Raw genomic sequence first — 60948 nt, 5'->3', positions numbered from 1 at the left:
CCACCAGGTACTCCTTGGAAACTGTGTGGGGCAGTTCTACTCTGTCCTATAGGGTCGCAATAAGTCAGAATCGACTTGACGGCAACGGGTTCCTCTGTACCTGACCTGCCAGCTAGTCCCTCCAGAAAATTGCCCCTCATCACCGATGAATGAACTTTGAGCTCCTTCAGTGTGGCTCCACAAGGACTTACGTTTATAGTACTTATCATCCTTGTGAATAGGGTCTGTGCAGGCGTCTGTGCGCTCGCTGGACTGAGGACATTCCTTGTCCATTCCTCAAGGCTGACACAGAAAGTGTGTTGTGGAGTTAGGGAGTGTGGAACACTTGGGTACTTGGATGAGCAGTGTATCCATAAAGGAGCTCTGAGGGAAGGATGGGAAGGTGGGAGCTCCCAAAGCCCCTAGGCAGCGTTTGGATTTTCCATCCCAGAGGGTGGACAGTGGGTGGAAGGCTAGGCGGGGACCTATTGCCTGCAGGATCCCTGATGTTGGGAACTTCTGCCACCTACTGGGCAAAGCTGGCATTGCCCCACAGACGCTCTAGTGGTTGAGCACCGTGTACCCAGGTTGGGGTGATGATGGTCACCATCTGAACTCCAGAAGCCCTCGGGCTGATGGGAAAGACACATTGACAGTGACGAGACAGAGTACTGATGGGGGAGTGCAGGGGCTGCAGGGAAAGAGGAAGAGGAGGAGGAGGGTTGTGCCAGACTCAGGAACAAAACTGCCCATGGAGCAAAACTGCAGGGAGTAGGGCCAGGGGGTGGACAATGAGAGGGACAGCTGACCCAGGCCCCAGGGCCTGTGTGTGTGCGTGTGTTTCTCCCATTGTTGCCTTCTTCGATCAGGCAGGTAATTCCCTGGTTTCCCTCTCCTGGGAGGTCTGGTCTCAGCTCCTTACAGAGCTCAGGCCATTGTGCAAGGTGCCTTCTTTATCCTTAGTGACCCAGAGGGGCCCTCTGTTATTTCCACTCCACAGATGAGGAAATGGGGGTGGGGGTGGGTCACAGAAGTGAACATGAACAAGGTCGTAAAGATTGGGTGACAGTTTATAAGCTGCCCAGTCCTTCAAATCCTAGATAATTTAGCCACAAAGCCCAGGCCCCTCTCCAGCTGACAGCTCTCCCTCCCCTTTCTATCCTTCCAGCTCAGCCCTGATGCTCAGGGCTCAGCCATCTTGGGGGCTCAGGAGGGAGAGACGTGGGCAGTCAGGTCACAGGTCCCACTGTTGTACTTTGTGTGTGAGCTCTGGGGTGGGGCTTTGGGGCGAAATTTGCTATATGCCTGAACGTAAGGTTATTTCTTCCTTTTCCCAATGAAAAGATTAAAAGAAAAAAATCGGTCAAATATTCTAACTTAAACTTTTAGGGATACAGATGAAATAATCAACTCTCTAGTTTATTTAGATGGTGTCACATGCATATTTAAAACCACATACTCATTGGAACAATTTATTAACATTGTTTTCCCACTCTTATGTTTTGTGAAACAGTTTATTAAGATGTTTCGCTTGCACTTCTGCCTCTCGTTGTCATCACCAGGCGTCATCGTCACGCCCGGCACCTCCTTCGAGGTCCTGGACACAGTTTTCTTGAACTGTGTCATCTTCACTTTTGCTTTGAAATACAGCACTTTTTGAATCCGTGAATGATGCTGTCCATATTATATCAAGTCACGAGAATGTATTAGATGGTTGTTTTCCACCTAAATGGTATATGCAATCTCCTTAGGGTCACCACAAAATTACACAAAATAGCTATCTTTTTTTTTTTCTCATTCCACTTCCCTGCTTAAAATTTTTCTCCACAGCACTTCTTACCATCTTACCTACTTGTTCGTTTGTCTATTGTCCATTCCCCCCCTGGAATACGCACTCCATGAGATCATGGAATTCTGTCTGCCTTGCTAACTTGCCTGGAACATAGTAGGTGCTCAGTAAATATTTGTGGAAATATGTTTGATAGCACAGTGGCAGCCAGAGCCATGCACAAGGAGGAGGCCATCAGAGTGGGGTGGGAAGGCAGCCCCACAGGAGCCAAGCCCGCACATTGGGGAAAACTAGTAACAACCAAAAATAACCCAAACCAGTTGCCATCAAGTAGATTTCGACTCATGGCAGCCTCATGTATTTCACAGTAGAACTGTGCTCCATAGGTTTTTTTCCATGGCTGTGACCTTTTGGAAAGGTTTGTGGGTGGCACAAAGGGTTTGCACTTGACTACTAACTACTAAACCTATCTGCTTCCATAAAGATTACAGCCAAGAAAACTTCGTAGAGTAATTTTACTCTGTAACACATGGGGCTGCCATGAGTCAGAATCTACTCAAAGGCGACGGTTTGGTTTTGGTTTTGACCTTTTAGAAGCAGATCGCTAGGCCCTTCTTCCCAAGTGCCTCTGGGTGGGTTTGAATCTTCTGGTTAGTAGCCCAGCGATTAATCATTTGCCACATGGGTAAAAAGATGGAAAGAAGGAAGGTTAGAATGAAACCTGTGTCATTGGATTAGAATTCAAGGTCTAAATGTAAACTGAAGAAAATTAGAACAAGTTGATGAGGGCCAAAGTACAACCTTGAGTTTATCCCACCTGAATTTAGAGACCATCTCAAGAACAGATTTGATGTGTTGAATACAAATGAGCAGACAAACTGTGGGAGGACATCATACATGAAGAAAGCAAGAGGTCATTAAAAAGATAGGAGAGAAAGAAAAAACCTAAATGGATGTCAGAAGAGACTCTGAAACTTGCTCTTGAACGTCGAGTAGCTAAAGAAAAAGGAAAAATCGATGAAGGAAAAAAGCTGAACACAGGATTTCAAAGGGTAGCTTGAGAAGACAAAGTAAAGTATTAGGATGACGTGCACAAAGACCTGGAGATAGAAAACTGAAAGGGAAGAACACACTCAGCATTTCTCAAGTTGAAAGAACTGAAGAAGAAATTCAAGCCTCAAGTTGCAATACTGAAGGACTGTATGGGAAAAATATTAAATGATGCAGGAAGAACGAGAAGAAGACAGAAGGAATACACAAAGACACTATACCAAAAAGAATTCGCCAACATTCAGCCATTTCAGGAGGTAACATACGATCGGGAACCGATGGTACTGAAGGAAGAAATCCAAGCTCCACTGAAGGCACTGGCAAAAAAGCAAGGCTCCAGGAATTGAGAAGTTTCAACAAACGGATGCAGCGCTGGGGGTGCTCACTCGTCTATGCCAAGAAATTTGGAAGACAGCTACCTGGTCAACCGACTGGAAGAGATCCGTATTTATGCCTATTCCTAAGAAAGGTGATCCAACTCCCAAGAAAGGTGATCCAACCGAATGTGGAAATTATAGAACAATACCATTAATATCACACGCAAGCAAAATTTTGCTGAAGATCATTCAAAAGCAGCTGCAGCAGTGTATTGACAGCGAACTGCCAGAAATTCAGGCCGGTTTCAGAAGAGGACGTGGAACCAGGGACAGCATTGCTGATGTTGGATGGATCCTGGCTGAAAGCAGAGAATACCAGGAGGATGTTTACCTTTGTTTTATTGACTATGCAAAGGCATTCGACTGTGTGGACCATAACAAATTATGGATAACATTGTGAAGAATGGGAATTCCGGAACACTTCATTGTGCTCATGAGGAATCTGTACATGGATCAAGAGGCAGTCCTTAGAACAGAACAAGGGGATACTGCATGGTTTAAAGTCAGGAAAGATGTGCATCATGGTTGTATCCTTTCACCATACTTATGCGATCTGTATTCTGAGCAAATAATCTGAGAAGCTGGACTGTATGAAGAAGAATGAGGCATCAGGACTGGAGGAAGACTCATTAACAACCTGTGTTATGCAGATGACACAACCCTGCTTGCTGAAAGTGAAGAGCACTTGAAGCACTTACTAATGAAGATCGAAGACCACAGCCTTCAGTATGGATTACTCCTCAACATAAAGAAAACAAAAATCCTCACAACTGGATCAATGAGCAACATCGTGATAAACGGAGAAAAGATTGACGTTGTCAAGGATTTCATTTTACTTGGATCCACAGTCAACGTCCAAGGAAGCAGCAGTCAAGAAATCAAAAGATGCATTGCATGGGCAAATCGGCTGCAAGAGATCCCTTTAAGTGTTAAAAAGTAAAGATGTTCCTTGAGGACTAAGGTGCGCCTGACCCATGCCACGGTGTTTTCGATCATCTCATATGTATGCAAAAGCTGGAGAATGAATAAGGAAGACCGAAGAAGTACTGATGTCTTTGAATTGTAGTGTTGGTGAAGAATATTGAATATACCATGGGTTGTCAAAAGAAGGAACAAATCTGTCTTGGAAGAAGTACTACCAGAACGTTCCGTGGAAGCAAGGATAGTGAAACTGTGTCTCACGTACTTTGGACTTGTTATCAGGAGGGATCAGTCAGGAGAAGGACATCTTGTTTGGTAAAGTAGAGGGTCAGTGAAAAAGAGGAAGACCCTCAAGGAGATGAATTGACACAGTGGCTACAACAGTGGGTTCAAGCATAGCAACAATCGTAGGGATGGCGCAGGACCAGGCAGTGTTTCACTCTGTTGTGCTTAAGGTCGCTAAGTTGGAACTGACTCAACAGCACACAACAACAACAAATGTAAACTTGTGGTTTTCAAGAGATGTAGACAGAAACAGAAATAAACATAGATATAAGTATATATGTTTGTGTATAAATGTGTGTCCACAGAGTGGGCCTGGGAGATGGATCACTCTAATTGTAATAAGCACACATAACACCCTGATCTTGGTTTCTAAATACCACTCCTCACTAAAATGAATGGGGGATCTTGGGAGAAATGGCTAATTCCAAGGCTGGTGCAGAGCAATGTAAGATGAACTTGGTATGTCTTGTTGAGCTGGAAAAAAAGGAAGTGTTTAAAGAATGATGAGATATGTCAAAACAACAAGAAGGCAGTACGGGGCATCCACTGACCAAGTCTGGGACGATCTGAACATCAAATAAATAATGACAGTAGTGGATTACAGTCCATTGAATAAAATAGGAAACCATGAGTCCACCTGATATAAATAGCTAAATGAATAAATAAATGTGGGAGAGGAAACAGAAAATTCTTTTTTCAATAGAATGCCAATAATAAATGCATACAGAATGATGAAACTAGAAAATCACCATTTGACAACCTTTGCAGTAATAATTAATTAGGGCATGAACCATCAATAGGTGCTAAAACCCAGGAGTGAAAGTGAGATGAAAAGGATTTTTCATGGTCTCAAAGTATTTCTTCTCCCCCAATATTTATTACAAAGGGAAAGAAAGTAACTTTGCCTTTGCAACATCATGTTAATCAAGTGAGCATGGTTCCATTAACACTGGATATGAGAAAAACACAGCATCATTTTTGTAGCCCCCAATGCATAACGGTGATTTAATCATGAGGAAGAATTGGATACATCCATATTAAAGGGCAGTCTTGGAAATAACTTCCCCATAATCTTAAAGAAGAGCCCTGGTGGTACAACGGTTAAAGCGTTTGGCTGCTAAAAGAAAGCTTGGTGTTTCGAACCCACCAATTGCTCTGTGGGAGAGATGTGGCAGTCTGCTTCTGTAAAGATTTACAGCCTTGGAAACCTTATGGGGCAGTTCAACCTGTGAGTCAGAATGGACTCGACGGCAGTGGGTTTGGGTAATCTTAAAAAATGTCAGGGTCATGAAGCTCAAGGAAAGGCTGTGAATTGCCCTAAATTGAGAGATGAAAGAGTTATGACAACTGGGTACAATGTTTGATACCATAGGGTTTTTTTTTTTTAAAAGGATATTTTTTGGACACTGAAGAGCAAGATTGAAGAGTAACATGTCTGATATAGTTTCAAAGACAAGCCTGGTATGACAGGGGCCTCCTCTGTGCTCTCTCTGCCCCCTGAGCCTCTGCTGCCTTCTATGACAGCCTGGTTCTGTCTGGGATGTGGCACAGAGCAGGCTCTGAAAACATGATGAATGGCTCTCCCTGACAAAAGGGCTGTATTTGCGGTACAGCTTGTCTTGGTCATCTAGTGCTGCTATAACAGAAGTACCACACGTGGATGGCTTTAACAAAGAGAAGTTTGTTCTTTCATGGTCCAGTAGGCTAGATGCCTGAATTCAGGGCGCCAGCTCCAGGGAAGGGCTTTCTCTCTGTTGGCTCTGGAGTAAGGTCCTTGTCATCAATCTTCCCTTAGTCAGGGAGCACCTCAGGTCCAAAAGACACGCTCTGCTCCTGGCGCTGCCTTCTTGGTGGTATGAGGTTCTTACGTCTCTCTGCTCATTTCTTTCTTTTATATTTCAAAAAAGATTGGCTTAAGACACAGCCTAATTTTGTAGATCTCATCAATGTAACTGCCACTAATCCATCTCATTTCATCATAGTGACAGGATTCACAACATATAGGAAAATCACATAAAATGGTGGCCAACCATACAATACTGGGAATCAGGACCTAGCCAAGTTAACAGACATTTTGGGGGAACACAATTCAATCCATGACACAGCTGATGCCTACCTTTTCACCTGGGCTCAGTTAAAGAAGTTTTTGCATCAGCTGTGGGGGAGCACCTGACTGAGACGACCCAGCAGGGGGCGCCCTGGGGTCCTGAAGGAGGCATTTACTGTTTAGGGCTGAGTTAAGGACGTAATCCCCAAGATGTAACTTTGCTGAGAAGGCCTCTGCCCAGGGAAAATTCCCTTTTACACGTTTTACATACGTGCACGCTCAATGTGGTGTGGAATGTGGTGCTCACATTGAGACATGTGGCGGCTGAGACCCCTGAAGGCACAGCTGACCCACCCTTGCTCAGTGTAGAAAGTTGGAAAAACAGGAGGAACAGTGAGCCTGCGGAGCACTGGTGGTGCAGTGGTTAAGCGCTCCACTGCTAACCAAAAGGTCAGCAGTTTGAATCCACCAGCCTCCTTACAAACCCAACAGGGCAGTTCTACTCTATTCTATAGGGTCACTATGAGTCAGAATTGACTTGATGGCAATGGGTTTGGTTTTCTTTTTTTTTTTTTTTTTAGTGAGCCTGCGATATGCAGGTGACACAACCTTGCTTGCTGAGAGTGAAGAGGACTTGAAGCACTTACTGACAAAGATCAAAGACCACAGCCTTCAGTATGACTACACCCCAACGTAAACAAAAATCTTCACGACTGGACCAACAAGCAACATCATGACAAACGGAGAAAAGATTGAAGTTGTCAAGAATTTCATTTTACTTGGATCCACATTCAACGCCCAGAGAAGCAGGAGTCAAGAAATCAAACGAATCATTTCATTTGGCAAATCTGCTGCAAAAGACCTCTTTAAAGTATGTTAAAAAGCAAAGATGTCACTTTGAGGACTAAGGCGTGCCTGACCCAAGCCATGGTAGTTTCAATCGCCTCACATGCATGCAAAAGCTAGACGATGAATAAGGAGGGCCAAAGAATTGATGCCTTTGAATGATGGTGTTGGGGAAGAATAATGAATATACCACAGACTGCCAGAAGAATAAATAAATCTATCCTGGAAAAAGTGCAGCCAGAATGCTCCTTAGAAGCAAGGATGAGGAGAGTTCATCTTACTTATTTTGGACTTGTTATCAGGAGAAACCAGTCCCTTGAGAAGGACATCACGCTTGGTAGAGGGTCAGCAAAACAGACCTTCAACAAAGTGGATTGACACAATGGCGGCAACAAAAGGGTGAAACATAACGACAATTGTGAGGCTGCTGCAGGACTGGGCAGTGTTTTGTTGTTTTACACAGGATCACTGAATCGAAAGCTACTCGACAGCACCTAACAACAGTGAGCCAAAGATAGCACTAGGGAGGATAAGTATTTGAGATGTTAGGGAAAGTCTGAAAGAAATATCTAAGCTTTCTTTCTCATGTTTCCAGCTGAGGTACGGACCTGCCGTTGAGTTAGGTATACATGTGGATGATGTCATTCAAGGTGCCAAGATGCCAACCCTTCAGGGTGAGCTTGGGTACCTTAGGTTTCTCAGCAATAAAGCAGTCTTGGGGCCAAGCCCTGGTTCTTCCCCTTTCTCACCTCCAGATGTGGGCAGAGTACCCCCTTGGGGTAAGGGCCTGCATGTGACAGCCACAGAGGAGCTGAGAAAGCTCTGGGCCTGGAGAGGGCTCCAGGATCCAGGAGGGAAGCAGAGGCACGGGCCTCCTCCTTGCCCTGGGCAGACCTGCCAGGGGCGGAGCTTGACAGGGAGTGCCTTCCCCCGGAAGAGAAGGCAAAGGGCTCAGTCCTCCTGCCCTACCCAGCTGACAAGAGTCCCAGTCACCAGGCCACCTCTCTGTCTGGGACCCTTGAGGGGTAAGTGTTCTTCTGAACCCACCTCGTCCTATGCCCTGGGGGTAGGTGTCAAGTCCTTTCCTCCTCTGGGATCCAAACACCCCATCCAGTCTACCTGCCCTTAGGCCAGGCAGGGGCCACACCTATCACCCCCTTGGCATGATCCAACGCCCCTACTCTACTTCCAGAACCAGGAGAGCCCTCCCCTCCCAGCATCTGGGCCAAGTCAGGGTGGAAGGGCCCAGAGTGGGGCACTTCACTCAAGCAAGGTCCAGGTCACTGCTTCCTCCTCTGCAACCCTGAACAGAGCCCAGAATCCCAAGTGGCTGGAGCACTGGGGGGCACCCAGAGAGAGCCCTCACTGGACCAAGTCCTTCAGGAGCGGGATGAAGCCATTGCCAAGTGAGGAGCAGCTGCTGCAGGGGCTGGTGGGCAAGGGTATTTCACCTGAGGGCCCTGTCCTGCTACAGCAAGGAGGGGGCAGTTGGGCATTTCTGGAAAAAAAGCCACCAGATCTGCGGGCCTGAGGCCCAGGCCACCCGCCCTACCCCCACAGGAAGCAGGCCGTGGAGGCTGAGCTGGACACGTGCCGAGCCAAGCTGCGAGCTGTGGAAGCCCAGCTGCTAGAACTCCTGGAAGAGAAGCTGCGACTGAGGCAGGAGGTGGAAGCCTGGGAGGTAGAGCGGGACTGCTGGCCAGGCCCGGGAGGGGAGGGCGAGGGCCCAGGTTGGCCCCTGAACCTGCTCTCCCACCCACAGGAGGACATGCGACAGCTGGTGAGGCAGCGGGTCCAGAGTCAGCTGCAGAGAGAGTCCAGGGGCTCTCTGGGAGGCCACGTGGACCCTGGAGCTGCAGGGGTGTCCTGGGCCCGATCCCCCCTGGGTCGGTGGGGGCGTTGGTGATGACAAAGCTCAGCCCAGTGCCTTGGCAGCAGCATCTTTATTAAAACTTCAGGCCTGACCTCCTCTGTACGCCTGTGCCCTTTCAGTGCCTGCCTGAACCCCTCTGTGCACAAACGTGGGGAGGCTGTAGGGCCTTGAAGCCTGGGGGTTCACACCTCCTCCTGCGAGCACTGCAGAGGTCTCAGGCCAGGAAGCCTCGGATGGCAGCTATGAAGTCCTGTGGGCGGTCAGCGTGAACCCAGTGGCCAGCGTTCAGCACCGTCTGCATCTGGGCCCGAGGAAAGAGTCTCCTAATCTCAGGATGGTGACTGGGGCTATCAACACAGAGAAGACCACCGAGGAGAGATGAAAGTAGAAAGACAGGGAAAGAGAAACAGAAGTGGAGGCAAAGCGGGAAGAGGGGATGGTGAGAAGAGATGGGGAGCCTCATGAGCCGGTGAGCCCAGGGCTGTTTCCAGGCCCTTAGAGGACTCCCCCAGGAAGGATACCAGGTTGGGGGCTGGGTGAGTAAGGCATGTCCCCCGCCCTGGCAGCCTGGCTTACTGCACGTATTGGGAGTTGCCACCAAGGAGGAAGAGGGTTGGCCCGGGGTAAGATTCCTGTCGAGGTGGGAAGGCCAAAATCTCCTGCATATGTTGGGCCAAAGCATCCAAGTTCACCCTCCACACAAAGCGCCCATCCACCTCCACCAGGTTTGTGAGCAGGAACTGCCGTGTAACTATGTCCTGTGGAGGTCCAGTAGCCTGGAGGTCACTGTGAGGCCTGGGGTCACCACTCCTTTCTTGACAGGTCCCACCCCTCCGCACCATCTAGGGACACGGGGGCATCACCTGGATGACAGGGCTGAGCTGCTCATCAGCCAGTTTGCGGGCACGGGAGCGGGGTAGCTCATCTGGGATGTCTAAGGACCTCATGGCAGCCAAGTAGGACGGGAAGTCTGAGATGGACGTGGTCCTTGCTGGGCTGATGTCCACAGCAATCAGGCGGTCCACCAGGTCTGGCTGTGGGAGAAAACCAGACTGTGGAGCAGCCTCAGATGGCACGAGGGCGTCACACAGCTCCTGGGGCCGGAACTTCTCCACCTCAGCCATCCAAGGCTCACTTGGTCCCAGACTGCCTCTTGGGCACTCAGGGCCTATACGGGTGGGAGGAGAGCCCAGGGCTACAGCTCACCCTCTGCAGTGCCAGCAGCATGGCTGTCTTGCCTCCCATGCTGTGGCCAACGAGGACACAGGGCACCAGGCCCAGCTGGGGCAGGAGGTCCTGAAGGTCCTGGCTCATGGCCTCGTAGCTCATGTCTGGGCTGTGGGGGCTGTCACCATGGTTCCGGGCATCCACTGTCAGCACCTGAGGAGTGGGGGGGGGGCGGGGGCACAGCTGGCATCCACCTCCGGGGCCTAGACGTCAAAGGCCTGGCAGGAATTGCAGGTCACATGGTGTGGAACCTGGGGACAGATCCTGACCGGGGGGAAGGGATGGTGATAGACGACCCAGTTCCCAGACGCAGGAGGTCCAGGTGAGAATCTTGGGGCTACTCTGCCAGAGAAGACCCAAGGGGGTGTAACAGCATCTCTGAAGGTCTGGCCTGGCTAGGTGACAACCCCAGAGAAGGCTGGAAAGACGCTCCAAGGATTTCCAATATTCGGAGCACAAAAGGCGGGCTGCCGTGAGAGGTCAGGGGCTCCCTGTCCTGCCCGGTGAACAGGCAGGGTCTGCCCCCTTTGCGGAGGGGGTGACGGAGCCTAGGCACAGGACAACTCAGCCTAGCTCAGTGCGGCGCACGCAGACGCAGATCTAGGGCGAGTTTGTTTGATGCAGGTCTGGATGGACCGGAGGACGCGAGAAAGAACGTGGGTTTAACCTCCATCCCTGGAAGGGCAGCTCCTTTCACTCTACTGCGGGTTAAGTTCCTTGAGTGTTGAGGCCGGCCCCGCCCCCGGCCCCGGCCCCGCCCCCAGCAGTGAGGGCTGAGGGTCCGGCCCCGCCCCCAGCAGTGAGGGCTGTGGCTGGCCCCGCCCCGGCAGTGAGGACTGAGGCCGGCCCCGCCCCCGGCCCCGCCCCCGGCACTGTGTGCTGAGAGGCCGGCCCCGCCCCCGGCCCCGCCCCAGCAGTGAGGACTGAGGCCGGCCCCGCCCCCGGCCCCGCCCCCGGCACTGTGGGCTGAGGCCGGCCCCGCCCCCGCCCCAGCAGTGAGGACTGAGGCCGGCCCCACCCCCGGCCCCGCCCCCGGCACTGTGGGCTGAGAGGCCGGCCCCGCCCCCGGCCCCGCCCCAGCAGTGAGGACTGAGGCCGGCCCCACCCCCGGCCCCGCCCCTGGCACTGTGGGCTGAGGCCGGCCCCGCCCCCGGCCCCGCCCCAGCAGTGAGGACTGAGGCCGGCCCCACCCCCGGCCCCGCCCCCGGCACTGTGGGCTGAGAGGCCGGCCCCGCCCCCGGCCCCGCCCGGAAGCTCACCTTCCTGCCCGTCTGCTGGGCCACGGCCTTGGCGATGGAGCTGAAGTTGTTCCTGCAGCCGCAGAGCCCGTGCAGAAAGACGAGGGCGGGGCTGCCGGCCTCCCCGTCCAGGAGCGTGTAGGAAAGCGGCAGCGGCCTGGCGGAGGGACGGGGATGGAGGGAGGGTCCGCGTCGGCAGCAGAACGGCACCCAGGGAGGGAACCGGGGCATCCGGGCAGGTGGGACGGGGAGGAGCCGGACCGGAGACGGCCTCCCACCGGCCGCCGCCACTGACCTCGGTTCGGCCCCGCCTCCGCCGCCGCTGCTGCTGGTTGCGACGGGGACCCTTGAGAAGCTGGGGCGGGAGGGCCCGCGGCCCCCAAGGGGGAGCCCCCAGGCTCGGGCCCAGCGGAGCATGCCCGGCTGCCAGTACACGTTGCGGCTCCCGGCCGGCGTCCTACCTACGCCCCGCCTCCCACCTACGCCCCGCCTCCCACCTACGCCCCGCCTCCCACCTACGCCCCGCCTCCCACCTACGCCCCGCCTCCCACCTACGCCCCGCCTCCCACCTACGCCCCGCCTCCCTGGCGCTCCGCCCAGCCGCGGGTCCGCCCACTCCCCGCCCCCGCGTCGTTCCGCCGTCGGCCACGTTTTACGTACTCGCCGAGCGCCGTCTTCGCCATTACGTAATCCCCTCGGGGTCCCGCCCACCGCCCGGAGCACCGCCCCTGGCCACGCCCCGTGGGGGTCCGCGTCGGCTACTGGCCCCGGCTTTCCCCGCGCAGAGCCCGGGCGGGAGTCGGCGCCGGAGCCCGGGAGCCCGCTTCCCGCCGCCGTGACTCCTCGGCTCGGGGCGCGAGCTCTGGGCGGCCGCGGGGCCCTGCCTTGGTCGGCGCTGGGCCCGCGGGCGCGCTGCCGGGTTGCTTCACGCGCCGCCGTGGGAGGGCGCCATGCTCCGGGGCGCGGGGTGGGCGCGGGGTGCCGGAGCGGCTCTCGCCCGGGCGCCAGCTCGGGGGCGCCGTGGTCCGCAGACGGGCCAGGCTCCCCTTTCCAGGCCTGAAGCTGTTGCCTTTAGAGAGACCTAGGGGAGACTAGGCAGCGTTTCTAGGTTCCCCTCTGCGGGCGGGGGAGCTAAGGTGCAGGGAGGGCCAGTGACTCGCCCAAGGGGCAGAGCTGAAGCCACAGCTCGGGTCCGGCTGGTCAAGGTGGGAGGCCAGGTGAAACCCCGGCCAGGTGTTTGTAGGGCGGAAGCGTTTACTGGACTGAACTGAAATAGCTCGGATTCACCAGCAGAGAAGTGAGCCCCAAATGAGCTTGCACCCCCAAAACACAGCGCATCTTGCGCGAAAATGGCCTTCCTTGAATCCTCACCCGCTGCCATCTCCTTCCCCACTTTGGGGTCGTGGTGGCCGTAGTGGCATTGTCTCAGGTCTTAGCTGGCTTCCCCTGAAGTCCATCCCTTCTTACAGCCAACATAATTCTAGCATTTCTCTGCTCAAAAACCTTCAAGGATGCCCCATCCCTAAAGTTGAGAGTTGAAACTTCCTCAGAGCTTTCCAAGCCCCCCCTCTGCAGTCTTATCCAATCTACCTTTTCACCCCTAATCGCCATTATTTTACTGCCCAGCCAGGCACCCCGGGCTCCTTGACATCTTAATCTCCGCTCCACCTGTTGGGGTGCTGCGCTGCCTTCCAGATGGTATCCAGTTGCCCCAGTCCTACACAGCTTTTAAGGTCCAGTGTAGGTGCCACCTCCTCCTCAAGCCTTCCCAGATTTCCCCACCGAAATCAGCCTCTTCCACTCCATGGTCTCCAGGCATTATAGGAGTCTGCTTGTCGTGTTACAGAGCTGGCCTCGTCTGTGCCCACCACAGGCTGGGGGCTCCTGGAGGCCTGGGCTTGGAGCTTTGGATCATTCTGGTAGAAAAGGCAATAGTAATTTTATCGAACGATCATGGAGAAGGTCAGGGCACTAGCTGAGGCTTAGGTGAAGGTTTATCTGGGGGCTGGGCCAGGTGCCCTGTTATGGATTGAATTGTGTCCCCAAAAATGTGTGTCAACTTGGCTAGGCCATGTTTCCCAGTGTTGTGTGATTGCCCATCATTTTGTCATCTGGTGTGATTTTTTTTGTTGTAAATCCTATCTCTATGATGTTTTGAGGCAGGATTAGAGGCAATTATGTTAATGAGGCAGGACTGAATCTTCAAAATTAGGTTGTATTTTGAGTCAATATCTTTTGAGATGGAAACCCTGGTGGCGTAGTGGTTAAGTGCTACGGCTGCTAACCAAAAGGTCGGCAGTTTGAATCTGCCAGGCGCTACTTGGAAACTCTATGGGGCAGTTCTGTTCTGTCCTCTAGGGTTGCTATGAGTCGGAATCGACTCGATGGCAGTGGGTTTTTGGGATCGTTTGAGATACAAAAGGGAGAAGCCAGCAGAGAGGAAAGGGACCTCCTACCACCAAGAAAGTAGAGCTGGGAGCAGAGCACATCATTTGGACATGGGGTCCCTGCACTGAGGAGCTCCTAGTCCACGGGAAGATTGATGACAGGGACCTTCCCCCAGAGCTGACACAGAGAGAGAGCCTTCCCCTGGAGCTGGTGCCCTGAATTCGGACTTCTAGCCTACTAGACTGTGAGAATAAATTCCTGTTTGTTAAAGCCATCTATTTCTATTGTAGCAGCCCTTGATAACTAAGACATGCCCCCTCCAGGAGATGACACCTGGTCCAGCTAGGGTGCTACCTGCCCCTCCCCCACCTCCTTCTGGCTGGCCTGATGGTGTGAGGGGGACCGGTAGGGTATGTCCTCACTTCAAGACTCCATCTCATTGCCTAAGAAAGTGGTCTGAATCTTGAGTCAGCATGGGGACTCACCGGGTGCTTTGTTCCAATCTGAGGAGGGCTTTGAGGTCACTGGGGACTCGAAACGTAGCAGGTGTTGTGAATGTTCGCTGCCAGCATAGTTCCTAGGGGAGTGAGGAGAACATCTGAGCCCTGCATGGGAATGGTCCAGGATGTGGGAGGGGTCCTCGGAGGAGACAACCAAGCAGGGTGTTTTTCTAGCATTGGTGGAGGAGGGTGAAGGGGGTTGACACAGTCTTGGTGACTCAGGTAGTATTTCAAAGGTGAGTTCAAAGAGCTCCCCCTTCCCACCAGCCTAGTGTTTAGCTGGGTAATGGGAGCCTGGCCCAAGACCCTTGACCATCTGCCCGGGAGCCAGAGAGCCCTGGATCTGGGGGCAGAAACAGCCCAGAGATGTTTGGACCCCAGCTGTCTCATGTGGCTGGGGAGAGCCTGGCAAGCAGAAAAACCAGTCTGCTCGAGGTTTCCACTTGAGCACTCAAGAGGAGGGGTGGGGGGTAGTTCTGTTGCATGGGGAGGCCTGGCCATAGTGTGTGGGGGAGGGCCAGCTGGGGGCCGCCTACCCCTTCCCCTAGGAGTGGGCCAGTCTACTTGCTGTTAGCAGTTGAGGGGCTCCCTCCTGGGTTGTCAAACCACTGGAGGGGAGGCCTGTGGAGCCCCTGACCTGCTGAGATGGATGTAGGGGGAGTCCTGGAGTGCAGAACAGGGGAAGGCCCTGCCTCCACGAGGAGGTCACCTACACTCCTGAGGAGGTCACCTACACTCCTGCACCTTTTTCACACAGCCACAACCTTTCTGTGAAGTGGGAGGTGTTACCCTGATTTTATGGGTGACCAAATAGGGACCTGAAGTAACCGCTCCTATCTCTCAGCCCTTGCATGGCCCAGCCTGGACTCCTTCCAGTGGCGAGACTCCTGCTGACTGCTCCAGTTTTTCCTCACAGCCCTTCCAGAGGGCGACTGAGGGCCAAAGGGCTGTGGCAGCAGGGACTCTTCGCACTGGTGGCAGCGGCAGGGTTGAATGGGTTAAGGCGGGGAGGCAGCGGGTGTCCTGTAATTGCACCTGGCCCAGTATCGGTCACGTGGCCAGGTTTCACCTGCCCCACTGAGCAGGGACAATCAGGCTGCTTGTTCAAAGGCTGGTCGCCATGGCGACAGGAGTGCGCCTAGGAAGGTCACGGGGCAAATTCCTGCCCTCTGGGAGGGTGGGACAGGGTGTCAGCTGTGCAGGGGGCCGGGTGGGGGCTCCTGGAAGATCCCTCAAGGTTTCCCGTGGGGCTGTCCCTAGGAGGCCCCTACCTGACTTCCTGCCTAGCGTCCTCCCGTTTTGCCTGGGTTCTGTAAATTTTGAACCTGAGTTTATTAAGCTGCTTCCATGTGCCAGGACTTTAATATACATTATCTTGTTTAATCTGCACAGCAACTGTTCCCACGTGGGAATGGTAATCCCCAGGGGCCTGTTAACTGGTGCGTCCCCTCCCCTCATGACTCACCCAGCTCCTTGAGAACATTGGTTCCTTCCTCCCTTCATTCAACAGTCAACACTTTATTGGAGTCTCTAATATGTGCCAGGCACCTTTCTAGACACAGCCGTGAACACAGCAGCAAGCAAATGAACTAACCACACCACGTGGTGGATTGTGTGCTGTATTTCCATTCTTCAGAGCCGGTGAGGAGGCTCTGGGGACCAAGAATAGAAGGCAAGGACCGCATGCGATCATCTCACTTCTCTGGTGTGAAGAACATCTCTGGGGTACCTTTCTGCCGCCCCACGCCCCACCTGGCTCCTCCTCCCCTCCAAACATTTCCCCAGTCCTCAGGTCCACTTCTCTGCTCCACGTGCTCCCGCAGGCCCCTGCGTACAGCCGGGGTTGCCAGCACCTTCTGCCTCTAGACTCAAGTGTGTTCCCAGTGACAGCCTCCTCACAAGCAGTTTCTTAAAGCGGGCAGGGTGAGGACCCCTTTCCTTTAAGAGTGACGGGGTGATGGTGGAGGAAGTTTCTGTGTGTTGAAACCCAGCACCCTCCTCTCCTGTTGAGAAACACCAGTCCAGTCTCCCCTGCCTGACTTTTGGAGCCTTTATTGAATGCTACTATGTGCTAGGCACTGGGGATACAAGGATGAGCGAGGTCGGCTCACAGAACGTGCAGTCTGGAGGGTTAGGTACTGAGTAAACATGCAAAGGAAGGTGGTTCTCTGAGGGTAGAAAACCAAGACTCTGACCTGGCCCTGGGGTCAGGATGGTGGCTCTGAAGAAGCAAGGCTTGAATGGAGATCTGACAGGTGAGGAGGGGCTAGCCAGGTGCAGGGGTCTTGGGTGGGGGAGGGTATTCCAGAGGTGGGACACCATGTGCTACCCCCAGCCATCCCAGTTCCCAAGGCAGAATCTTAGTTTTTTTTAGGTTTATCTTTAATAAATTCTTAGATTTTTATTGTGCTTTAGATGAAGTTTTACAGAGCAAATTAGTTTCTCATTAAACAATTAATGCACATTGTTTTGTAACATTGGTTGCCAACCCTACGACATGTCAACACTCTCCTTTTTTAAAAAAAATTATTGTGCATTAAGTGAAAGTTTACAATTCAAGTCAGTCTCTCATAGAAAAACTTATATACACCTTGCTATGTACTCCTAGCTACTCTCCTCCTAATGAGACAGCACACTCCTCTCCACCCTGTCTTCCCCATGTCCATTCAACCAGCTCCTGTTCCCCTTGACTTCTCATCTCGCCTCCAGACAGGAGCTCCTCACATAGTCTCATGTGTCTACTGGAGCCAAGAAGCTCACTCCTCACCAGTATCATTTTCTGTCTTAGAGTCCAGTCCAATCCCTGACTGAAGAGTTGGCTTCAGGATAGTTCCAATCTTGGGCTGGTAGAGGGCCCGGGGATGATGACCTCTGGGGTCCCTCTAGTCTCAGTCTGGCCATTAATTCTGATCTTTTTACGAGAATTTGAGATCTGCATCCCACTATTCTCCTGCTCCATCAGGGATTATCTGGTGTGTTCCCTGTCAGGGTAGCCATCAGTGGTAGCCAGGCACCATCTAGTTCTTCTGGTCTCAGGCTGATGTAGTCTCTGATTTATGTGGCCCTTTCTGTCTCTTGGGCTTATAATTACCCTGTGTCTTTGGTGTTCTTCATTCTTTGCTCCAGATGAATTGAGACCAATTGATGCATCTTAGGTGGCTGCTTGCTAGTGTTTAAGACCCCAGATGCCTCTCAACAAAGTGAGATGCAGAATGTTTTCTTAATAAACTTTGTTATGCCAGTTGACCTAGTTGAGCCCTGAAACCATGGTCACCAGACCCCTCTACCTGCTACTCTGTCCCTCGAAGTGTTTGGTTGTATTCAGGAAACTTCTTAGCTTTTGGTTTAGTCGAGCTGTGCTGACTTCCCCCGCACTGTGTGTTGTCCTTCCCTTCACCTAAGATAATTCTTGTCTACTATCTAGTTTTTTTTTTTTTAATCTAGTTAGTGAATGCCCCTGTCCCTCCCTCCCCACCCTTGAAACTATCAAAGAATGTTTTCTTCTGTGTTTAAATCTTTTCTTGAGTTCTTATAATTGTGGTCTCATACAGTATTTGTCCTTTTGCCACTGACTAATTTCACTCAGCATAATGCCTTCCAGATTCATCCATGTCATGTTTCTGGGATTCTTTATTGTTCTTTATCATCATGTAGTATTCCATCATGTGAATATACCATAATTTGTTTATCCATTCATCTGTTGATGGGCACCTAGGTTGTTTCCATCTTTTTGCTATTGTAAACAGTGCTGCAATAAATATGGGTGTGCATATATCTATTCGTGTGAGGGCTCTTATTTCTCTAGGATGTATTCCAAGGAGTGGGATTGCTGGATCTTATGGTACTTCTATTTCTAGCTTTTTAAGGAAGCACCAAATCAATTTCCAAAGTGGTTGTAACATTTTGCATTCCCACCAGCAGTGTATAAGTACTCCAGTCTCTCCACAGCCTCTCCAACACTTGTTTTCTTGTGTTTTTTGGATTAACACCAGCCTCATTGGGGTAAGATGGTATCTCATTGTAGTTTTAATTTGCATTTCTCTGATGGCTAATGATCGTGAGCACTTCCTCATGTATCTCTTAGCTACCCGAAGGTCTTCTTTGGTGAAGAACCTGTTCATATCCTTTGCCATTTTTTAATTGGGTTATTTGTCTTTTTGTTGTTGAGTTTTTGCTGTGTCTTGTAGATTATAGATATTAGATGCTGACTGGACTTGTTGTAGACAAAATTTTTTTCCCAGTCCATAGGTTGTCTTTTTTGGTGAAGTCTTTGGACGGGTGTAAGTGTTTGATTTTTAGGAGCTCCCAGTTATCTAGTTTCTCTTCTCGTGTTTGTGCATTGTTAGTAATGTTTCGTATACTGTTTATGCCATGTATTAGGGTCACGTAGGTAGGACAGGGGCCATTGAGACAGGATGACAGACATCTGTGCAGTGAACACTGCTGCCTGAGGGCTGTGTGCTGTCCAGTACCCAGCCTTCTTCTCACCCCTATGGCAAATTTGTCCCTGCTTAATATTCTGGAATTATGGCCCAGTCTCAAGAGGACTGAAGTTAAACTTGTTTCCAGCTGCTACTTTGGAAGGATGCTGCTTAAAGGGTGGAAACTAAGATGAATTATAAAAAATAATGTAATTGAACGTGTAAGTTTGTGGACTAACAGTCACAATTCCCGCAGTGGTATACACGTGGGTCCACAACTGACTTTCTTTCTAAGTCAACAATCAATAATTCACTCAACAAATATTTTACTGTTAACAGCTGGTAATGCCCAGCATGATATGTAGAGCTGGGGATATGGCAATGACATGGCCCTGTTCTTCAAGCCAGGGGTCCCTGGGTGGCGCAAACAGTTAAGCGCTTGGCTACAAACTGAAAGGTCGACAGTTCAAACCCACCCAGAGGCACCTGGGAGGAAGGGCCTGATGGTCTGCTTCCGAAAGGTCACAGCCGTGAAACCCTATGGAGCACCGTTCTGCTGTGCACGCGTGGGCACCGTGACTTGGAATTGACTTGACGACAACTGGTTTGGTTTTAGCTTTGGTACTTCCAGGAATTTAAACTCCAGTGGGGGAGACAGGCCATAAACAAATAAATATTTAAGTACAAATTGTGAGAACTTCAGTGGGGGTGGTGAGGTTAGGTAGGGTGGTGTCATGGATTAAATTGTGTCCCCCCAAAAATGTGTATATCAATTTGGCTGAGCCTTGTTTCCTGGTATTGTGATTGTTCACTGTTTTGTCATCTGAGATGATTTTCCTTTGTGTTGTAAATCCTATGATGTTAATGAGGGGGGATGGGCAGCAGTTGTGTTGATGAGGCAGAACTCAATCTACAGGATTGGACTGTGTCTTGAGCTGGTTTCTTTTGGGATATAAAAGAGAAGCGAGCAGAGAGACAGCGTTACCTCATATCACCAAGAAGCAGTGCTGGCTTCACCAAAGAAGACATTCAGGCATCTAACAGATACATAAGGAAATGTTCATGACCATTAGCCATTAGAGAAATGCAAATAAAAACTACAATGAGATCCCACCTTACCCCAACGAGGCTGGTGTTAATCCAAAAAAACACAAAATAATAAATGTTGGAGAGGTTGTGTAGAGACTGAACACTTATACATTGCTGCTGGGAACGTAGAATGGTACAACCGTTTTGGAAATTGATTTGGCACTTCCTTGAAAAGCTAGAAATAGAACTACCATATGACTCAGCAATTCCACTCTTTGGAATATATTCTAGAGAAATAAGGGCCTTCACATGAATACATATATGCACACCCATGTTCGCTGCAGCACTGTTCACAATAGCAAAAAATGGAAACAACCAAGGTGCCCATCAGTGGATGAATGGATAAATAAATTATGGTATATTCACATAATGGAATACCACACAATAATTAAGAACAACAGTGAATCTGTGAAACATCTCATCACATGGATGAATCTGGAAGGCGTTATGCTGAGTGAAATTAGTTGCAAAAGGACAAATATTGTATGAGATCACTATTATAAGAACTCTGGAAAAAGTTTAAACAGAAGAAAATATTCTTTGATGGTTACGAAGGTGGGGAGGGAGAGAGAGGGGTATTTACTAACTAGATAGTAGACAAGAATTATTTTAGGTGAAGGAAAGGACAATACACAATATAGGGGAAGTCAGCACAACTGGGCTAAACCAAAAGAAAAGAAGTTTCCTGAATACCACCAAATGCTTCAAATGCCAGAGTAGCAGGGATGGGGCACTGGGGACTATGATTTTAGGGGACATCTAGGTCAGTTGGCATAACAAAACCTATTAAGAAAACATTCTGCATCCTACTTTGGTGAGAGGCATCTGGGGTGTTAAACACTAGCAAGTGGCCATCTAAGATGCAATAATTGGTCTCAATCCACCTGGACCAAAGGAGAATGAAGAACACCAAAGGCATTATGGTAAAGATGAGCCCAAGAGACAGAAAGGGCCACATAAACCAGAGACTCTATCAGCCTGAGGCTGGAAGATTTAGATGGTGCCTGGCTACCACCCATTACTGCCCTGACAGGGAACACAACAGAGAATCTCTGATGGAGCAGGAGAACAGTGGGATGCAGATCTCAAATTCTTGTAAAAAGACCAGGCTTCATGGTCTGATTGAGACTGGAGGGACCCTGGAGGCCATGGTCCCCAGACCCTTTGTTAGCCGAAGGTTGGAACCATTCCCAAAGCCAACTCTCCAGACAGGAATTGGACTGGACTACAAGATAGAAGATGATACTGTTGAGGTGTGAGCTTCTTGGCACAAGTAGACACATGAGACTATGTGGGCAACTCCTGTCTAAAGGCAAGATGGGAAGGCAGAGGGGGACAGAAGCTGGTTGAATGGACGTGGGGAATACAGGGTGGAGAGAAGAAGTGTGCCGTCTCATTAGGGGGAGAGCAGCTAGGACTACATAGCCAGCTGTGTATAACTTTTTGTATAAGAGACTGAGTTGATTCGTAAACTCACTTAAAGCACACTAAATAAATAAATTAATTAAAAAAAAAAAGAAAGAAAGCAATGCTGGGAGCAGAGTACGTCCTTTGGACCTGGGGTTCCTGCATGGAAGCGCTCCTAGACCAGGGGAAGATTGATGACAAGGACCTTCCTCCAGAGCCAACAGTGAGAGAAAGCCTTCGCCTGAAGCTGATGCTCTGAATTTGGACTTATAGTGTGCTTTACTGTGAGGAAATAAATTTCTCTTTGTTAAAGTCATCTATTTGTGGTGTTTCTGTTACAGCAGCACTGGATGACTAAGACAGGTGGTAAGGAAAGGCCTCTGGTAAGATGAAACCTGAAGGACGTGAAGGAAACAGCTGTGCTAACAGCAGGAGGGAAAGTGTTCCAGGCAGAGAGAGCAGCAGGTGCTAAAGGCCCTAGGTGGCAAAGACCTTGATGTGTTAGAAGAACAGAGGGGAAGGCAGTGGGAGCTGGAGCAGAGGGAGCAAGGAAAGAAAGGCAAGTATGAGGTGGGAGAAGTGAGCTTCAGTTGATCCAAGCTGGGGATAATGGTAGGGAGTGGAGGGAAGAGGAGTGAACTGGGCAGGAAGAAAAGGAGAGGAAGGAATCAGCTAGAATACTGCTGCAGTCGTCAGGGGGGACATGACAGGAGGTGCTGGGGGTGACCAAGGAGATAGAAGTAGAGAGATTTGAGATATCTTTTGGACTTAGAATCAACATGATTTGGTGAATTGGATGGGCAGGAAAGGGGAAGGGGATGGTGATGAGGGAGAGGGAGAAATTAAGGCCAGGTCTCAGGTGTCTGGACCGTTCTAAGTGCTTTATCTCCATTAACTCATTTAATACTCATATTGGCTCTGAGAAGGTATATGGGTTATTTATAATCCCCTCTTTACAGGTGGGAGCCCTGGTGGCGCAGCGGTTAAGAGCTTGGCTGCTAACCAGAAGGTTGGCAGTTTGAACCCACCAGGAGCTCCTTGGAAACCCTAAGGGGCGGTTCTATTCTGTCCTGTAGGGTCACTATGAGTTGGAATTGACTCGACAGCAATGGGTTTGAGTTGGTTTTGGTTTTCTTTATAGACGAGAGAGTCAAGCCACAGAGAGGTTAATGAATTTCCCCAAGTCACACAGTTTGGAAGCTGCTGAGTCATGATCCAGTTCCAAGTGGGTGAGATCCAGAGGCTGTGCCGTTAACCCCTGCTCTCTATGACTGCTACCACTACCACTAACCACTGCCTTCTACTACCTCTCTGGATGCATGAGTGTAGGGCTCAGAGGTCCCTGTTAAACCATGGGAATGGTTGAGCTGATCAAAGGAGACAGTGCGTTTCAGGAAGAAAGCCCAGGAGCGAGGACACTTGCAGTCAAGTAGAGGAAGACTCCAGGAGGGAGACTGAGAAGAAATGGGCATCAAGGGAGGAGGAAGGCCAGGTGAGGGTGGTGGTGCAAAGTGCAGGACACGGAGGATTCTGAGGAGGAGGAAGGCCAGGTGAGGGTGGTGGTGCAAAGTGCAGGACACGGAGGATTCTGAGGAGGAGGAAGCAGTCAACTATGTTGAAAGCTGCAGAGAGTGAATAAGACCCGGATCCAGAAGTGACCATTGGCCATGGCAACCTGGAGACCACTGGTGACTTTGCCAAGAGCAGCTTCTGTGGAGTGGTGGGCGCGGGGCAGGCAGGAATGGCTGGCTGGCTTGTGGGCGGTGAGACGGTTAAATCAGGGTGAGATGACTCTTGAGAAGGTGAATAAAGAAATGGGGTGACATCTGCTTCGGGACAAGAAGCCAAGGAAAAATCTTTTTTTAACATATGGGTGATATTAAACATATTTATATGCTCACGTGAAAGATAACGTATAGAGGGGCCGAGCTTCTTGATAATGCAGGAGAAAGGGGTTTCTGAGGGATCTTTTTCTATCAGTACAGAAGATGTATTTATTCTCTCTCTTTTTAAAACCATTTTATTATAAAAAATTTCAAACATATGTGGAGGGAAATAGAATAGTATAATGAAACTCCGTGTACTCGTCACTCAGCTTCAACAATTATCAACTCCCGGCCAATCTTGTTTCATCTATGCCTCCCCTCATCCCACCCCCCATGCATTATTTTGAAGTAAATCTCAAGCATCTCACCATTTTTTAAAGATTTCAGTATGTTTCTCTAAAAGGTAAGGCCACCACCCTTTTTAAAAACAAACCACAATATCATTTACATACCTTAAAAGGCAATCATTCCTTAATTTTATCAATTATTCAGTGTTCAGATTTCTAATTATCTCATAAATGCCATAAACTTTATTATTTTATTAATTTTTATTGTGCTTTAAGTGAAAGTTTACAAATCAAGACAGTCTCTCATACTAAAATGTATATACACCTTGCTATATACACCTAATTGCTCTCCCCCTGATGAGACAGCACACCCTTTCCCTCCACGCTCTGTTTTCGTGTCCATTAGGCCAGCTTCTGACCCCTTCTGCCTTCTCATCTCCCTTCCAGACAGGAGCTGCCCACAGAGGCTCATGTGTCTACTTGATTCAAGAAGCTCGCTCTTCACCAGTATCATTTTCTATCCCATAGTCCAGTCCAATCCCTGTCTGAAGAGTTGGCTTTGGGAATGGTTCCTGTCTTGGGCTAACAAAAGGTCTGAGGACTATGACCTCCGGGGTCCTTCTAGTCTCAGTCAGACCATTAAGTCTGGGCTTTTTATGAGAATTTGAGGTCTGCATCCCACTGCTCTCCTGCTCCCTCAGGGGTTCTCTGTTGTATTCCCTGTCTGTTGTGTTGTAGCCGGGCACCATCTAGTTCTTCTGGTCTCAGACTGATATAGTCTCTGGTTTATGTGGCCCTTTCTCTCTCTTGGGCTCATAATCACCTTGTGTCCTTGGTGTTCTTCATTCTCCTTTGCTCCAGGTGGGTTGAGACCAGTTGATGCATCTTAGATGGCTGCTTGCTAGCGTTTAAGACCCCAGACGCCACTCTTCAAAGTGGGATGCAGAAAGTTTTCTTAATAGATTTTATTATGCCAATTGACTTAGATGTCCCCTGAAACCATGGTCCCCAAACTCCTGCCCCTGCTACGCTGGCCTTCGAAGCGTTCAGTTTATTCAGGAAACTTCTTTGCTTTTGGTTTAGTCCAGTTGTGCTGATCTCTCCTGTATTGTGTGTTTTCTTTCCCTTCACCTAAAAGAGTTCTTATCTACTATCTAATTAGTGAATACCCCTCTTCCTCCCTCCCTCCCACTCTCATAACCATCAAAGAATATTTTCTTCTCTGTTTAAACTATTTTTTGAGTTCTTATAAGAGTGGTCTCATACAATATTTGTCCTTTTGTGACTGACTCATTTCACTCAGCATAATGCCTTCTAGATTCCTCCATGTTATAAAATGTTTCACGGATTCATCACTGTTCTTTATCAATGCGTAGTATTCCATTATGTGAATATACCATGATTTATTTATCCATTCATCTGTTTGGTGGGCACCTTGGTTGCTTCCATCTTTTTGCTACTCATAAACTTTATTTTAATGGTTTGAATTAGGGTACAATTAAGGTCCACAATTGTGGTCGGCTGATATGTCTTTTAAGTTTCTTAACCTATAGGTTCTCCTTACATCTCTTTTTTTCCTTGAAAAATCATTTTGTTGAAGAGCCCAGTTGTTTGTCCCACTGAGTTCTCCACATTCCGAATTTTGCTGATTGCATTCCTTTGTTTAATATGTTTCCTTTGCACATCCTGTGTATTGATAGTGGATCTAGAAAATTGATCAGATTCAGGTTGATTTTTTTTCCCCCACACTACTTCACAGGAGATATTGCACTTTGTTCTTTTTTATGGCAGCAGAATTGTACTGGTTAGGACACTTTTGGCTGAAAACCCCGAGTCGAACTGGCTTAAGCAATAAGAAAATCCTGTCTCCCACAACCAGAGGTCTAGAGGAAGGGGTGAGTGGGTCCCAAGGAGGGGACAGTTACTGGACGAAGGTTTTCAGGGGTCTGGGTACCTTCTCTCCAAGTTGATGCCCTCATCGTTGGCTTAATCCTCAAGCTTATTCCTTTGGGGTTCATGTTGGCAACAGTGTTCAAGGTGTCACCACCAGGTATGATAAAATCCAGGGAAGACAAAGATGGCCTCTTTCTTAGTGTGGAAGCCCATCCCTGCAGCCCCCCAACAAACCTCCCCTCATGTCTCCTTGACTGAAACAGTCACATGTCCACCCTACACCATGACTATCAAGGGAAAGAGACCACGGCTCAGTCTAATCAGGATTTACCCCAGGGCTGGGTCTAGGGTGTAGGGTCTGTGTGTTGCAGTTGTCTATTGCTACAGAAAATTAATATCCTATGGCAGCAACAAGGGGCTCAAACATAGCAACTATTGTGAGGATGTTGCAGTATCAGGCAATGTTTCCTTCTGTTGTACATAGGGTGCTATGATTTGGGACAGACTCAACAGCACCTAACACCAGCGACAATCCTTGTATGCTGTTTGAGTATTTCTGACATAGTTTGTTACCTAAAATTGGGATTACCGGGTCTAAGAGTATTTTATATCTCTAAGGGACTTTATTTTTTTTCTAGAAACAAATTGCCTTCCAATGGGAATGATAATAATAGTACCACTATTCACTCAATAATTGTTATTAATTTCTCTCATACTTTCATCAGTATTGAATATTACCAGAATGCTGGTTGTTGTCCCCAAATCCTCTGTGGCTCTGGGAGGCTGACCTTTATAGACTGCAACTTTCGTGTCTTCTGGCCCGTGAGGATGAGAAGGAGTTGGGCTCTTTGTTTCTCCTGTTCCCTCCCTGGTGTGCCACAGCTCCAGCTAAGGTTCTGTCCGTCTTATTAGGGTTACTTTCAAGTAACCCTTTTTCCATGGCTCTGTCTCTCAACCTGGCTCCTGGAGCTTGGTCTCCTCCCCTTATTTTTTCAGGCTTAGGGGTGGTAATAGCTCCTATTTTTAGTTCCTTGATTCCTCAACATTTTTTACCAAATTCCTTACCTGTCCCTACACCTTTCTGTACATTGTCCCTTCAATAAAGTCCCTTCAAAATCCCAGCATGCTGTCAGCTTCTCACCAGGCTTTTGATGATACAACTGGTCTTTACACTGTGTCAACCTGAAAGAAATACAAAGTCTTGTTTAATTTAGAGAAATTGGAGAAATCTCATGCATATGAAAGCTGGACAATGAAAAAAGAAGACAAAAGAATTGATGTGTTAGAACTGTGTTGGTGAAGAACAATGAATATACTGTGGACTGCCAAAAGAACAAATTGATTTTATAAGAAATCAACCAGAATGCTCCTTACTTTGGACTTGTCATCAGGAAAGACCAATCACTAGACCAATCGTGGTTGGTAAAGTAGAGGATGAAGGCGAGGAGGCAGGCCCCCATTATGACGGATTGACACAGAGGCCGAAACAATGGATTCAAATATAGCAACGGTCATGAAGATGGCGCAGGACACGGCGACGTTCTGTTATACGTAAGGTCACCGTGAGTTGGAGCAGTTCAACACAACTAACGTCAACATGAGAAGTCTCATTTAATAAAGAACTTATGCATCTTTCTACATGTTAATTAGCAGGTCTTTTTATAATTACTTCTCCTTTGCCTATTTTTCTCTTGGATCTGTACTTTCTCTCTTATTGATTTGGAGGGATTCTTTTTATATCAGGTATATAACCCTATGTCTGTTACATGTGATGCAAATATTTTCTTACTGTTTATTGCTTGTCTTTAAATTTTGTTTATTTTTCTATGCCAATATTTTATATTTGCATACAGTCGAATCTGAAAATATTTTATTCCTTCTGGGTTTTGTGTCATGTTCTGGAAGGCTTTTCTCACTTCAGTATTATAAAGATATTTTCCTACATTTACTTCTAGCTCTTTCATGGTTTTGATTTTTATGTTATACCTTTAATCCATCTGGATTCCCGATGAAGTATCAATCACCCAGTGATGGTCAGGATTTGGGCAGAAGGAAGGTGGAAAGAATAGGGATGGTAAAAGGTGTGGAGGCTGGAACCACAGGGTATGTTTAGGGGAACAGCTCTAGGTGGCTTGAGTGTTGGGTCTGGGAAGGGTATGGTGAAAGGCCTGGAATACCAGGCTGAGCAATGTGGTCTGAATTGTAACTCCCCATTGCTACGTACTTTTTTCAACCTTCTTTCTTATGGTTCCTGGATAGGAATTTTCTGCTTCAACCAGGTTGGCCTCCTAGTTACACCTATGTATATAATTTTTGCCTACATCCTGGCCTTTGGCCATTCAGTGACTCCTGCCTGGAAAGCCTTCCCCTCTTAGCTCTGCTCATCTGAAATCTACTGTAAGGATCAAATCAATGCAAAATCCCAATATCCATCCAGTTCTGTTCCACTTCTTACATGCAGTGCTTCTTCCTCTGGACCTGATCACCAGAGCTGGGGCAGATCTCACAGGCTGAAGGGCATGGTCCTCCAGACTGCCAATTCTGCCCAGAACTTCAGATTCCAGCTGCATACTTACTTGGGGATCCCCATAACCTCCTCACTTCTGACCTGCTTGCTACGAATTCGAGAGTTTCCTCTATCCCCTTCAAGATGCCATACATCTCAGGGTCCCCAAGTTCCCCCATACCCTACTTCTTACCTCCTGGCTCCCACTAGTCCCTTGAGTTTGCTGGAGCTGACAGAAATCAGGAAAGCTTGATATATATGCTGTACTCATGATTACAGTTTAATACGGCAAAAAGGATACAAATGAAGAGACGCTAGAGCCAGGTCTGGCAGTGTTGCCAATATGGAGCTTCCATGTCACAAAAAAGTGATCAATGTCTATTACCAACCAGGAAACCCATGGAGCTTCCATGTCCAGAGCCTTTATTGGGGTCTCCTTACATAGGCGTGACTGATTAAATCAGTCCCCCTCCCCTGAGATAGGTCTTTCTGGCATGGCCAGTCCCCACCTGAGTCACCTCATTAGCATAACCTGATAAAATTTAGATAAATTCCAAGGTTTTAGAGGTTATCTCTCAGGAGCTAAGGACAAAGACCAAATTCTTTTGGCGAAGTTAAATTCTTTACCCCACACCTACTTATTTTCAGGACTGGGTTCAGGGACCTCTCCACGAAGCTTTCCCAGACTGTGATAGCCCTTTGTGACCTTCGAACTCTTTTAGGACCAACCTGATGTTTCTCGATTGCACATAAGGCCCATCTGCTTCTTCTCCAAGTCTTACCTCATGCGCGAATCTTCTGTCCCAAGTGTCAGCTCTGGGCTGGGCACTCTGCTAGCTAGGCATTAAACCAAAAAAATCCAGTTGCCATCCAGGTGATTCCAATTCATGGTGAGCCCATGTGTTGCAGAGTAGAACTGCTCTCCACAGATCACCGGGCCTTTCTTCTGAGAAGCCTCTGAGTAGATTCGAACCGCCAACCTTTTGGTTAGTAGTCAATGTTAAATCATTTGTGCCACCCAGGCACCCTAGCTAGGCATTAAAAAAAAAGCATTGGAGCCTGGTTATTTGCAGGGGGCAGCAGGGCCTGAAGCCCATCTCATCACCCATGTCAGCCCTGGTTGCTTCCTTGTGTGGTGCCGACCTTGAGGGATTCATGTGGGGATCAAATACAGTGGGAGAGTGTCCCGTCTTTTACAGATCAGGGTTAGAGGTAGCAAGGGGCTTGCCCAAGGGTCCCAGTGAGCACCAGAAGCCAGCGCTGTCACTCTGTTAACGTGCTCTGCAGAAGACGCTCCTCTTGGCATGAATGACCTTTAATGGAGCCCTGGTAGGGGAGGGAGAAGGAAGGTACTGTCTGTTCTCCCAGGCCAGCCATAGACCTTGAGGGAAGCACAATAAATGCGGCGTTTGTTTGATAAAGCAGCTTGGCTTTTGGTCTCTGGCAGAAGGAAGAGCTGGAACAGGTGTGGCAAGACCAGGGAAGCCTGTGTCACACCAGTGGGAGGTGGGGTGAGACAGAGCTCCAGGGCCTGGCAGGGGGCTCCAGTGCTGTGGATTTTGAAGAAATTCGGGAACTTTCTCAGGACCTCTGCCAACTCCGTCATGTTCCCAGGCTCCTGCCTAGGCTGAATATACCAAAATATTAATGATACAAACTCATTTGATTGCACTCCTGCTGTGTGCCTACAGTGCCAGATGCTTCTCATGCACAGAGGCATACGCCTTCAGACTCTCCTCCCTGCGCTGGCCTGTGGTGGGTGCTGCAGACAGAGAAGCTTAGGAGGGGCCGTGACCTCGGGAGATGACCTTCTTCGTGACAGGAAGCAAAACCACCTTATGGTGTAGTGTGTGCTATGGTGGGGTGAGAACAGGCTGTGTGGGAGGCAGAGGAGTGAAGTACAGGTTGATATTGTCATGCCGTTTTGTAGGTGAGGAGACGGAGGCTCAGAGGAGCCAACTGCCTTGCTCACCTAGTCACTTTGGTTTGGCTACTTTTCCTCTGTATGTGGGTGATAGGGATAAAAATGAGGATGGAAAAGACAAGTTAGAGGGGCCCCCGTGGATCGTCTGGTCCAGCTTCCTTCCTGAAATGATGGGGAAACTGGGGTCCCCAGGGAGAAAGGAATTGCTCATTCACACAGGAAAGGAGTAGCTGAGGAGTGTCTAGAAACTGGGTTTCCTACTCCCAGCCAGACCCCAATGCTTTTTCCTCCCCAGCTATGGGAAGACCTCCTAGGGACCCTTCCCTGGACCCCTCAGCTTGTGGGTTATATGCTTTGGCCTCTGCCTCCTCTGCTCGGCCCTAGACTCCAGAAGGGATAAAAAGGGGTTCAGTTAGGACAGACCCTGCAGCCAGGCATGGATGTGTATGTGGTGGGCAGGGGTGACAGGAAGGTGTAGGATAGATCACCACCTCCCAGAGGACCCAGGGGCATCCAGGCTTGGAGAGAGCCCAGGAGCAGGGGAGGGGCTGTAGCCCCAGAGCCCTGCCTCCCCAGGAGTGGGTCTGTCTCCCTTCTCTGTGGCATCCCTCTGGCTTGGGAGTGCTAGGGGGTGGGCTAGAATGCACAGGTTGGCCCCGGGCTGAGTGTAGCTGGAGGGATGGTGTCCAGGCTGATGGTAAATGAGTAACCCTGCTCCTGCCTCCAGGGCTTTCTGGGACAAAGGGGCCACACTGTGCCCATCAGTTCTGGCTTGGCCCAACCTGTCTCCCAGGCTCTCCTGCACCAGAGACTGCTGAGGACGAGGCAGTTGCAACCCCATGGCCCTCTGCTCCTACCCATCCTATCCCAGACAGGTAGAGAGCATTTTTCCTCTCAGTTCCCTTCCCCTCACTGAGTCTTCCTTGTCTCTATGCCCTCCTAGCCCTTCTCTGACCCCTCCCTCACTGAACTCCCTTCCCTTCACAGAGCCCGCTCCTCCTCCCTCATACCACTCCTCCTCCCTCATACCGCTCACTTCCTCTTCCCCCCACCCCCTCAGGGGACCCTCACTCCTTCACTGACCCCTTCTCCCTCTTGCTGAGCCACTCCTCCTCATTGAGCCCCCCCAGTCCCCTGTCCCGCCCAGAGTCCCCTCCTCATCACTGAGTCCCCTCCCCCTCACTGAGCCCCTTCTGAGCCCACACCCCCTTTTCTCCTGCTCTGTAGGATCCATCTCTATGGTCATTCCCCTTGACTGCATATTTAATTTTGCATCTCCCTCCCTGTTTCCTAGCAGAAGAAACCCTTAGGCTGAGGGACTGTAATCTCAAAATCAGGTCTTTTCCTGGAATTTTAGAGAAAATGATCTAAAGCTAGGGTACACTTACTATTAATAGCAACCTACTTCCTCTTTCTTGGGTCATAAGGGGTGACTCCATGCCAGTGTTCTGTACCTAGAAGGAGAATCTTTCTGGAGCTAAGCGGAGGGTCTACGTGGTATCCTACCAAGACATCTGGCTGCCACAGGGACCTTTCGATTTAGCTTGGGGGGGCAGATACTGTAGGCAAAAAGACAGTAATTTAGAAATAATTTCAAGTCTTGCCAACCCTCAAAGACCTCTCCTGTGACCCTAGCTCCCCCTCAAGTTGCCAGCCTTGGCCCACAATTCCCTTTTTAAGCAAAGTCTTGGACGCATGGTCTTTGTGGCCCATTGTTAGATCTCACCTCACCTCCCACTGGCTTCCTGGTGTACTGCTTTGGCCCCAGGCCTCTCGCTAAGGCCACCAGTGACCAGCTTGATGTTCTTAATGTCACTGCCACTCCTCAGGCCTCTTCTTGCTTGACCTCTTCCACAGCCTTGAACACCACTGCCAACACCCACCTTCTTGAAACCTTTTTTTCTTTTGGTTTCTAGTGACCTCATCCACTCCCCTGGTTTCGGTTGTCATCTATATGCTAACAACTCCCAAGTTTATTACTCCTGAGTTTCAGATCTATGTATTTGTCCTCCTACTTCCTGGACGTCTCTACCTGGATGTCTCAAAGGCTTGTCAAGCTCTATACATTCAACATGGAACCCTTCATCTTCTTATCAACCTAGTCCCCCATGCCCCCTAATTTGGTAAAGGGTGCCACTATCCTGTCAGTGGCCTAAGGCAGAAAACTTGGGGTTACTCCCGAGTCTTCTCTCTCACCCCACACATCCAACTGACTCTCAAACCCTGTTCATCTTGCTTCCTTACCATCAGGCCCTGCCCCCAGCCCCACTGTTCCTGCCTTACCACCATGGCGGCATAGCCTCTTAGATGGTCTCCCTGCTTCCACCTCCCCCTTGCCCCCCCCCCACCCCACTCCAGGAAAGGTTATTTTAGAGCCTAAATCTGAACAGGTACTTCCTTTCCATGACTTCCGTCACAGACTGAGGTCCAAAGCCCGGCACTGTGCACACAAGACTCTACAGGACTTGGCCTCCACTGAGCCCCGGGCCTCATGGCCACTTCCTCTCTCCCTTTGCCATCCAGCCCTGGGGAATCTCTCACTCCCTGAGCATGGCAGCACACAGGCCCCTCTTCTCACCACCCATCCTTGGAGCACCTTCTCCAACACATTGTTTACCTCCAGCATTGGGTGCCACACCCCATTTGAGTCCCCTCTTTCCCTCCCATGAGGTTCCCTTCTACCTCTTGCAAGAAGATTCTGCTCAACTTGGGTTTTGGTGGTGTGTTTTACAGAAACAATGGGTCTTTTTGTTTTCTTTTTCCAAATATGAAATCACATTATCAAATGTACTCTCGGGTGTGCAGCTGCGCTCTGGAGGATCCATCGGCTGCTCAGTGCTCCAGTCGCAAACCCAAATGGCACCTCCTTAGAAGTGGGTCTCTGACACCGCCTCCCCCACCACCCTCTGCCACAGGGCTGGAAGTGCTCTCCGTCTGTCTTTCTACATCGGGCCTTGACCATGAGGCCCCGAGTCCTCAGTGAATAGCTAAGAGGCGCCACCTAGCTCAGTTTACATGCCCACCTTCCCGGGTACTGAACCCCTGGCCCTCGCCAAGCAGGAGAGCGGTATGTGGCCCAGGGAGTTACGGAGGGGCGCTCTGCAGTAAGGTGGAGGCCTGTCGGTGCTCGGACAAGGAGGCGCCGGCAACTGCAAAAGGAAACGCTTTTATTGAAAAATATCAAGTAGCCAGTTTCAAGGCTGCCGATCGCCGGCTTTCGGGCTGTGGCCTGGCTTTGGAAAAAAAAAAAATAAAAAATTTATGGGGCCGTGGGCAAGTAGCGGCGGCCACGCCAGCCTCTAGCTCCAGAGGGGCGAGGTTTCAATGTCCCTGCGGGTTGGTCCCTGAGTCCCGCAGTCCTGCTCCTCCGGCCTCGGAGGGGTGGCGGCTGGGGAAGGGGGCGCCGGGCTGGGCCCTCTGGGTCTAGAGGGGCTGCCTGGCATCTAGGAGTGGGCTCGTCTCCGAAGCAAGGCTGACCCCGGACGGAGTGGGCGCTCCAGCTGGTGGGAGAGGGTCTCCTGGCGCCTCCCCTCAGACGTAGTCCCTGCGGTCGTAGCCGGTGCCGGTCGTAGTGCCGGGCCCGGTGGAGCGCGGCGCGGAGTAGAGAATCTTGGGGGGCGCGTACTTCTTCTCGCGCGGCGGGCAGGAGCAGCAGAGCAGCGCGCCCCCCAGCAGCTGGAGCGCCGAGGCCGCCCAGCCCACGTACAGGGCAGCGCCCAACTCGCGCTTCTGAGCGTCGGGCACAAGGGCGTTGTAGAAGTCCCGGATGATGGTGTTCGCGGACCAGGACACTGGCACGAGGGTGAGCACGGCTGACAGCAGGAAGAGCACGCCCCCCACGATGGTGATCTTGGCCTTGGCCGTTTCGTCCTGCACGCAGTTGGTGCACTGGGCGCCCACGAGCGCAACGAGGAGCGCGAAGGCGGCCAGCAGGATGGAGACCACGATGAGCGCGCGGGCCGCCTGCAGGTCCTGCGGCAGCGCCAGCAGCGAGTCGTACACCTTGCACTGCATCTGGCCGGTGCTCTGCACCACGCAGTTCATCCACAGGCCCTCCCAGGTGATCTGCGCCGTGATGATGCTGCTGCCGATGAAGGCCGTCACGCGCCACATGGGCAGCGCGCAGCACAAGATGGTGCAAAGCCAGCCCAGCACGCCCAGCGAGGTGCCGGCGATCTCCAGGCCCATGGACATGGCTGCCGCGTCAAAGCTGGGTCCGCCGGGCTGCTCCGGGTGCCGAACAACGGGGGGCGGAGGCCGCGGGACCGGGACCGGAGCTGCGGCGTGCCAACGGACGGAGGGTCAGACGGACGCACGGACGGCGCGCGCTAACGGCTCGCTCTGCAGGCTGGCGCGGCCGGCGCGCCAGCACCTGTCTGTGGCTTTGTGGGCGGGCGGCGGCGACTGGGCTGGCCCGGAGATGGGGCCCGTGCGTCTTAACTCCGCGCTCCGCGCTCGGCGGGGGCGGGAGGGGCGGAGCCGTGCGCTCCCTGGCCGGGGACAGTGACGTGGCTCCCACCCCCCTCGCCTTCCCGCAGGGCCGGGAAGGAAGGACTTGGCCCCGAGTGGCTCAGGGCGCAGGGGTCCTGGGGTGCTACGTGGGCGGGGCCTGTGCCCCTGCGCCCTCCTTCCCCCCGCCCTAGTCCCCCCTGCTCAGGAGCGAATTCTCCGGGGACGCCGGAGGACGGGGTGCTTGGAGGATTCGGAGTGTAAACCACAGCTTGTTTGACCCTACCCCATTTTGGGGCGCCGTTGGCGCGGGCAGGGTGGCAAGGACGCGGGACTGGAAGGGCCCTCATTTGGGCAGGGCTGTGCTATTTCTTCTGTGCTATGAATCGGAATCGACTCGACGGCAGTGGGTTTGGCTTTATTTATTTATTTTTTTTTTTGGTGCTGTTTTCCGAAGTCGTCGGCGGCCCGGGAACAGCGCACCTGCTCCTCGGTCCCTCGGGCCTCGCAGGCAGCACCAGCTACCACTCATGGGCGGCCTGATACAGGCCCGCGGGGTTGTCCGGCCCTGGAGGTTCTGGACTCCCCAAGTCAAGGGCTGCCTGCAAAGGCGCCCAGAGATGGCCCTGCGCCCAGGGTACAGCTCGAATCCTCCAGCCCGCTCCAGCTCCGCTCCCTCAGCCTTTATCCTTTGTAGTGAGCCCGATCCCTTTAGCTGAGCCGCGCTCCACTCCCAGGCCTTCTTCCCACCCAGACCCTCCCCTCACAGAACCCGTGTCATCCCTCTCTCTCAGCCCTAGTCAGTGCCAGGGTCCACCTTAATGAAGGGGTGCTGAAAGAGGTTTGATCCAGGCAAAGGTGGGAAGTTCGAACATTGCCTTCAATACCTGGGCTGCCCTCACCCCTTGCAGAGCCCTCCGAAGTGGAAGCCCCAGTCCTCACAGAGGCCCTGGAGGCTCTGCCTGGTCTGCTCACCCCACGCATCTTGTCTCTCTGCTCTCATCTGCTGGCTTCCCCTCACTCCAGTGCTGGGGCCTCCTGGCTGCACCTCCAGTGTGCTACACTCCTACCTGGGGCGCTGAGGTTGCTGTTCCCTCTGCATAGAAGGCCCCCTCTCCAGGCACCCGGGTGGCCTACTCCTGCCCCTCCAGGTAATTCTCTCAGCGAGAGCTTCCTTCTCCAGCCTGTTTAAAATCTCAGCCCCTGCCCCCACAATGCCTTTTAACGTTTATCACCATCTGACATACTCTCGGTTTTCCTTATTTTTTTATTTTTACTCTCCCTGCTCTGGAATGCTGGCTCCATGAGGGCAAGGATTTTGCTGGTTTTGTTCACTGCCATGTCTGCATTGTCTACTGGGTGCTGGGTGCTCAAGAAGTGTTTGATTTAGTGACTTGAATGGAGAAAAGGCATCCTTTTCTCATACTCCCACAGCTCTACCTACCTGCCCAGGCCTTCCCACTGGAATAAATGGCTGATGATGAGATACTACTGGGTTACTGGGATCAGGGGGCTCTGTAGTAGGTAGGAACCCAGGGCTCTTCCAAATGAGATGTGAGATCTCACTGAGCTGGGCCTAGAGGCTTTCCTGGTTTGCTTCATACCTGTCAAATTGCAGACGTGTAGCCTGCTTCCTCTTCCGTAAGAGTCCAAGCTCTGGGATGATAGAAGGGTAAGGTACACAGGGTCAGAGGCCATGGAAACCAAGACCCTCCTTCTTTCGGGAGCAAAGGTTTTGGGCTGGGCCCGTTGGGGCTAGGCAGGGCAAGTTTGGGAGTGCCCGGCCAGAGGGCCCAGCTAGTGCTGGGTGGGGGGTGCCCCAGAGGCTGTCGGCTGCTAGTTACCTGCCCAGGGGGGGTGGCTTTGGGCCAGGAAAGAGGCAGCATCCCCCCGAAGAGTGGCTAGACTTGGGGCTGGGGGCTGAGGTCAGAGAAGGGGCCGCACGGGACCGCCGGTTGTGCCTGGTTTGGGTGCTGTGAGTTCTTGCTAGCTACAAGGCCAGGGAAAGTCACCTCTCTTAGCTGCAGTGTCCTCCACTGTGAACCGAGTACAGTGATGGCTACGTGACTCATCTCAGCGTGTGGTGAGATTGTAAACCAGAAAACAAGGGCAGGGCTTAGAAATCATGTGGAGAAAGAGTGGGGGATTTAGTTGGACAGTGTGAAAATGGCCCAGGTGTGGTATCTTAGCTCCTCTAGCTTTACAAGGGGGAAGGTGAATCAAGACCAACAGCCCTAGGCTGAGTGCTGTGAGGTGGAGATCAGACATGCCTCCTCTCTCCGCCATCTTTACCAATTCTGACACCAACCGTCCCTCCCACGGCACTCTCTACTCCTCTGCTGAGTTCGATAATCCTTTGCAATGGCCACACAGAACTCACAGACCGTACTCACAGCTATGGGGTTTATTAGGGAAGTAACCAGGTAAAATTCAGGTTCAGGAACACTGAGAATACAGTTCTTCCAGCAGGACAACCTCTTGCCAGCTGTGCCCGCAGGCACAACTCTCTCTGGCCCCTCGGCCTCTGCCCTGCTCAGACAGGTGTCACAAAGAAAGCTCTTTTAGGTCTGCCAATAAGTGCTCCGAGACACCCTATTCCACCAGTAATCCTGGGCTGGAAGGTGCTCAGGTATAGCTCCATGGGTCAGCAGACCTAGCTTCACCAAGTGCCCAGAGGCACCCTAGTCTGCCAGTAAGCCTCCTGCCTGAAGCACTCAGCTTTCTTGATCCATGGACCCCGAAGCCCACCACATCGTCTCCTGCTGGTCTCCTCTGCCACCGTTTCTCTGCCACCACTTCTCTCCATCTTCAGTGTTACAGCTCTGTCGCAGTCTCCTCATTCCAGGAGCTTCTCATAGCAGGGATCCTGGGTCCAAAGTACACGCTTCACTCCTGGCTCTTCCTTCTTGGTGGTGGTGAGATCCTCTCCTCCCACATCTGGGATGGCTCATTTTAAGCCTAGATGGATGGCAGAACTGACCAGTCCCCTCATTAGGGTTCTATAGAGTTAACAAGACCATGGTATGAAAGGCCATACAAAGCAACCCATCACACCACAGACAAACAGACCTGGGCTTGAACCCAGCCTCCACCCCCAGTTTCCTCACGTGTGAGGAGTGGGTGTTTTGGGTTGCTAGAGTTACGGGGTGTGAGCAGGAAGAGCTGGCTTGTTCTGGAGCTTGAGTGTGGTGGACTTCCTGAGCAGGGCTGTACAGATGAGGCAAGCAGGGGCCAAACTTCAGGGACTTGCTAATAAGACCTTGGCTTAGCGCAGACAGCTCCAATTGGCCTTTAGCTCAATATCCACCATGGTCCTGACAATAGTAAAAAGTCAAATTTGTTGTTAGTTGCCCATCAAATCAGTTCCAACTCATGGCCACCCTGGTGTGTGCAGAAGTAGAACTGCTCCATAGGGTTTTCAAGGCTGTGACTTTTCTGAAGTAGATTGCCAGTTCTGTCTTGCAAGGCTCTTCTGGATGGGTTTGAACTGCCAACCTTTTGATTAGTAGTAGAGTGCTTAACATTTGTGGCACCCAGGGATCCCTAAAAAGACAAATAACCTAATTTAAAAATGGGCGAAAGATCTGCAAAGGTATTTCTTCCATAGCAATGGCCAATAAACACAGGAAAATAAGTTCAACGTTGTCTTAGTTGTCTAGTGCTGCTATAACAGAAATACCACAAGTGGGTGGCTTTAACAAAGACATTTTTCTCAATTTAGGAGGCTAGAATTCAGAGCACTGGCTCTGGGGGAAGGCTTTTCTCTCTGTCACTCTGGAGGGAAGTCCTTGTCTCTTTTGAGTTTCTGCTCCTGGGCAATCTTCTGTGGCTTGGCACCTCTCTTCCCCCATCTCTGCTTCTTTCACTTGCTTATTTAATCTCTTTTATATCTCAAAATAGGTTGATTTAAGACACACTCTACCCTAATCCTGACTCATTAACATAACAAAGACAACTAAATGGGATTATAACCACAGGCATAAAGGTCAGGATTTACAACTCATATTTTGGGGAGACACAATTCAATTCATAACATGTCATTAGTCATTAAAAAAAGACCCATTGCCATCAAGTTGATTCTGACTCATAGTGACCCTATAGGACAGAGTTGAACTGCCTCAAAGGGTTTCCAAGGAGCATCTGGTGTATTTGAACTGCTGACCTTTTGGTTAGCAGCCTAACTCTTTAACCACTACACCACCAGGGTTTCCCATTTGTCATTAGGAAAAGGAAAATCAAAACCGCAATGAGATACCACTTCACACCCACTAAACCAAAAACCCATTGCCATCCAGTTGATTTTGATTCATGGTGACCCTATCGGACAGAGTAGAACTGCCCCATAGGGTTTTTTTTAATCTTCATGGGAGCCGACTGCCACATCTTTCTGCCATGGAGCGGCTGGTGGGTTTGACCAGTGACCTTTCAGTTTGCATCTGAGCGCTTAACCACTGTGCCACCAGGGCTTCACATCCACTAGGATGGCTGTTATCAGAAAAATGAGAATCAGATGTGCTGGTGAAGATGTGGAGAGACTGGAACCCTCAGACGTTGGTGGTAGGAATGTAAACCGGTGCAACTGTTCCTCAGAGTGTTAAACGTAGTTACCACATGACCCAGCAATTCCACTCGCAGGTATTTACCCAGGAGAAATGAAAACCTGTTCACACAGAAACATGTACGTCAGCATTCATAGCAGCACTGTTCATAACAGCCAAAACGTGCAAACAACCAAAATGTCTATCAACTGATGGTTGGAGAAATAAAATGTGGTTTATCCATACAATGGAATATTACTCAGCCATGAAAAGGAATGAAGTACTGATATATACTGTGATACAGGTGGCCCTTGAAAATAGTATGCTGAGTGAAATAAGTCAGACATAAAAGGACAAATACCATATAATTACATTTATGTGAAATGTGAGAATAGGCAAATCCATGGTCAAAAAGTAGACCAGTGGTTGCCGGGGCTGGGGGTAGGGGGAGATGGGGAGTGACTGCTAATGGGCATGGTGTTTCTTTCTGGGGTGATGAAAATGTTCTAAGACTGATTGCATGATGGTTGCACAACTCTGTGAATATCTGAAAAACCAATGAACAGTACAGTTTAAATTGGTAAACCGGATGGTATGTGAATTATGTATCAATAAAGCTGTTTCAAAAGCCCGGGGCCTGCAGTGTGTGTCTGTGTGTGCACGTGCCGGAGCGGGTGGGCTGCAGGTGTCTTTGGGTGGAGAGTGCTGTGGGGTGTGGGAAGATGGTGAGGCTCGGAGTCTCCAGGCACAGTGGCCCCAGCATATGAATCCTGGAGAATGGCCCATGTGCGTGAGAGAAGACTGTGTACCGTTCTGTTGTTGGGCCGAGTGTTTTATATATGTTTGTTAGCTCTAACTGATTTATAGTGTTGTTCGAGTCCTCTCGTTTCTTATTAATCTTCTTTCTAGACGTTCTGACACGTTGCCTTTTTATAGCCACACCCCATTTTCTCCAATCCCAACCCTTCCTTACCTGTGGCAACCACTGATCTGTTTTCCATTTCTGTACTTCTGTCATTTAAATGTTATATGAATGGAGTCATGTAGCATGTAAACTTTTGGGACTGGCTTTGTTCACTCAGCAAGATTCTCTGAGTAGTACTCTGTGATACAAATATACAAATTCACAAGCTGAAGGACATCGGGGTTTTCCCAGTTTGGGAATATTACAAATAAAACTGCTATAAACATTTGTAGATCGGTTTTTGTGTGAAAATAGGTTTTCATTTCTGTAGGATAAATGCCCGGGAGTGCAATCGCTGGGTTGTATGTAACTGTGTGTTTAATTTTTAAGAATATGCCGAACTGTTTCCCGGAGCGGTGCTGCCATCTTACGTTCTCACCGGCATCACGTGGGCGGCCCACCTTCTCTGCACCCTCGCCAGCGTTGGGTCATCGGCATCATGTGGGCAGCCCACCTTCTCTGCACCCTCGCCAGCGTTGGGTCATCGGCATCACGTGGGCGGCCCACCTTCTCTGCACCCTCGCCAGCGTTGGGTCATCGGCATCATGTGGGCGGCCCACCTTCTCTGCACCCTCGCCAGCGTTGGGTCATCGGCAGCAGGTGGGCGGCCCACCTTCTCTGCACCCTCGCCAGCGTTGGGTCATCCGCAGCATGTGGGCGGCCCACCTTCTCTGCACCCTCGCCAGCGTTCGGGGTTGTCACTGTTTTTGCCAGTCTGATAGGTGTGTAGTGGTCTCTCACTGGGGTTTTGGTTTGCGTTTCCTCAATGGCTAATGATGTTGAACATCTTTGCATGTGCTTATTTGCCATCTGTGTATCTTCTTCCATGAAATATATCTTCATCTCTTTTGCCCATTGTAAAATGGTGGGAGTAGTGATAGCAGTGCGAAACCCTGTCTAACTTCACGGGGGTAATGAGAATTGCCACCAGCACGAAGCTGGCCCCTGTGAGGTGGAGGTCAGACATACCTCCGCTCTCGCAACTTTTTGCCAGTTCTGACAGCCGTCCCTTCCACGGCACTCTACTTCTCTTCTGGGTTTGATAATCCATTGCAATGGCTCACAGAACTTCCCAACTGTACTTACAGTTAAGTGGTTTATTAAGGACCAGGGTGCAGCTTAGGGAGCTCTGGTGGCACAGTGGTTAGAGAACTTGGCTGGTAACCAAAGGGTCAGCAGTTGGAACCCACCAGCTGCTTTGTGGGTGAAAGATGTGGCAGCCTGCTTCCATAAAGATTTACAGCCTTGGAAACCCTCTGGAGCAGCTCTACTCTGTGCTATCGGATTGCTGAGTCAGAATCGACTTGATGGCAGTGAGTTTTTGGTTTTGGTACAACTCAGGATCAACAGGCTACAATTCAGAATCTAGATCAGGAAGCATGGGCAAAGTTTCCCTTCTTCAGTGCAGGACAGTCTCTCAGCTCCTCTTGGCTGTGCAGGCCTTCTCTTGTCCTCCTGAGGACAGTTTCCTCTTGGCCCTACTGCCTGTCACCACCAGCTGTGCTGCTGGGTCCCTTCTATCACCATCTTCAGTGTTATAGTTCTTGACCCATGTTACAGCTCTTTTAGGAGGTTCTTTGCCTCCTGTTTCTGTCTCTGTTTCTTCTCTCTTCTTTCTTCCTTGTGCTTCTACCTGCTACTCCTCTTCCAGCTTCTTTCTGTCTAATAAACCTGTCTGGGGTTGGCTGCTTATATACACAGCTCCTTGTTAATTTCAAGGCACGGCCCCTCGCAGCAGGCACCACAAACTGACCAATACCCTCTTGGTAGGCCACAGACACTTCATTTGCATAGTAGGCTATGCATAGTCACTTCATTTGCAAGGTGTATTAACCAATCCCTGCAAGGAGCATACCAATCATAGGGCAGGTTGCAGCCCAGGACCAGACAGAAAGTATCAAAACTGAGCTGTTTACAGCTTACCCAGGAAATGTCAATCAACTGGGACAAAATCACAAACCCTCTGGGGTAGAAAACTAGGGCAAAGGTAACTCCTCAGGGCTTAGGGAGAAATCTCTCAAACTGCTTTTCCTAAGAACCAAGACAAAAGGTCACATATAGGAACTTACTTCACCACACCCACATTCTAATTAGATTGTCTGCTTTTTTTTACTGTTGAGTTTTGAGAGTTCTTTATATATCCTAGATATTAGTCCTTTGTCAGATATGTGATTTGAAAATATTCTCTCCCACTCTATCTTTTTATCCTCTTCACAGGATCTTTCACAAGGAAAAAGTATTAAATTTCGATGAAGTCTAATGTACCTTTTTTTCTTTTTTTTTAATGGATTTCACTTTTGGTGTCAAGTCTAAGAACTCTGCCTAACCCTAGATCTGAAGAGTTTTCTATTTGTTTTTAAACATTTTGCATTTTACATGTAAGTTTGTAATCCATTTTGTCTTACTTTTATAAAAGGTGTGAGATTTAGGCCAAAGTTCCTTTTCTTTTTTTTGTCTGTGTATGTCTAGTTGCTGTGGCACCATTTGTAAAGGCTGTATTTATTCCATTGAATTGCTTTTGCATCTTTGTCAAAAATAAGTTGGGACTGTTTGTTTGGGTCTATTTCTGGGTTCTCTATTCTGTTCCATTGATCTATGTGTCTATTCCTCCATCAATCCCACACAGTCTTGATTACTGTAGCTATATAGTAAGTCTTGAAGTCAGGAAGACTGATTCTTCTCACTTTTGCTTCTTTTAAAAAATTGTTTTAGCTATTTTTTGCTTTTCCATATAAATTTAGAATAATCTTGTTTATATCTAAAAAACTCTTCCTGGGATTTGGAGACGAATTACATTAAACCTGTATGGCCATGGCCAATTGGGGAGAATTGACATCTTTACTGTGCCAAGTCTGCCAATCCATGAACATGGCATGGCTCTCCATTTATTTAGATCTTTGATTTCTTTCATCAGCATTGTGTAGTCTCCAGCATACATGTTCTATACATGTTTTGTTAGATTTACAACTAAGTATCTCATTTCTTTTGAGAGATTGTAAATGGTATTTTAGTTTTATTTTTTGTATCAATGTGTTCATTTATTTGTCTATAGAAATGCAATTGGCTTTTGTATTTTTGGAGCCCTGGTGGCATAGTGGTTAAGAACTCAGCTGCTAACCAAAAGGTTGGCAGTTGGAATACACCAGCTGCTCCTTGGAAACCCTATGTGGCAGCTCTGCTCTGTCCTATAGTGTAGCTGTGAGTCAATTGACTTGGGGGCAATGGGGTTTTTTTTTTTTTTGTATTTTTTTGTATTTTTATGTTGTATCCTACAACGTTGATAAACTCACTTGTTAGTTTAGAACTTTTTTGTAGATATCTTAAGATTTTCTACATAGACAATCATGGCATCTACAAATAGAACAGTTTTATTTTTTCCTTTCTGGTATTCGTGCCTTTTATTTTATTTTCTTGCCTTATTACACTGGCTAGAACTTCCAGGACTACTTGAATAAGAATGTTGAGAGTGGACGTCTTTGCTTTGTACCTAATCTTTGTTGGGAAGCATTTAGTCTATTTCTGGGTTCTCTATTCTGATAATGTTCATTGTAGGTTTTTTAAAGGTATTCTTTGTCAAGTTTAGGAAGCTCCCTTCCATTCCTATTTTTCTGGGAGTTTTTATCATGAATAAGTGTTGACTCTTGTCACATGCTTTCTTCTGCATCAAGGGATATGATTATGTGATTTTTTTCTTCTTTAACCTTTCAAAAGGGTGGATTACATTGATTGATTTTCAAATATTCATTCTGCCTTGCATCCCTGGAATAAACTCCACTTGGTTATTTTGATATAATTCTTTTTATATATTGCTGAATTTTATTTGCTAAGGATTTCTGCATCTATATTCATAAGAGATATTGGTCTGTAGTTTTCTGTTTATATTGTTTTTGTCTTTTTTTTTAATATCAGTTAAATACTAAATGAAGTGACTTGGGAAATGTTCCCTCCTATTTTATTTTCTGGAAGAAATTCTGTAGCACTGATATCAATTCTTCTTTAAACATTTGGTGGAATCCTCCAAAACATCTGGACCTGAAGGCTTTTTTTTTTTTTTTTAGTTTTAAAATTAAAATTCTGTTTTCTTAACAGTTACAGGGCTATTCAAATGATCTATATTATACTGGATGAGTTGTGATAGTTTGTGTTTTCCAAGAAATAGTTCCATTTTGTCTAAGTAGTCAAAATTATTTGTGTACAGATATTTGTAGTATTCCCTTATTATCCTTTTGATAACTGTGGGGTCTATAGTGATTCCCTGGTTAATTCCTATTGTAATTTGTGTTTTTTCCCTTTTTCAGTCTTGCCACTTTTATTGATATTTTTCAAGGAACCATCTCTTTGTTTCATTGATTTTCTCTATTTTCATTTATTTCTGCTCTTATACTTAATACTAACTTCTGTCTGCTTTCTTTGTGGTTTTGTTTTCTAGGTTCAGGGGAAATACTTCCAGCCTCTCTCCACTGAGAATGATGTTGGTTCTCGGTTTTGTATGCCCTTTATTATGTTGAGGAATTTCCCTTCTATTCCTATTTTATTGAGAGTTTTTGTCAGGAATGGGTGTTGGACAGAAAAGCATTAGACAAAAGTCAACACTTATTCATGGTAAAAATTCCCAGAAAAACAGGACTAGAGGGGAGAGAGAGCAGGTTTTTGTTAGGGCTTCTTTTGTCTGTGCCTGTTGTCATTTCCCTGTTGCTTCCTTCTTCAGCTCCAAGTCTGGGATCTATAAGGCAAAGAGAAAACCCAGAGAACTCACCACCATGTTGTTCCTTGAGTCTAGAGGTCCCTAGCCTGTCTTCTCTCCACTTTTTAGAGTCTTCTCATTTTTTTTTAAATTGTATTTTAGATGAAGATTTACAGAGCAAATTAGTTTCTCATTGAACAATTAATACACATATTGTTTTGTGACATTGGTTGCCACCCCCACAACATGTCAACACTCTCCCCTTCTCAACCTTGGGTTCCCCATTACCACCTTTCCTGTCCCCTACTGCCTTCTCCTCCTTGCCTCTGGGTGGAGTGCCCATTTAGTCTCCTTTTGTTTTATGGGCCTGTCTAATCTTTGTTTGAAGGGTAAACCTCAGAAGTGACTTCAGTGGTAAGTTAAAAGGGAGTCTGGGGCCATACTCTCAGGGTTTCTCCAGTCTTTCTCAGACCAGTAAGCCTGGTCTTTTTTTTTTTTTCTGTGTGTGAGCTAGAATTTTGTTCTACATTTTTCTCCAGCTCTGTCTGGTACCCTCTATTGTGATCCCTGTCAGGGCAGTCGGTGGTGGTAGCTCGGCACCATCCAGTTGTGCTGGACTCAGTCTGGTAGAGGCTGTGGTACTTGTGGACTAATCTTTGGACTAATCTTTCCCTTGTGTCTTTGGTTTTCTTCATTCTCTCTTGCTCCAGAGACCAGTGGAGTAACTTAGGTGGCTGCTCACAAGCTTTTAAGACCCCTTACCAAAGTAGGATATACATTTTCTTTATAAACTATGTTAAGCCAATTCAGCTAGATGTTCCCAGATACCATGGTCCCCACAGCCCTCAGCCCAGGAACTCGGTACCTCAGGGAGTTTGGATGTGTCTGTGGAGCTTTCATGAGCTTGCCTCGGACAAGTTGTGCTGCTTCCCCAGTCTGTGTACTGTCTTACCCTTGACCAAAGCTACCACTTATCTATTGTCTATTTAGTGTTTTTCCCTCCCCATCTCTTCCCTCCCTTGTAACCATCAAAGATTGTTTCTTTTTGTGTGTGAGCCTTTTCATAAGTTTTTATAATAGTGGTCTCATACAATATTTGTCCTTTTGTGATTGACTTATTTCACTCAGCATAATGCCCTCCAGATATTTTGCAGATTCATCATTGTTCTTTATCGTTGCGTAGTATTAAATTCTCTGTATGCACCATAGTTTGATTATCCATTCATCTGTCAACGGGCACTTAGATTGCTTCCATCTTTTTGCTATTGTGAATAACGCAATGAATATGGGTGTGCATATGTCTATTTGTGTGACAAATCTTATTTCTCTAAGATGTATTCTTACGATCATGTTTGTTTTTCTTGTCGATTTTGTTTTTGACTTGTGACTTTGGAGACCCCATGTGTTACAGAATACAACTGCTCCATGCAGTTTTCTTGGCTGTAAACTTTATAGAAGCAGATGACCAAGACTTTCTTCCACCGTGCTGCTGGGTGGGTTCAAGCCAGCGACCTTTTCATCACCAGCTGAGAGAGAACTGTACACCACCCAGGGACCTTTCATGTTTGTTTTAGTTTTACTTCGTGAGAGGAACAGAAGTCCCTGGGTGGCGCAAGTTTAAGCGCTAGGCTACTAACTGAAAAGTTGGCTGTTCGAATCCACCTAGAGGTGTCTTGGAAGAAAGGCCTGGCAATCTACGTCTGAAAGATCGTAGCCATTGAAATGCTATGGAGCACAGTTCTATCCTGACACACATGGGGTTGACATGAGTTGGAAATGACTGGAAGGCAACTGGTTTTAGTGGGAAGAATAGGGAAAATTATGTCTACTCTATCTTCCTAGAAGCCTTTTATCCAGCTCAGTGTAGATATTTATGTTATCTGTTTATCTCCTGCAACCACTTGAGTTTAAGGCCCTTGGCTTAGCCTTTACAGTTCCGTATTTTGGCCCTGGGTCCTCTACTGGCAACTAAAATGAAAAAAAAAAATGAAGAAATGGAAATAAATCCAAGACAACTTCAGCTGAGGTTGGGGCTGGGTCTGAGGAGGGCTTCAGGACAGAGGGGATGTGAGACCTCTGTTCCTGGCACTTGCAGGGTCATGTCTCCCTGCTTCCTGAGTCTTCCTCCTAGGGAATGGAGAATAATACACTCTGTTGGTTTCTGAGTTTATTTAAACCTTGAGGACTTTATCACATCTCTACACAAACAGCACAAAGTTAAACAAAGCAGCCTTCAAGGCCCAGGGAGGGAGAAGTTGATTTAAGATAGGGCTTTATCAGAGGTTACTCAACTGTTAGTGGCGTTATCGCTGACAAAGGCCACACTCCCCTATCAGGGCAATACCACGACACTGTGTGCTCTGACTGAGCTCCAACCTAAAGGAGTAGGGTCCTATAGCTGATGGGGCTCAAATAACTTTGTGGGCCATTGATCAGCCCTGTGAGTGCCAGGCTGCTTTCTTCCCTCGCCAGCCCAGCTCTGGCTGTATGGGTTCATGACCACAGTGACCATGGTGTAAGGAGGAGGCCATGCAGGGGCTTGACAGCATGGAGCTTCTCTCACGAACGCTGAGCTTAGTGTTCACTGGCAGTAAAATAGCACCAACTCTGAATCCAATATGCCTCTTCCTTGAGGAACCAGCCCACTAAGTATGATGCAACCACTCCAGACTCCTTCTGTTGTGATGAGGTCGACAGTTTGTCGTTACATGAATAGGTGCTCATTCTGGGTTTGCTTTACTTGCCTCACAAGCTCCTGCCAGTGCCACCACATGAACTTACTGAGGTGAATCCTGCAATATTACTTCTGATCTAAAAGCTCCCTTACAGCCAAAGAAGTATGGGGTGATGTCCCAAGACTCCCTGCCTTATCATGAACCCTACCGCTCAGAAGCATCTGACCTTATAGGACGATGAAACGATCTTTAAAGACAGCTAAAAAAAAAAAAAAATTTTTTTTTTTTTTATGGCCCCACCTGCGAGACAATAGTGTGTGAGTTGCAGGTGTTCTTACATCCAGTGCTGTTTCTCTGACAGTCAGAACATATCTGCATTTACAGCTTCCTCTCCTGGTCTGGGTAGGCTAAAGGAGATCCCCTAATTGTGCCTAATTTCTCCCCTCCTCACCCTTCAGGAGGAAGGCTTCTTGCTTGCTGGGGGAAAGGTGATATGGATTTCCTAAAAAGTGTTGAGGTCGGGGCGGGTGTAAGGAGGAGGGGGAGGAGGTTTTGGGGACAGCTTCTAGAAGATGAACTACTGTGGGGTGTAAGGTGAGAAGACAGGAAGGGAGATTCTCATCTGTGTTGCAGTGACCATGTATTTGGGTAATTTTGACATCTTTCAAAAGACAAGGTTGGGGAGGAATTCCTTTTCATTTAATATTCACCCTAGGTTGTACTTTGCAGATGTGACACTGAGCCTGGGTTGAACCAGGTCTCCAGGATCATTAAATATTCTTTGTGGATCCAGGAGCTGAGGAGCAAAGATAGAGATGGCATTACCCCCAGGAACACCAATGACCCACTCTCGAGAATATTGTTTCCTCTCTCTGTGAGCCCTGCCAAGGGAAGGATGCTTTCTTGAGAGGTGGCATGATAAGGGCTCTACTACACTGGAAGGGGGAGTACCCGGGTGGTGCAAACAGTTAACGCAATCAGCTGTTTCAGAAAAATCAGCCACTGAAAACCCTGTGGAGTCCAGTTCTACTCGGACACACCTGGGCTCGTCATGAGTCAGAATTGAAGTAAAAATGACCATAACAGAGTACTATGAAAAATTATACTCCAAAAAAATTCCAGTAGTTTTTTCATGGAGTATTTTGGGTTTTCTGGTATAGATTTATGTCTTACATGAATAGGGACAGGTTTACTTTTTCATACTGATTTGGTTGCCCTTTATTTCTTTTTCTTGCCTTATTGCTTTAGCTAGGACTTCCAGAACAATGTTAAATAGGGGTGGTGATAAAGGGCATCCTTGTCTCGTTCCCATTCTCAAGAGGAATGTTTTGAGCCTCTCTTCATTAGGGATGATGTTGGCTGTTGGTTTTGTATAAAAAAAAAATAGATGCCCTTTATTATGGTGAGGAATTTCCCTTCTACACCTATTTTATTGGGAGTTTTTATCAGGAATGGGTGTTGGACTTTGTCGAATGCCTTTTCTTCATTGAGATGATCATGTGATTCTTTTATTTTATTTATGGGATGGATTACTTTGATTGATTTCCTAATGTTGAACCATCCTTGCATAAAAAAAAAAATTTTTCTTTTTTTTTTTTTTGCATACCTGGTATGAATTCTACTCGGTATGGTGTATTACTTTTTGGTATGATGCTGAATTCTATTGGCTAGAATTTTTGCATCTATATTCATGAGAGATATTGGTCTGTAATTTTCTTTCTTTTCTTTTTTTGTGGTGTCTTTGCCTGGTTTTGGTATCAGAGTTATGCTGGGGCTTCATGGAATGAATTCGGAAGTATTGCTTCCTTTTCTATGTTCTGAAATAGTTTGAGCAGTACTGGTGTAAGCTCTTTTCTGAATGTTTGTTGGAATTCTCCAGTGAAGCCATCTGGGCCAGGGCTTTTTGTTGTTGTTGTTGTTGGGAGTTCTTTTTATTATTTTTTCAGACTCTTCTCTTATTATGGGTCTGTTCAGATTTTCAATTTCTTTTTGTGTTCGTTTGGGTAGGTAGTGGGTTTCCAGAAATTTGTCCATTTCCTCTAGGTTTTCAAATATGTTGGAGTATAGTTTTTCATAATACTCTGTTATGATCCTTTTTATTTAAGTTGGGTCTGTTGTAATGTTCCTCATTTCATTTCTTATTTGGGTTATTTTCATCACCCCTTGTTTTTCTTTTGTCAATTTGGCCAGTGGTTTGTCGATTTTGTTGATCCTTTCAAACAGCCAACTTTTGGTTTTGTTGAGTCTACTGTTTTTCTTTTTCATTTATTTCTGCTCTGGTCTTTACTTTTTCCTTTCTTTTGGTGGCTGTGGGCTTCTTTTGCTGTTCTTTTTGTATTTTTTCAAGTTGTGTAGCTAATATTTTGATTTTGTCCCTTCTTTTTTGATGTGTGCATCTATTGCTATAAATTGAACTCTGAGCACTGCTGTGTCTCAAAGGTTTTGGTATGATGTGTTTTCATTGTTATTTGATTCTAGGAATTTTTTAATTCCATCTTTGATTTCTTCTCTTACCCAGTGGTTTTTAAGCAGGGTGGTACTCAGTTTCTATGCATTTGATTTTTTTTTCCCTAGCTCTTCCTGTTGTTAATTTCTACTTTGATGGTGCTGTGATCAGAGAAGATACTTTATATTATCTCAGTGTTTTGAATTTTGTTGAGGGTTGCTTTGTGGCCTAAGATGTGATCTATTCTGGAGAATGTTCCATGTGCATTGGAAAAGAATGTGTACTTTGCAGCTGTTGGTGTGGAGTGTTCTATATATGTCTATGAGGTCCGATTGGCTGATTGTGGCCTTTAGATCTTTTGTGCCTTTGTTGAATTTCTTTCCAGATGTTCTATCCTTTACAAAGAGTGGTTTGTTGAAGTCTCCTACTACTGTTGTGGAACTGTCAATTTCTCTTTTCAGTGTTTTTAGAGTTTGTTTTATGTATTTTGGAGCCCTGTCGTTGGGTGCGTAGATATTTATTATGGTTATGTCTTCATGATGGGTTTTCCTTTTAATCATTACACAATGCCCTTCTTTGGCTTTTATGGTGGATTTTGTTTTAAGGTCTATTTTATTTGAGATTAGTGTTGCTGCTTCTGCTCTTTTTTGGTAACTGTTTGCTTGATATATTTTTTCCATCCTTTAATTTTTAATAAGTTTACCTCTTTGTTTCTGTTTTTAGACAGCATATTGATGGATCTGGTTTTTTTTTTAAGCCATTCTGTCACTCTCTGTCTTTCTATGGGTGCATTTAGGCCATTTATGTTCGGTGTGATTATTGATAGGTGTGAGTTTATTGCTGTCATTTTGTAGTGCTTTTTTTTGGATGCTGACGTTTCCTTTGTTCCCTTTACTCTCTGTGCTGCATTCCTCATTTGTGGATTTTTTTTTTCTTTTCTCTCGTTTTTGTAAATTTTGTGTTTACCGAGACTTTGTGTTTTTCTTCTTTATTTTGATGAGTTGGTTTATTAACTTTCTTTGTGGTTACCTTGAAATTTACTCTTATCTTCCTAAGTTTGAACCAGTCTTTTATAACTTGGTATCACCTTGACTTCCTTTCAGTTTGAAAGTCCTACACCTGCACGTTTATTTCCTCTTTTATTGTTCCGATGTCGTTCTCCTTCACAGACTAACCTCCCCAGCTCCCTGTGGTAAATCTTTCAGTTTTGTTTTATCCTTGAGAGTTCGTTGCCTAGGTAGGTATCAGGCGGATCTGGTACTGCTTCCTAGATTCAGGCTGTTGTCTGATGTTGTTGGTTCTCTAACCAAAGGACTCCCTTCAATAATTCTTGTAAGTTCAGTATGATTTTTACACATTCCATTAATTTCTCTTTACCTGGAAATGTCCTAATTTCACCATCATATTTGAGTGAGAGTTTTGTAGGATATATTATTCTTGGTTGGCAATTTTTTTCTTTCGGGGTTTATATATGTCATCCCATTGCCCTCTTGCTTGCATGGTTTCTGCTGAGTAGTCAGAGCTTAGTCTTATTGTTTCCCCTCTGTATGTGACTTTTTATTTTTCTCGAGCTGCTCTCAGGATTCTTTCTTTGTCTTTGGTTTTAGCAAGTGTGATTATGATATGCCTTGGTGATTTTCTTTTGGAATCTATCCTATATGGGGTTCATTGAGCTTCTTGGATAGCCAGCTTTTCATCTTTCATTGTATTAGGGAAGTTTTCTGTCAGCAATTCTTCAGTGATCCTCTCTGTGTTTTTGATTTTCTCTCTGTGTTCAGGAACTCCAATCACTCACAAATTTTTGTTTTTGATTGTATCCTACATCATTCTCAGGGTTTCTTCATTTTTCTTTGTTCTTTTCTCTGATTTTTCCTCAAACAAAGTGGTACTTAAAAATTTGTCTTCAATTTCACTGATCCTGACTTCCATTGTTTCGGCCCTGCTCCTCGAACCTTCTACATCAGTGTCCATTTCTGAAATCTTGTTGTTTATCTTTTGGATTTCTAATTGCTGTTGTTGTATGATTTTTAGTTGTGAGTTTATTTTTTCATTTTGTTTCTGTATTATTTTCCTGAATTCTTACATTTTTTTGTCTTTCTTTTCCATGATTTTGTCTGTTTTTTTTTCTCATTTTTGTCTGTTTTTTCCTTCATTTCCTGGATAGCCCTGAATACTAGGAATTTGAATTTCCTATCAGATAGTTTCAGTGCCTTTTGTTCTGCTGGAAGGTCATCTGATGTTTTATCTTGGACACCTACTGGAACTATCTTGTCCTTTCTTTATATATATATATATGTTTTGATATTGTTTTCAAGACATTCAGTAATTATTTTCTTCATTTATTGTTTGTAGATTTGTTTTTTTCTTACTGCTTTTTTGTTTTATTTGGTTGTGTATGGGCAGGCAGGCTGGGTGTTCTTGCCGTTTGCTTGTCTGTGGACATGAGATAGTTCTCACCACCTTGTCTAATGGGCGGGACCAGTTGCTCAGCTATGGTGCAAAGGGCAGGTCCAGCAGAGGGGGAGGGGCTGTGATTGGGTCGTTTGTGGCAAGTACTGGGGCCAACAGGGTAAGGCTGGGGGCAATGCAGGGCAGGTTCCATGCAGACCATGTCTGTTCCACTTGGGGGTGTGATACCCAGTGCATGGTGCAGATAGGAGGAGGAAAGCAGGAAGATATGATGTGTCTAGCTAATTGGGTGTGGGAAAGAAGAGAAAGAAGAAAATGAGAAACAGAAGCCAAAATAAACAAACAAAAAATAGAAGTGCTGAGGTATCCTGCTGTTGAAGCGGTGCAGACCCGGAGAAGCCGTGTACTGGTGGCTTTTTAGCCAGGCAGTGTGGCATAGCCCATGAAGAAGGGACAGATATGGCACACATAGCTGGGTGGGCAGGAGAATGAAAAAGAAGGAAGGGAGAGAAAGATAAGAAATTAGATTTAAAAAGAGAAAACACAACAGGGTGGTTGGGAGAAAGGAAAGGAGGGACAGTAAAAATAGACAAGAAACTGAGGGGGTGGGGAAGATGCCAGGTGATTGGGAGGAAGGAAAGGAAGGAAGATAGAGAAAGACAAGAAACAGAGGGGAAAAAAAGGAGAAAAAAAAGTCTCAAGAGAGCCCACCAGAAGCAGGTCCCCAGCTGAGCAGCACTGCACAGTCTGTCAAGAAGGAATGGAGATGGCACATGGCACGAGGTGCTCAGGAGAAGGGTAAGGAAGGAAGGTAGAGAGAGACAAGAAACTGAGAAAAGAAAATAAGAGAAGAAAAAAAATGCCCTGAGGGAGCCCACTGGCATGGTGGCTTGGATTGGGGAAAGGTCTCCCTAGCCAAGTGGTGCTGCACAGCCCATCAAGAAGGAGTGGAGGTGGCACAAGGCACCAGGTGTCTGAGAGAAAGGAAAGGAAGGGAGGTAGAGAGAGACTAGAAACTGAGAAACAAAGAAAAAGAAAAAAGAGAGAGAGAGAGAAAAAAAAAAAAAAAAGAAATACCCCCAGGGAGCCCATCTGAATGGTGGCATGGACCCGAGAAGTGGGTCTCCAGGTGAGCAGTGCTGCCGGTGCTGCACAGCTTGTCAAAAAGGAGTGGAGAAGGCACACAGAGCCAAGTGTTTGAGAGAAAGGAAAAGAATGAGGTAAGAGAGAGAAGAAACCAAAGGAAGCCAAAAAAAGCAACAACAGCAGCAAAAAAGTGGCACTGAAGGAGCCAGCCAGTGTGGGTGGCGCGAATCCAAGTGGCAAGAGGCTGGCGTCTCCCTCGGCTGAGCAACTGTGGCCTTCAGGAAAGCAGCAGAGGCTGAGCAGGGGGAAGAAAGGTGGGAAAGTGTGTATCGTTGGTTACGGGGTGCTCTGTCTTCTGCTGGGAGCTCCATGAAGCTGCCTTCCAGTACTCCCTGTCCACTGTTCCTGGTGGCTGAGGGGTCCAAGATGGCAAATCCATGCTGCATTACCTCTGCTCCATAGCTTACCTAACTCCCTGTTCTCTGTCAGTTTCTTATTCCATTCAATGCTTAGTTGAGTTCTTTATCCCTTCATTTGATGTTTAGGGTTCCAGGACTGACATTCGTCTCTGTTTTACTTAGTTTTTTGGGTCTTTGCTGTGGAGGGACAGCGTGGTGCTTCTGTCTATTGCACCATGTTGGCTCCACCCCAAACTTTGTATTTTTCTTGTCATTCTGTGGATGTCAAGTGTTATCTCGTTGTTTTAATTTCTCTGGCTACTTGTGACACTGAGTGTCTTTCCATATGCGTATCATTCATTTCAATGTTTTCTTCTACTGGTGTTTGCCTAGTCTTCTATTGGGTTGCTTGTTTTTTCTTCTTGATTTATAGAATTTCTTTATATACTCTTACTTCTAATCATTTGTTGATTCTAAAGGCTGCTCATATGTTCTCCCAGATTATGGCTTATCTTTTTTTTTTTTTTTTACCCTTCTTATGGTAGCTTTTTATTATATAGTTTCTTTTTTGAGGTGTAAAATACATTCACTGAGGTACTTAAAATACACAAATCTTAAAGGTACAATGTAGTAATTGTTGAGATGGCATATGTTTTGTTATGTGTACTTTCACCACAGTAATATTAAAAAAAAAACAACTCAAGAGTACAGCTTGATGAAACTTTTACATTTGTACACACCCATGTAGCCACTACCCAAATTAAGATATACAGCATTTTCATAACCCTAGAAGGTTCTTGGTATCTCTTCCTAGTCAACACCATTCTACCCAGAACTGACCACTATTCTAACTTCTATCACTATTGATTTCTTGTTTTTGTTCTTTATGTAAATGAAAGCATACAGAGTGTACTGTTTTGGGTCTGATTTCTTTAGCTCAACACAATATCTGTGAGATTCACTCATGTTGTTGCATGTATCAGCAGCTTATTCTTTTTTCATAGCTCTGTAGTACTCCAGTATGTGAATATACCAAAATTTATATCCTTTCTTTCTTTTCTTTCTTTCTTTCTTTCTTTCTTTCTTTCTTTCTTTCTTTCTTTCTTTCTTTCTTTCTTTCTTTCTTTCTTTCTTTCTTTCTTTCTTTCTTTCTTTCTTTCTTTCTTTCTTTCTTTCTTTCTTTCTTTCTTTCTTTCTTTCTTTCTTTCTTTCTTTCTTTCTTTCTTTCCTTCCTTCCTTCCTTCCTTCCTTCCTTCCTTCCTTCCTTCCTTCCTTCCTTCCTTCCTTCCTTCCTTCCTTCCTTCCTTCCTTCCTTCCTTCCTTCCTTCCTTCCTTCCTTCCTTCCTTCCTTCCTTCCTTCCTTCCTTCCTTCCTTCCTTCCTTCCTTCCTTCCTTCCTTCCTTCCTTCCTTCCTTCCTTCCTTCCTTCCTTCCTTCCTTCCTTCCTTCCTTCCTTCCTTCTCTCTCTCTCTCTCTTTCTTCTCTCTCTCTCTTTCTTTCTCCCTTCCTTCCTTCCTTCCTTCCTTCCTTCCTTCCTTCCTTCCTTCCTTCCTTCCTTCCTTCCTTCCTTCCTTCCTTCCTTCCTTCCTTCCTTCCTTCCTTCCTTCCTTCCTTCCTTCCTTCCTTCCTTCCTTCCTTCCTTCCTTCCTTCCTTCCTTCCTTCTTTCTTTCTTTCTTTTTAAAGTAACTAGGTTTATTATAAAACAGTTTCCAGAGAAGTAGACAGCATACCACATGGGAGCACAACTAGATGCAGGGCAACCACACTGAGAAGAGAAAGAAAGTGAATGAGGAACCAGGGGTAACCACCTTTATTGTAGTTTCAGGGTAGGTTAAGAGGCTAACTGTGCTTGTCTGTAGTTGACTAGTTGTTTTTTAAAGCTCACACCTAGTGGGGAAGCAGGGTGAGTTCCCATGGGGATTACCAAAGAGGACCAAATGGTGTTTACTTCAGTGCATCAGAGGGGTCCTGAAACTCAGGCCAAGCGGAAGGGTCTACTGTATGAGTTGAGCCCTAGAGGCATAAACTCAGAATGTTGGTGAATCAAAAATGATTTAAAATGTTAATGCAAATGGCCATGTGATGCTTCATTCTCCAGCAGCAGGACTGGAGGAAGACTCATTAACAACCCTTGATATGTAGATGACACAACCTTGCTTGCTGAAAGTGAAGAGAACTTGAAGCATTTACTGATGAAGATCAAAGACCACTGCCTTCAGTATGGATTACACCTCCACATAAAGAAAACAAAAATCCTCACAACTGGACCAATGAGCAACATCATGATAAATGGAGAAAAGACTGAAGTTGTCCAGGATTTCATTTTACTTGGATGCACAATCAACACCCATGGAAGCAGCAGTCAAGAAATCAAAAGATAAATCACATTGGACAAATCTGCTGCAAAGGACCTCTTTAAAGTGTTGGAAAGCAAAGATGTCACCTTGAGGACTAGGGTGCACCTGACCCAAGCCATGGTGTTTTCAATCATTTCATATGCATGCAAAAGCTGGACAATGAGTACGGAAGACTGAAGAAGAGTTGATTCCTTTAAATTATGGTGTTGGTGAAGAATACTGAATACACCATGGACTGCCAAAAAAACAAACAAATCTGTCTTGGAAGAAGTACAACCAGAATGCCCCTTAGAAGCAAGGATGGCAAAACTACATCTCATATACTTTGGACATGTTATCAGGAGGGATCAGCCACTGGAGAAGGACATCGTGCTTGGTAAAGTAGAGGGCCAGTGAAAAAGAGGAAGACCCTCAGTGAGATGAATTGACACAGTGACTGCAACAATGGGCTCAAACACAGCAACGATTGTGAGGATGGCACATGACCAGGCAGTATACATTTAAAAAATGTTGGACATAGGGTCTATGAATCGAAACTGACTCAACGGCACCTAAGAACAACAACATGGATTCATAGGTTTTGTTTTTGTAGGACAGAATAGGAGGAGGAGCATAAATAATGCTTACCGCTTGAATGCAGGCCCAGTGAAAAATAAATTTAATTAAGGTTACTATTAGATATATCCCCAGGAGGCTGAACGATATTGTTTAAAAGCTTGTCTGTAACCATGAAGCCTAAGTACTAGGGGAAAGCCAGGAGAACAAGCCAGAAATGGGTGGATAGAGTGATTTTGTTCAAAAACTTTGGTAATTTTATGAAAAACCTAACCATTCTTAGCAATGTTTTATAACATGGTGGTTACCCAGTCTGAACTGCTGACATGTATGCAACAGGAAATACCCTTAATTTCACGGACACCGTCTCCTTGCTAGAAGTAGTAGAGCTAGAGGATTTTCCGGGACCTGCTGTGCTAAAGATTCATGCTGTTGTTGCCTGAGACTTAAGGCCTTAAGAACATTTTGAGTGTGTTGACCAGATATTTTTTAAAATTATGATTTAGGTGAAAGTTTACATAGCAAATTAGTTTTTCATTAAACAGTTAAGACAAAATTGTTTTGTCACATTGGTTGCCAACCTTGAGATGTGTGAACATTGTCCCCTTCTCCACTCCAGGTTCCCTGTTTCCATTCGTCCAGTTTTCCTTCCTGTTCCTTCCTGCCTTCTCGTCGTTGCTTTTGGGCGGCTGTGCCCATTAGTCTCGTATACATGACTGAACTATGAAGCACGTCCCTCGTGTGTGTTATTGTTGGCACTACAGCCCTGTCTAATCTTTGGCTGAAGGGACCTCCTCTTTTCTTTTGATGAACATTTGGATTTTTTCTAATTGTTTTGCTATGGCAAATAATGCTGTGATTTGTTGCTTAGTCATGGTAGTTTCTCTAGAAGTGGAATTGCCGGGCCATAAGGTGCGCGTATCTTTCACCTTACCAGATGTTACCAAATTATTCTCTAAAATTGGCGTGCAAATCGACAATCCCTCCAGCATGTCGGAGAGTTTCTATTGAAACATATCTGGCTATGTTTTTATCTCTCTGTGGGTGTGAAATGGCATCTCATTGTTTTAATATGCATTTTTCTGATTGCTAAAGGTGTTGAACACCTTTTCATATACTTAATGCTCATTCCTTTTCATGACCTTCGTCTAATTTTCTATCAGGTTGTCTTTTTCTTATTGGCTTGTAGAACATCTTTATATATCCTGACTAGTAATAGTTTGTTGGCCATATGGTTTGCATATAGCTTATCTTTAAAATTTTTTATGATGTCTTTGTTATGACAATTTTTAAAATATACTAAAATTTATCAGTTGTACATATATATATCTTTTGTGTCTTATTCAAGAAATCTTTCTCTAACTTCAAGACATAGAGATACTTTCCTATGTTTTCCTCTAAAACTTTTAAAGTTCTTTTTCCCACATTTAGATGTTTCATTACTTCTAATTTTTGTTGGTGCTGTGAGGTAAGGACACGCATTTTTCCACATGAATAACCAGTTGTTTTTGCATCTTTTATTGGATTGTCCACTGCTTCTTTCCTACCTTTTACATCTTCCAGATGTTGTTGTCAGGTGCTGTGGAGTTGATTCCGACCTATAGCTACCCTATGCAAAACACAAAGGAACACTGCCAGGTCCTGTGCCGTCCTCACAATTGTTGCTATGCTTGTGCCCATTGTTGCAGCCACTTTGTTAATCCATCTCACCGATGGTCTTCTTCCTTATACCTGGCCCTCTACTTTACCAAGCATAATGTCCTTCTCCAGTGGCTGATCCCTCCTGATAACATGTCCAAAGTATATGAGATGTAGTCTTGCCATCCTCGCTTCTAAGGAATATTCTGGTTGTACTTCTTCCAAGACAGATTTGTTCGTTTTTTTGGCAGTCCATGGTATACTCGGTATTCTTCACCAACACCATAATTCAAAGGAATCAACTCTTCTTCAGTCTTCCGTACTCATTGTCCAGCTTTCAAATGCATATGAGATGATTGAAAACACCATGGCTTGGGTCAGGTGCACCTTAGTCCTCAAGGTGACATCTTTGCTTTCCAACACTTTAAAGAGGTCTTTTGCAGCAGATTTGCCCAGTGTGATTTGTCTTTTGATTTCCTGACGGCTGCTTCCATGGGTGTTGATTGTGCATCTAAGTAAAATGAAATCCTTGACAACTTCAATCTTTTCTCCGTTTATCATGATGTTGCCCATTGGTCCAGTTGTGAGGATTTTTGTTTTCTTTATGTGGAGGTGTAATCCATACTGAAGGCGGTGGTCTTTGATCTTCATCAGTAAATGCTTCAAGTCCTCTTCACTTTCAGCAAGCAAGGTTGTGTCATCTGCATAATGCAGGTTGTTAATGAGTTTTCCTCCAATCCTGATGCCCTGTTCTTTTTAATATACTCCAGCTTCTTGGATTATTTGCTCAGCATACAGATTGAATAGGTATGGTGAAATGATACAACCTTGACGCACACCTTTCCTGACTTTAAACCATGAAGTATCCACTTGCTCTGTTCCAATGACTGCCTCTTGATCCAAGTTCAGATTCCTCATGAGCATTATTAAGTGTTCCGAAATTCCCGTTCTCCAAAATGTAATCCACACTTTGTTATGGTTCACACAGTGGAGTACCTTAGCATAGTCAACGAAACACAGGTAAACATCCTTCTGGAATTCTCTGCTTTCAGCCAGGATCCATCTGACATCAACAATGATATCCCTGGTTCCACGTCCTCTTCTAAACCTGGCTTGAATTTCTGGCCGTTCAGTGTCGATATACTGCTGCAGCCACTTTTGAAAGATCTTTAGCAAAATTTTGCTTGCATGTGATATTGTTTGATAATTTCTGCGTTTGGTTGGATCACCTTTCTTGGGAATAGGCATAAATACACAGGGATCAAATTGACTTCATATGTGGAAGGTGACGATGGAAAAGCTCAATATTATCACTCAGAACAAGGCCAGGGGTTGACTGGGAATCGGACCATCAATTACTCATATGCAAGTTCAATTTGAAACTGAAGAAAATTAGAACAAGTCCACAAAAGCCAAAATACGACCTTGAGTATATTCCACCTGAATTTAGAGACCATCTCAAGAATAGATTTGATACGTTGAACGCAAATGACCGAAGACCAGCTGAGCTGTGGAATGGCATCAAGGATATCAGACATGAAGAAAGCAAGAGGTCATTAAAAACACAGGACAGAAAGAAAAGGCCTAAATGGATGTCAGAAGAGGCTCTGAAACTTGCTCTTGAACGTCAAATAGCTAAAAGAAAAGGAAGAAATGATGAAGTAAAAGAGCTGAACAAAAGAACTCAAAGGGCAGCTCAAAAGACAAAGTATTATGATGATGTGTGCAAAGACGTGGAGAAAGAAGACCAAAAAGGGAGAACACACATGGAATTTCTCAATCTGAAAGTTCCAAAGACAAAATTCAAGTCTCGAGTTGCAATACTGAAGGATCCTTTGGGGAAAATATTAAATGATGCAGGAAGAATCAAAAGAAGATGAAAGAAATACACGGAATCATTATACCAAAAAGAATTGGTCAATGTTCAACCATTTCAGGAGGTAAGATATGATCAGGAACCAACGGTACTGAAGGAAGAAGTCCAAGCTGCACCGAAGGCATTGGCGAAAAACAAGGCTCTGGGAATTGACGGAATACCAGTTGAGATGTGTAAACAATGGGATGCAGCGCTGAAGTGCCAACAAATTTGGAAGACAGCTAACCAGCCAACTGACTGGAAGAGATCCACATTTATGCCTGTCTACCAAATAGGCTTGTCTGTTCTTGGCTCTCTGCTCTAATGTATGAATATTAGAATCAGCTTGTCAAATCCTACTACCCCCAAAACCTGAGAAACACTTGGCATTTTGATGGGAATTGCTTTGAAATTATAGATCAATCTGGGAAGAATGTACATCTTTTCATGATATAAACCTTTTACAACTCTCTATTTAGATCTTGTTTTATATGCTTCAGTGATAGTCATTTTCTTCATACAGGTCTTGCAAATCCATTGTCAGCTTTATTTCTAGGGATCTTACAGTTTTGGTTGCTATTGTGAATTCTTTTTTGTATTATATTCTCTTAAACAAAACAAAACTTGGAGTAATACCGCTGTGTTTTCCCTGTTCTTTCTTTACCTCTGTCACACACACACACACACACACACACAATGCTGGTTCCTAAGCTGCTCCATTTTGTGTCTTTTCTGGAATCTGAGTGACTGACTCTTATTTTGCTCCCATAAGAAACCCCTGTATTTATCCTATAAAATTCCCTCCAACTCCAATTTTTTTTTTTTTTTTGCCTAAGTACATTGTCAGTTTTTGTTGTTTTCAATCAAGATAACCCTTTCGAGGGCTCCTATCATCTTTAGCACAAAGGTTGATTGGAAAGACATGGGCATGCTTTTGGGGAGACCCTTCTGAGGGGAGATAGGCCTGCCCTAAGAAGCCTCAGTCGAAGGGGGAAAAGTAAGTAATCACATACACCAGAAA

The 60948-nt window shown here is 47.0% G+C and overlaps 2 protein-coding genes and 1 long non-coding RNA gene across 11 annotated transcripts; 1 reads left to right on the top strand and 2 right to left on the bottom strand.

Moving 5' to 3' along the window:
• Positions 1-8234: 8234 nt before the first annotated feature.
• On the top strand, positions 8235-9144 carry LOC126087122 (uncharacterized). 2 transcript variants are annotated; one of them, XR_007519649.1, is made up of 4 exons: positions 8235-8319; positions 8606-8700; positions 8855-8975; positions 9057-9144. It is a non-coding gene; the product is annotated as an uncharacterized LOC126087122 (long non-coding RNA). The 2 variants fall into 2 exon arrangements; XR_007519648.1 differs by having other exon boundaries at positions 8606-8975.
• Positions 9145-9376: 232 nt separating this feature from the next.
• On the bottom strand, positions 9377-14861 carry ABHD11 (abhydrolase domain containing 11). Of its 8 annotated transcripts, XM_049904191.1 has the most exons (7): positions 14506-14861; positions 12293-13548; positions 11654-11789; positions 10374-10547; positions 10031-10201; positions 9744-9943; positions 9382-9514 (listed from the first exon to the last, which is right to left on the bottom strand). In XM_049904191.1, the coding sequence occupies exons 2-7, from the start codon at positions 12313-12315 to the stop codon at positions 9382-9384; spliced, it is 837 nt and encodes a 278-aa protein (XP_049760148.1). In that variant the 5' UTR covers positions 12316-13548; positions 14506-14861. The 8 variants fall into 8 exon arrangements, with proteins under 8 accessions (XP_049760145.1, XP_049760148.1, XP_049760146.1 ...); XM_049904189.1 differs by lacking the exons at positions 12293-13548; positions 14506-14861 and adding an exon at positions 11928-12123; XM_049904190.1 differs by lacking the exons at positions 12293-13548; positions 14506-14861 and adding an exon at positions 11928-12123 and having other exon boundaries at positions 9744-9925.
• A 17538-nt stretch (positions 14862-32399) lies between these two features.
• CLDN3 (claudin 3) lies at positions 32400-34295 on the bottom strand. Its single transcript, XM_049903274.1, has one exon. It carries the CDS (start codon positions 34065-34067, stop codon positions 33405-33407), a length of 663 nt encoding a protein of 220 aa, XP_049759231.1. The 5' UTR covers positions 34068-34295; the 3' UTR covers positions 32400-33404.
• Positions 34296-60948: the final 26653 nt, after the last annotated feature.

This window comes from Elephas maximus, chromosome 12, assembly GCF_024166365.1.
Source record: "Elephas maximus indicus isolate mEleMax1 chromosome 12, mEleMax1 primary haplotype, whole genome shotgun sequence".
NCBI classification, from domain to species: domain Eukaryota; kingdom Metazoa; phylum Chordata; class Mammalia; order Proboscidea; family Elephantidae; genus Elephas; species Elephas maximus.
Note: the sequence above shows the minus strand (reverse complement) of the source record. Positions and strands in the feature narration are given on the sequence as shown.

Excerpts from the sequence above, each read along its gene's own strand:
- CLDN3 (XM_049903274.1), bottom strand. The coding sequence starts at position 34,067 with ATGTCCATGGGCCTGGAGATCGCCGGCACCTCGCTGGGCGTGCTGGGC.
- ABHD11 (XM_049904185.1), bottom strand. The coding sequence starts at position 12,049 with ATGCTCCGCTGGGCCCGAGCCTGGGGGCTCCCCCTTGGGGGCCGCGGG. Across the intron at positions 10,548-11,653 it reads CCCAGCAGACGGGCAGGAAG|GTGCTGACAGTGGATGCCCG; the intron begins GTGAGCTTCCGG and ends CCCACTCCTCAG. Across the intron at positions 9,944-10,030 it reads AGCTCAGCCCTGTCATCCAG|GCTACTGGACCTCCACAGGA; the intron begins GTGATGCCCCCG and ends AGTGACCTCCAG.